Source organism: Lissotriton helveticus, chromosome 12 (genome assembly GCF_964261635.1).
Source record: "Lissotriton helveticus chromosome 12, aLisHel1.1, whole genome shotgun sequence".
Lineage (NCBI taxonomy): Eukaryota > Metazoa > Chordata > Amphibia > Caudata > Salamandridae > Lissotriton > Lissotriton helveticus.
This window is the reverse complement of record NC_136073.1, coordinates 166,916,466-166,988,554: the sequence shown is the minus strand read 5'-3', so window position 1 is coordinate 166,988,554 and position 72,089 is coordinate 166,916,466.

The following is a 72,089-nucleotide window of genomic DNA, read 5'->3' as shown; positions in this document are numbered from 1 at the left end:
CAGCACACAGCAAAACACATGATAAATGTATTTATATAAACAAAGCAGGTTAACTCATTACACAAAATGAAAGAGAAATGCATTAATATGTTAACATTTCCTTTTTTTGCAATAGTTGCACCTTCTTAATGCCATACTGTTAATTGCTGTTGTTTAGCACAAAACTATATATTTTTGAGCAAGTGAGTAGGAAGAAACTGAAAATATCCCCACTTCGAACCAAAGCTCTTATGGCACCAAGCAAATCATCATGACCCTCCCCAGAAGATACCTCTTGTCTCTTCCATCGATCTATCCATTCATCCTTTTATCCAACCATTTACCTGCTGATGTTCACCATTTACCGTTTACATTCTGTTGTCTATTCAGTTTTTCATCCATCATTCAGTTGATTTTCACCATTCCGTCTGTCCACCCTTCATATCAAAACCTATCCATCCTTCCTTAAACCTATCCATTAATCTTTTCACTCATCCATCTCTTTATCCACCTTTTCACTCATCCATCTATCCTTTCGCTCATCTATCCATCAACCCTTTCACTCCTTCATACCATCCGCCCTTTCATTCCATCCACCCTTTCACTCGATCCCTCCTTTCACTCATCCATCATCCACCCTTTAATCCATCCTCTCTACCTTTCATTCATCCATCCAATATTTAACTTATCCACCAATCATCGACCCTTATATCCAATCATCCACCCTCTTTCACCCATCCATTCACTCACCCATCCATTCATCTGCACATCCATCTTGGCTCACTCATCCACCCATCCACTCACTCACTAACCAACCCTCCCTACTACGTTATTTATGAACCTTTGTTGCTGAGCAGACATGTACACACAAAGGGCCACCCATTTTCTACCTTTCATCTATTTGGATGAAAGGATGAATGGATAGATCGATGGAAGAGACAAGAGGTATCTTCTGGGGAGGGTCATGATGATTTGCTTGGTGCCGTAAGAGCTTTGGTTCGGAGTGGGGATATTTTCAGTTTCTTCCTACTCACTTGCTCAAAAATATATAGTATTGTGCTAAACAAGAGCAATTAACAGTATGGCATTAAAAAGGAAATGTTAACATATTATTGCATTTCTCTTTCATTTTGTGTAATGAGTTAACCTGCTTTGTTCCGGCTGGGCAGTTCCTATCACACGCATCCCTCATTCACGCGCTGACTGCCGCTTGGGGAGACATGTCTGGTGAGCCACCAACACACCACTTCATGCAATACCTTCATGTCATGAGCAACGGCACTCACATCATTCATTGGTTAACGCAAGCACTCCTCCTACATGCACATCCAGCAATCGTGCAGCTGAGGGAAAAGTGGGCGACTGACAGGGGGAGGGACTGGAGGGACAAAGAGTGGGCTATGATCCTGGCTGGCCCAGTGAACATCCCCCGCAATCCTCGCTTCAAAATCATACAGCTTTACATTTTGCACCGCGCATATCTCACCCCGGACAAGATAAATTTGTATTTTTCAGTCACAGACACTGCCTGCGGACACTGCTCCCTACTGGGTGCGGACCTCCTCCACATGCTGTGGCTCTGCCCTGCCCTCCAACAGTACTGGGAAGGGGTGACCATGATGCTCCGACATTGCACCAAGAAACAGGTGCCGCACACGTGGGAAGCCTGCGTGCTAGGATTGTACAAACGTACGCGACTGAACAAAGTCCAGACCAGATACTGGCATCTCGGGCTCATCACGGCCAAGAGACTGCTTACCAAGCGATGGAAGGCTGCAACACCCCCGCACATTAGACACTGGAGCCTGTCACTGACGAACTGGGCACAGGCGGAGAGCTCTGTCCTGAAACGGGAGGAGACGGCGGGGCTCAGAAAATTCCCTATCGCACAGCACTGGGATGACATCCTACATTCCTTTCTGCAGAAATGTGTGGAACAAGGGATTACGTAAAGACCTGTGTGCTGACCCACCCCCCTTCCAGTACCGGTTCCTGCGAGCCACATACAGTACACCGTACGCCACCTATCCGACCACTGTGCTCTGCCCGCCGTATGACAAGTGCTTGGCTGTTTCACATTGGCGATTGACTGCCCCCCTCCTGGACGTGCGTCACCGCACACAGCGCTGCAAAATAGGCCCAGACACCGCAGGACTGTACCGGAATGATACGCCCAACAGGCCCTTGGGACCCCCCCCCCCTGTAGCCCTGACACGCGGAGAGCCTGTAATTCTCCCCCCCCCTGGTCTCCCACCTGCTTGCCCCATAAGACACGACTGACACACTGACTCCAACCCCTCCCTCTCAATGGTATGGCGAACTCTACCCCTATCTACCCCTACCTGCCTCTTACATAGCTCATGTTACTGTTTTATAGTTCATTAATGATCTGGTTTCATCTCCTTTTAGACCGTGCCCATACGAATACAACTCTGCATTTCATACTACACGACGCCCTCGGGCGTGACAGCTAGGGCCCAGGCGCATCACCTGAGTGCGGAGATGAATGGAAGTCATTTTCGTCAGGGTGGGCGAGCAAGGCGGCCACGCGCTCCAAACACGCTTAGACACTGAGCAACCTCGTCACTCGTTCATATAACTCCATATTCACTTGAATGTTGACCCACACTGATACCCTTCCCAACGACGCACGAAAGACATGGTGGGCTCGACCGACACTGATGCTGTTGATGAGTGCCAACCCAACGTAGCAACTCTGACCCCACAGACCCTATGAGAAAAATCCACAGACCACACACTTTCGTAACACCGAATGATTGTATGATTGCAGAGTTATGTGACATGTTGATATGCGCTGCCGAACCCCAGGGTTGTCGGCCTTGAAGCTGTGTTCACTTATCCCATCTAGTGTAATATTCATTAATTGCGGCTGGCCCGACTGGGTTGTAAGCTAAATGCTGTGTACAATGTATGTTGGACAATAAAGGTCTTTTAAAAATAAAAATAAAAATAAAAAAAATGAGTTAACCTGCTTTGTTTATATAATACCTCCTGAGAGTTTCTTGATTCTTTCTGTCTCACTTTTTTCTTAAAAAAAACAGGCTTACAAATGCAGGCAAACAGACAAACATAAGCAGACACACAAAAGATTTCGGTATGTTAAAAGCCATGTTATACTCTTCAGTATGGCTTTTTTAATTGCCACTGCCAGGGGATTGCCAGGATTTCTGTGTTTACCAAATGCAGAGGATAATGTGAATGTGTTGACAGCCCAGGGCCAGAATGGACCCCAGAGCTGCCAAGGTTTCAGATTGCTATGTGTGACATTTTCATATTTTCATTGTAATTATGAGTGACAATTCAACGATATAAGTGACACTTTCTCACTAGCAAAATGAGGGAATCGTATAAATCTAAAAAAATGACACATTTGAGTCAAGCTGCTAATGTTTCAGATTACATATGTGTGACATTTTCATAGATTCAGTGGATTTACGGGAGTCAGGCAACAACTAGATGTGTAACACTTAGAAGGGCACATTCTTGCGAGCATAACCATGGTATGAAGTCAATGGAAGTAGACAAATATCAGAAATTGCACTCATTTGAGCAACAAGGAAGTCAAACTCGGCAGCAGGTGCTTTTGAAGCTATTATTTAATTTCAATAAAAATCAGCACCCTCCACCCAACCTCAGCTTCAGGTGCGGCCAAACCACATATAACAAAGGGATCGCTGTGACAAAAACAGCAAAGCTATCTACATACAATACAGTACAATACAATATGCCTTTTTGAAGGCAACTTAACCATCTATGCTACTTAATGGTCATAGTGCAAACTGTCAGTAGAGAAAACTCGGACTTCTCGACAGCGGCAACAATAATCCCATGAGTTATCTCTGATTTAGCAAATCTAACTGTGCTGAGAAAATAAAGGGTGCTGCTTTGTAGTGTCACTGTCAAGCAGGGATGGTAAACACTTTGCACTACTGATAAATCAGCAAAACTGCTAGTTTAGACAAAACGTAGCGCATATTCAGCCCAGACAGACAACTCTAGTGTGCCCATTTGCAAGGCCCCCTGCCGTGTTGGAGCCCCATAATGATTTTCGTAACAAACATTTTAAATGTCAGCAGCAGGAGAATATTAAATTATCTCTTTACAGCTGTCAGAACGATCGACCGAGGAGCTGCTGGCCTGGCACCGCGTGGATCTCTAGCCTGTCTCTTCTTCAGGGAGTCAGACAGCGAGCCCTGCTGCAGTGTCTCTGCCTGTGCCCTCTGCTCCCACCATGAGTCTCACAATGGCGTGGTGAGTCTGGGGCAGAGGTCAGGAGGAGGTGTGCAGGTGATGGATTCTCCAACATCGGCCTCCTCCTTCAACTCCATGCAGCAGGGGAATTTCATGGGTGCACTGGGGCCGGCTGGCTGGCAGGAAAGGCAACATCCTGCCACAGCCTGGGCATATAAGAAACAGACCTTGAGGCATTTGGCGTTAGGAAGGAGGGCGCCTCAGTGGAGAAAACAGTTAGATTAGCGCTCCAGGGGCCTCTTCGATCGCATAGATAATGCGATCGAAGAGGCCCCTGGAGCGTTAATCTAACTGTAGGGTTAATGCCCAGACAGGGCATTAACCCTCAGATCAAGAGAAAGGACGTGTGAAATTCCGCCGCCCTTTTGTCTGATAACATTTCTTATGTTCAAAGTGTTACCCTGCACTGACTTTTCAATTTTCACTACCTGAAGTGCTGCGCTTTGAAAAGCAAACGCGCGCACACTAGCAGCAGCACAGCATGACGGCGAGCATCGGACATTATTTAAAAGAGACCTGCTGAATAGCTCAGCTGGTGCTCTGATGGGCGGGAGGGGGGCTTCAGAAGCGGCGACTTGGCTGCCAGTGACATGTCCCACTCCGGTCCACCAGCACAGCCACAAGCAGACCTTTTCATGAGTACCGGTACTCTCCTCGGGCAGTAGAGAAGTGCCGGTTCTCAAAGTGATAAATTTAGGAAGTGCCGGTACTCAGTACAGGTGAGTACCGGCCCATTTAAAGCACTGGATGTGGGCAGAACGTGGAAAGTGCCTGCATATTGGCTCTGTGTGAATTTAAAATTAGAAGTGTCTCGAGCCAAAGAACGCACGCACCTACCTTTGTCCTCTGTGATCGTAGCTGCAGTTTCTTACGTCCTAATCGGATTAGCAATATGTTATTGTGTGACGTATTCACCACTCGCATGCTGCTCTGCAACATTTTGAAGCGTGTCTTGCCTGCAAGCCACCCGGCGCGGCCGTCACGACGTGCTGCAATCTTGTGACTGGAGGCGTGTTAAAATAGTGTGCTGGAAAAATGCTAACCATGTCACAAAGAGCGAGTTCAAATAAAAATTCAACATGGACTGTAAGTAACCGGTCCAAATACAGAGCTTTTGTGGGTACTCAATGTTCAAAATTAAAAAAGAAAAGGGGACTTAGATAACCTTTAGCAGGAATATGCCCTTACCATGCATAAATTTACAACGAAAATCGTTATAAAAGTATGCGTGGTAAAAGAATATTGTGGCAAAGGTTTTGCGAGGTAAGGGCATTTGCGTAACGCATGTGTGGTAAAGGCATGTGTTGCAATGGAATGCGTTGTAACATCATACAGCCATAGTGCTCAATTGCGTCACCACCTCTGAACGCTCAGATCAAGATGGCAAAAGTTAAAACCTAGCACATTGCAAGGGCGCCCCTCTCCGACTTCAGTCAGCAGCAGGCATACCTACACAATCTGCCAACACTTGCTTCCCTCGCTTTTCTGAGTGAGTAGAGACCCTCCTCCCCCTCCGCTTTCCACAACCGGCCCCAAGTTACGCCTGGTGGCCTTGTCTTAATTGCCAAACGTGGCGATCAGCCACATTTGCTGTGAACATTTGCCCGAGAATCAAGATACGTTTTTTCTCTGCAGAAATAAGGACACAGCTTACAACATAGTACATATACAATGTGAAAGTGAAATTAATAAAACCAACAGCCCACACTTCCTGATAATATAAATAAATATATTTAGTATATACGGCCAATCTCTTATCTCCAGCTCATCATGCACTATCTGGGGCATCATAGTGCAAAAAAAAGCGCCACCACCTCTAAATGCACAGATGGCAAAACCTAGCGCATTGCTCGGGGCACCCCTCAGACTCTCCCCGCAGACTTGGCAGCTGGCACACGCACACAAATACTTGATTCACAGTGGTGAGTAGTACTCACCAGGCCACAGCCTTAAATACATCAAAGACTTTCCAGCGCAACAGGTCCGGTTCCAGGAATGTTTATCTGGGTGGGCCAAGGGTGCATATGGGTGGGCCAAGGCGGGCCCAATCTATAACAGTTCAGATGGTAGACTACAAGCCCTACAGTTACACATGGACATCGATTCACCAAAATACCAGGAGTAGCGGAAATAACATCACACGTCCTAGATCTTAATGACATCACAAGAAGTGACATCATATGACCTTTGTCCCTTAATCTTCCTCCGAAGTGACCTTAACACTTATAACATCACAATAATTGACATCGCTGAAGTTATAACAAAAGCCATAATGAAACATGACTAATACAATAACAGAATGTTGAAAAATGTCTGTTTTAGATACCGCTTGTATTAGGGTGCTGACGTCATATGAAAGGAGAACATTAATAATTTTTCTTAGTTTTACATGAAAAATTATGTGTTCACCTGAAGATGATAATTCCTTATTTATTCTAAGATAATGGTCAGAAATGTATGATTCCCTTGTGGCTGATTATGCAATGAGGCAGGGACTGTCACTATGGGAATATTATTATGTGTGACACATCCTACAGTATATCACTGTGTGCATTATACACAGACTAAAATACATAAACACCTTCAGATTCCACACAGAAAAAGCCGGGTCTGGTGGACTAATGCATCCACTGTTGGGGCCTGTGTTCACCCTCATGGTCACAGATTCAAATCCCGGCTGTCCCACTCAGCCTTTCATCCTTCTGAAGTCAACAAAATAAGTGCTATTGAGTTGGGTAACAACAAACATCTGTTAGTCAGTGCCAAGATACCCTTGGGTGAACGTGAATTTTACAAATACACGTTATGTTAGATAATTGAGGTGCAAAAGAACGCTCACAGCTCTGGACTCTGGTGCCACTGCACCTGCTGTATCATTGGCAGACAACACCCTGTCCCCAGTCCCCCATACACACCACCTAACTGCAGCTTGCCTCCGACACGAGGTACAGTTGCCACATGGGCATTCTCTTCCGACATGAATATTATAATGACTCAGCCAGTTTAAAAATAGATAAAATCACCCAAACTCAGCATTTTTCCCCTTTAGAGTGCATATTTAGAACAGTATTTATAAAAACAATGCACTTTAAAATGTGTTCTAGAGGTTCCTTAATTACACCTGACTAGGGTTGCCACCTGGCCGATTTTTTTACTGGCACCATCGGTATTTTAATGTCCCAGCTGGTACAAAAATTAGCAAAACCACTTAAAGCAAGAATGTTTAGGACTTTTCTGTACCTAATTCAAACAGCAAATATACATGGAAAACCCTTTACATGGATTCTAGAGCTGCAAAGATTTCTGAATATTAAATATAGTACAAAAACAGATGGAAAAGTCATGGTACAAATGTATACATACAATTGTATTCATAGTTCTATTTAGTATCATGTCCATGCCTGTGCACACTCCTAAAACTACAATAAATAGCTGGTATTTTCTTTTGGAAAGGTGACAACACTACCCCAGATTGATAATTAATGTAAACAAAGTAAAAAAGCATCACAATGTTTGGCCGTCTCATGGCCTCTTCTGCTGAGTGAGAGGGCCATAGGTCATGTTTGGGGGGCCTGGCCCACCTGGCCCACCCACTAGAACCGGGCCTGCACCGCAACATTATAAATCTGTACGGTCTGGTACATTTGGTCTCCATAGGCAGATTTCCAATTAATATTTTCTTTCTTTTTTTAGCAGGGAGACAAGCCATGTAATTTTTATTGTTTTTTAAGACTGGAACGATGAAACCAGTGCCTCATCACTGGATGTCCTCATAGTACTTTTATCGTTACGCCGCCACCCACAGCACCCCACAACTTTCACACAATAACTACAGACACAGCGTTGTTTGGAAAAGGAGCTGCAGGTTTATTTGTTACTCAAATAAAAGGTGGGTTATCTTACAGGCGATCCCTAACCGCCCCGCAACCCCTAGTTGCTGGGCACCTGAAGTTAGCCAAAGAGCCACCAGCGGCCATAGCCCGGTGTTGTACCCTGGGAGCACCTACTTCTCCCACCGGCGAATCTATCATCCACCATAACTCACGCCCACTGAAACAAGGGAGAGTGACTCACACCTTCCCCAGCCGGGCGGAGCTCTATATGGCAAGCCCCCGGTAGCTCAGGTTTTACAACCGCCCTAAGGACTAACGGGGCGCCGTCGTACTCCAAGTTCCCAAGATGGACCCCTTGGATCATGTATGACTTATGCACGCGTGTGCTTTGCACTGGAGGCTTCAGGTCCTGTTCCTGCGCCTTCCTGGTTTGGGATCGCCCTGTAACTCCTCCACAGCCCTGGGTGTGGCCGCCGCTGCACCCAGAGCCCCCCACCACTCAGCTACTTACATCCTGCTGCTTCTAGCGTTTCCCCTAGGTCTAGCAAGAATATCGCCATGCCTACTTTGGACCAGTGGACCCCGTCCGTTTCCCAGTAACCTATGGATTTCGCATGCAGCAGGCCGTGCCTAATGAATCCCAACTCCCGCATCTCCGTGAATTTTCGCATGGCTGCGTTTACTCGCCTATGGGCTACTTCCAACGCTTCTTGGGATCTCGCTCCGTGCCATATGGGTCTAGGTGTCATCTCTGACCACCAGGGCCGCAGGATCCCAGCTCACTGCTTAATGTACTTAGGTCCCCCCTCATTGCTTGCAACAGACGCCTCTTTCCCTCAGCCCAAGATGTACCACTATGATGATGCGGGGGAGGAGGGGGAGCCCCTTTATACCTGCTGCCGCGCTCTTCCCCGACGGCTCGCTCGTGCCGCCCCCCTGGTCTTGCTGCCCGGCTGTCCTCAAAGGTACTACGGGGGCTGCCCTCCTACGGGTCCCTTGCAGGGACCACGGGCATCCTGCATTTGATATGTGTTAGCCGAGAACAATTGCTATTGACCCCCTTAGCAGAGGAAAACAAAATATATACCCACTATGGAAGCTCCCATTGTGAGCATGTCATGTTCGCACAAGGCAGAGGGAGGCAACACCAAGATATGCAGGAGAATTCACCCGGCTCACCGAAGCATGGCTTTGGCTCTCACTATATTGAAATCCTGGATTACATGGATAGGTCTCATGCATGTGCCCTCCCACTACGTGTTTGTCACGAGACACTACATTCCTCTAAAACTTTTCCATTGTTTAAAAATAAGTAACTGAACTGAATTATAGCCCCTCAGCTTGTGCTTGTAAAACTATGGGCACCGGTTTCTCTTGCACGGCAAACTGCCGCCGACATATTTTTTAGTCTTTGGGGTTGGCAAATCTGATGTCGCAAACGATAGGGACATCCACGCGACAGAGGGTCCAGAGTGGGGGTAGTGTCTCCACTGTTCTGAGATGACCGTGGCATGGCAGCCTGATTTGGTCCATACACTCTCTCTTCCCATTCATAAGACCGCTCTACTAGATCAGGCCGACCATGGTAACACACACACATGACACAATAGTGACTGACTCTAATTCACCATCCGGACAGTCCATCACCAAAGAGGAACACTCATAACTTTGCCTCCACCAGTGTGGCATGCACTGAAGTTGTAACCAGCTCAGACCAGCCTACAGTTCCACACCCCACACCTGAGCCAATGTACACGCTGCACCCCTGCTGTTAAACATGGTCGGATTGGTAAGGCGGGCACTCGGGCAATGGCAGATGGGCCGGTATCCGAGTTCCAGATGTGGGATGTTATTCTGGTCAGCTTGGGGGCCGATTTGGACAGTATCTGTGTTGTTCGGATGCTGCCAGAGGCCCAGTGGGTACCTGAGTGGCCTTTCTGGAGGCAGATGGGCGTCCATTACCTCCCTTTTATCAACAGGCAGAGGTGTCACTCCCTTTCTCTTGCTGGGCCGGCCCATTCATGTATGCATAGTGAGTGAAGGCAAGGGGCCTGAGCAGAAGTGGCCTCACTTGTTTTCAGGTGTGTTTCACCAGTAGAACTAATCAGTGCATTTTTAAAATCTAAGTAAATATTAAAAAACAGGCCTCTGTCAGAGACACCCCACCTTCTTTTTTATAAAACTTTGCAGGAGCAGTGTTTTGCTGAAAGGCAATATGCAAATGTGGGCAATCTTTTTTTTGTGTGCCCGGGCCGATTTTTAATCCCAATCCAACCCTGCTGTTAAACAGCACGAGAGAGTAGCGCGAGGATTGGCTCGGTCAGGCGCTGCCACCGCTCCTAAGGAAACGTGAAGACTGTGCCTGTAATCCCCCGAGCTAGTACATTACACAGGTAGGGAAGGGTTGAAGTGCGCATGTCGGGCTGGGAAGAGTAATGCACCCTTCCAACCTGACATGCGCACCTTACCCCAAAGCAGGCCAGCAACAGCAGCTGAACCTGTCATAAGCTCCTCCACCTCCCCCACCCACGTCCATATGTCAAGCGGTAATGTAAAATCTTCGCCGGGCCATGCAGCGCTGCAGCTAATCAAACAGGCTAATAGTATACATTTATTATGGGGCCTGACACCCTGGGGCAACAAAATAAACAGGGGGGGCAACACTCCCATGCCCAAATAAAGGAAACGCTGCTGCCAAAATAGAGGAAAGTTTCATGTTCAAAAGGTAAAAAATGTAGGAAAGAGGAAACTTTTTTGCTTGCAAAGTTTTGTAACTTCCTGATTTTGTCTCTTCAAGAGTTTCTTAGGTTTTCCTTCTCCCACATCAAGTGTTCCTCTGCAGAATAGATTATTTTAAGTCTAATGGATAGCAGGCAGGCTGCTAAAGGAATGTAGACTGTTTCTAAAATATGCGAGTGTCTCATGGCACTGTGGAGAGGAAGAACACAAAATGTTTTGTTGGAATTTTATCTCATGAACAACTATTTTGTTATCCTTAAATTAGTATTTATCAGACATACTTGGAGACAGTGTCATGATTTTTATACTTGATTTGTAAAAGAAAGAGTGCCAATGCCCAACTTTGTCTAAAAAATCCCAATGATGTCACTGCTGAATGTCGAGGTCGCCTTCTACCAAAACGGTCTGGTCTTTATTTCGCATCATACCTCTTTCATCTACCAAGATACTGTCCCTGCCTCTATATTGCCCGTTGTTGGTTCCTTTTCACCCCTGCTTTCTCCCTTGGCCACTGTTTTCAATGTTTCTGTTCCTCCTTCTTCTCTTCTTTTCTTCTTTTCTGCCTTTCTCTCTCTCCGTCTGGTGACAAAAAATAAGTCCTAGTCGCCAAAATGCAGTGCTGGTTGCCCCGACCTGCATCCACGGCCTCAAAGCAAGCACTGAATGCGGCAAAGGAAAAAAAGCTTTCGAAGTTTTCCTTAGATCATCGTGAAAGTTGCAAAAAAACCTTAGCAACTTCGCAGAACCCAAAATCCTTTACATGTAGGATGGAAGTTGAACCTCCATACAGAAGCCCCCAGATTTCAGCATCCTCGAATCCCTTATTTGGTGCCCAGTGTTACAAAGTCTCTCGTCATGCACAGAGATCTGGGAACAGAAGCGACAGCAGAATGATTTAAGTTACAGGAATAGCAGGTCTAGAATTTCAATTGTCTAGGAAATGCCTCGCAGGCTCTCATTCATAATGTATTTATGAGGCAGTGTTTAAAGAATGTCTTATATTTTTTACTATCTCTGATACATTTCCTAATCTCAAAGGACAGCAGCTCACCCGCCATTGTCAACATTGCAGCAAAGGCCTGGTTTGCATCAGATATACTACTTGCCCTAACTTTCCTGGTTAGGCCTTATAAAAGAGGTCTATTTTTACAGTGAATTCCCGCTAAAACATATGCTGGGTTTACTAGAACATACTACTGGGTATACATAAGGGTATAGCCCTGTCTGTGCTGAGGATCACACCATGAGCTTCTAGGTTTGTTCAGATCAGTAATGTAGCACCTTCAAGGCACAGCTTCTGGTGTTATGCAGTAGGGTTATCCAAAAGCACTAAACAGAAATGTATCACTTAGTCTAAAGCATCGTAAAAAATAGTTCTAAATGTTATGAACTGAAACAAGTTCTGGTGCTTTGGTGAAATAAGCTTGAGCCCTCATTGTGACAGCTGTTTGCACCAGATACTAGCAGTGTATCGATGTAACACACCCACAAGCAGGGGCGTGAGGCAGGTCTCTGAAGCCCTGGCGGCAAGGGGAGCATCCCAACCCATAAGGGCCCCCAAAATCTTCAAGGGGAGTGGGGGGGGGGGCATTTAAGCCAAAGGCCAATTGATAATTGTGGGATATGTAAGAATCAGGGGCCCCTCGTTGCATACTGCAGGATTCTGGTGCGGTAACAGCGACTCTGCACGTTAACACCCATTCAGCTCTGAAAACTCTGAATGAGAGAGTCATATCGCCATGGGGGAAAACTGCAGATTTCTGGAAACATATTTACCCAAGGTCGATTTTGTGTCTTGGTAATCCCAGCAAGCTCAAAATGAGACCTATGGTGTTTGACAATCGAGGAGGCGATAGAGAGCAAGAAATTGACATGTGTACAACGTGGCAGCCATTTTGAAACAGCAGGCAGCAAGTGATTATCACTCACAACCTGTAAGTGTCAGGTATTGGTAGCCATTGCAACTAAGGGAGGGGCCTGTAGCCTGTTTTCATGCACCATGGTGTGCTGCAGGGTCTACCATGAAGACGGATCATAGAAGTGTGTGAACAATAAGCCGAGACTGCATACATGTCAGAAATAAGTCAAAACAAATTAGCAAGTGTGTCTTAGAGATGACAGACCTCACACTGACCACATTTCAAAGGAATCTTTTGGTTTCACCAAGGTAGAGAGACAGGGCACAGGTAATCAACATTTTGGGCTGGAGAGAGATAAAAAGATAACTCAAGCGTTTGGATGAATTTAGTATTTCATCCTTTAATCATAAGTATGTATTATATCTAATGGTCTTTGACACAAACAAGAGATACCAGGAAGTGAAAAGCAGAAGGTGTGCTTTGAGAGGTAAACACTGGCAATGGAAGTGGTGGGATTGTGCCAGTACAATGAGTAGGTAAAGGCACATTGCTTCAGGTACCGGGTGGTAGTGGAGTGGAGGCAGACTCTCCAGGATTTTGTGTTTTGCAAATAAATTGCAAAATTGGCACTTTTGTAAAAAGGCAGCGCTTTTTACAAAAGTGCCCGTGAAATTTTGAGAATGTCAAACTTTTGCTCTCTCCACTGCTGGCCCGTAAAGTGTTAAAGCCCTATGTGGTACACAAACAATGATGCGTAGACCAGGTGTAGTAGTAGAACCCTCTTTATTAGCAGGTAGTAAGGTGGCAGGTTACAGGATAGGAAGTTACAAGGAGAAAACTGTGGTAAATGGTTCTACGGTATGTATTTTCCCTCTCTACCACTTTATCAGAATGTCCTGTGACATCATGGAATGTTAGTGTGCCTCCCTGGTTGAGATTGTCAGTTGGTCATCTGAGGCTGAGGAGCTGGTAGCTCTCTCCTGGTGGGGTTTTCTCCTTGTAACTTCCTATCCTGTAACCTGCCACCTTACTACCTGCTAATAAAGAGGGATCTACTACTACACCTGGTCTATGCATCATTGTTTGTGTACCACAAAAACCCCACCAGGAGAGAGCTACCAGCTCCTCAGCCTCAGATGACCAACTGACAATCTCAACCAGGGAGGCACACTAACATTCCATGATGTCACAGGACATTCTGATAAAGTGGTAGAGAGGGAAAATACATAGAACCATTTACCACACATCCTCTTCCGTTAACAAACAACAGCAAGTAAGAAGTTAAGACGAAGCAGAAGGATTCAGAGGAGACTGTAGACACAAGAGCTAGTCAAAGAGACAAATTGAAAAGCAAGGGACTCAAGCGTGAAAGCAGAAACAAAGGACAATAAAAAGAGGCATGTAGAAAGATAAACATAAGATGCACAAATGGTCATGATTAGACAAAACACAAGAATGCAAATTACATAACATGCCCATCCACCCTCCTTAATAAAACAAGGTAGCGATCCTGGCAAATCAAGCAGGGTGTAACAACTGAATGACAAAATGAGTGCAGATGGAAGAAAGCACAATAAAATGAACTAGCAACCTACACAGAAAAAAGGTATGCCTTGCAATAAAGACTAGCGCATGACATGCACTAACAACTTTCCTTCCAAGGGTACACCTAGAAGGGCAACCTTTAAACTGTGGAACACAACAACTCCCCAGGAAAGGGTACACCAGAGGATTCTAACTCCTCTGGAACAAAGAACACAGTAGCCAAACACTGACAACTGTGACACAACTACACCAAGAGGTAGCGCTGACAACGCACCCCGACTACCCACATAGAGTGATGCAATTAAGACCGACATAGACAACCTCCCCTAACAAAAGGGTACACAATTGAACAATGTAGAAATTGTTCAACGCAACATCACTTAATGGCGGCGCTGACAACGCACACCACTTTCCCCAGAAAAGGGTACACAAAGGATACTAATCCTTGAAACTTTCGAACAAAATAGTTACATGCAGACAACCTCCCCTAATAAAAGGGTACACCACGTTAAAAGTGTGCAACGTAAGGTCTCCAGAGGGTTATAACATGAGCTTAGGAAACAAAATTTTTGACACTGACTGGCACCAAGACTTCCCCACAACCTCCCCTAAGTAAGGGTACACCATAGGGTACTAACCCTTAGAACGTGAATGGGGCAAAGATTAGACACAAACACCCTAGCTGCCCAAGCAGGGTGAAACACAGGATATACACCCTGTGAGACCGAGATTGCGACATCCCCTATAAATATACAGGGTACACCATAAGGTAAAACATCGCCCTAGTTCCAAGATATGGCATTGACTAGCCACACATCCTCCCCTAAATAAGGGTACACCGTAGGGTGAACATGTTGCCTTAGGAAATCAAAGCAGAATAACCTACAAAATGGGGCATTGATTAGACACAAACACCCTAGCTGTCCAAGCAGGGTGAAACAAAGGATACACAGCCTGTGAGACTAAAACTATAACATCCCCTATATATGTATACAGGGTACACCATAAGATAACATGACCCTAGGAACAAAATTTTGGTTAGACTGGCACCACAACTTCCCTTAAATAAGGGTAGACCATAGGGTGAACATGTTGCCTTAGGAAACCAAAACTGACACCCACCACTGTTAAAGGAAAATGAGATTACACATACAAATTCTGAACAAATGGAACTCCAAAACAAATTTTAAAAACAACAGCTCCGGTGAGCGATCTCTCACCCGGGTTTGCCGTTAACAACTCCTCCTGGTAGGACAAGTAGAGAATGCGCAGAGCAACGTAGTGGAGACTTGAAGCAAACGGAAAGCTTGCAGTACATTGAAAATCGCTAATGGGTGAATAGTCACATAGTCCATGTGAAACAAATGTTAAATCTGGCCGTAAAACGAAAAGTCATGACACACGAACCATCCTCCGTTGAGACACAACTTACACCTTCCGCTTGTCCCTTTATGTATTCTTCACCTTCCGCTTGCCGATGAACACATTTTCCACCATCCACTTGCCGGTGAAACTGTTAAAAAGTAACTGGCACTGCAGAGCAAGTTGTTGCGGACCAGGAGGCAGCGAACATGTCTATAGTCAAGTGACAGCAGTAGACGCACTCGTGGGAAGACTTGCGCACTGAGTCCAAATAAGATGGCGGCACGCCGTCACGTCTGCACCGGATGGCTCGCGGCAAGGACGTGTAGTCCGAAGTCGCAGCAGAAGAGAGGCAGACGTCACAAAGCAAGAGATGCCAGAGCCACGAGACAGGTATGATTGTAAGTGCGCCATGGCATGAGACTTGTTTGAAATGTAGCGTTTTAACTGTCACAAAACAGACCAGATAGCGGATCTCCACTAACAAACACAATGTCACCAACTTATCGTGAGGAAACAATCTGGATTACATTAACATTATCGTGGGCTCGCACTGAGTAGAATCTCTCAAAATCCAGAACGATCCCTGAAAGGCAGGGAAAGCCTCACACTGTGGGAGTAGACAGATCGTAACAGTATATAACTGTGCTTGACAACGCAATTGGTGGGTGGTTTGTGAAATGTAGAAAACTGCTTGCGCCTGTGCAACTCCGTGACAGTAAACATAGGAAACGCTGACAAGATAAAACGTGTTCACAGGGTGAGAGTGCACATCTACATACCCATCACAGAGTGGTTGTAGAGACTACAACGAACAAGTAGATAAGGTGAACTGTCAAGTTGCAAGAGCAGTAGGGAGACGCAGCAGGGTGATCAGGCCAGCTGAATCTCACACGCTTTTGTGGCTGGAGAAATTAAATTTCCAGATGACAGCAAGGTCGTCGTGAACTCCTTCACTTATCAAACGCCCAGGGTGCAGGCTGTCCAGGGTGAAGAGGACACTGGTGGGGTTTGCTGGGCGTTTCTCAGATTAATAAAGGAAATGAACTTACTTCTGTTTTAGTTTTGACTGGGTCCAAAAACAGTCCTTGGTTTCCTTATTGCTCAGTTACAGTCCTCTTTATGTGCAGCATAGGTTAGTCCAAGAAACGTCGCCAAAATGTGGTACACAAACAATGATGCGTAGACCAGGTGTAGTAGTAGATCCCTCTTTATTAGCAGGTAGTAAGGTGGCAGGTTACAGGATAGGAAGTTACAAGGAGAAAACCCCACCAGGAGAGAGCTACCAGCTCCTCAGCCTCAGATGACCAACTGACAATCTCAACCAGGGAGGCACACTAACATTCCATGATGTCACAGGACATTCTGATAAAGTGGTAGAGAGGGAAAATACATAGAACCATTTACCACACCCTCCACTTACACCAACTCAGCTTTAGCGCTGTTGTCCACTGACAGCAGAGGTCCTTCTGAGGTGATGAGCTTTGCCTCCTACCATAAGTCTTTTGTGAATGTGTGACTGAATGGGGCTTCGGGGGCAGCCGATTAAAAGAGGGGCTTGCACCCCTGGGGTTTTTGGGCCGATGGTTTTGCCCAGTCCAATGGGCTCTTTTTGGGCTGTATTTTTGGGCTGTCAGGCGGGGGATATTTCCGGCCATTTTATCGACCGTATCACCATTTTGGTAATGTGACATGGCAGCTGGTGGGGCTTTAGAGGGAAAGTAGTTTAAAAAAAATTCCCTTACTCAAACCCTGAAAAATAAGGGTTTGTTTATATAGGCAGAGTTAAGTTATCTGGTTATTTTGTTTAGCGCAGGTGCACTGGGGAGGGCATGCAGTGTACTGCGTTGTCACTTGAAGCAGGTGCAAAGTGTCTGGTAGCTAGTTTTTTTTACATGTTTACAGTTTAACTTTATGGTTGGGAACATGTTACTCTGGGAGCAGGCAATACGGTTAGGATAGGAGATCCTTAGTTAAGTAGATGTTTAGAGAAGTAGAGAGGAGGTTACAGTGTTAAAGTTCAACCATTAATGACTAAGTAGGGGTTTTTAAATAGATGCATAGAAAGGATATGTGTGGGGAAACCTTAGTGGTGGGGAGGAGGATATGTGGGTGAATAAATGCATAGCAAGGCGTAGTTTGGTAAGGCAAATGCCATGGGTAATGTTTTATGAGGTGCACCTTTCTTCAATAAAGCAGCACTTTTCACACATTTTAGAGAGTCCTGGAGGTCTGTACTGCAACCTTTCGGCCCAAGTTATATTTTACTACGCTTATGAAACCTTGTATTTTTTAATGCTTTCTTTACTTGTTGTAGTGTCTGTTTCTGCTGGTGTCTCTCTAAACGCTAACAGTGGTGCCCTCTCCACATGCTCTTCTTCCTGTCCTGTTTCACTCTCTCTAGGGCTTCACATATGGGAGTTGTTCTGATTCAGTTCCTTAAGTCAACTTTCCATTTTCAGTTTTACGCCAAGCAGACCGCACAATGATGTTTTTTTAACTGTGCTACTGTATGTGGGTAGCAACGTTGCTGGTGCCGCTAAAATAACAGATGATAAAACGTTGTAGCTCCTAGTGAAATGTGATTTACTTTATTTAGGGTTCAGCCACATCCTTACAGCCAAAGAGTGAGCAGACTCATCAATGGACTATTGTAAGTAGCCGATTCAACATGTCAGATGACTCCTTAAAAAAACAACTCCACTTCGGTGAGTACACTTAATCACCCTTGCACGACGCTTGTGTGCCGTTTTATGTTACTTCGCATTGCATGCTTCTGCCATTGCATTAGCACTGTAGATCTTTGTGGTGAAGGTGAGCCAGGAGCATAAGCATAACTTACATTTTTTTTTATACATATTTTTAAAATATAAACATTAGTTATTTAATCATGTTAAAATGCAAAATGGTTAAATGAAATATGTATAATTTACCAATATTTGCAGTGCTTTAGATGCAAAACGGAGCCATACAAGCCATGTTCTTAAAATCTATTTCTACCAATCGTCTCTTGTAGACCAGCCAGCTTCCTTTTCAGTGTCCCTGCCCGTTTGATGCCAATGGGACATACTTGCCCAAACGAGCTCCTTACATGATCTACAGATGTTAATTATAGCTCACAAATCATCTTTTTCCATTTTGGTGATTTTACCCTATACATATAGAGAGATGGGATATCTATGAATGACCTTTACAGTCAATTCACTTAGGGGTCCATTAGGATGGCGGGCGGACTTTGTCCGCCCGCCACCCTAATGGAGATCGGGACCGCCCGCCATAGGGGCGGGGGTCCCGTTGGGGGTATTAGGATGTGCCCGCCACAGTGGCGGGCACATCCTATATGTTTTACATTGTGGCGGGTGGTGCTCTCTGCACCGCCCGCCACAATGTAAAACATAAGTTGACGCATTCACACATGCAAAGCGGCAGGCACCGCGCGGTGCCTGCCGCTTTGCATAGGTACATGTGGGGGGTACCATAGGTACCCCCCATGTCCCCCCCCCGACAGTGGCGCCAACCTGGGGGGGCCCTGCAGGGGGCCCTGCAGCAATCTCCGCATGCCTTTCCGTGGCGGCATTGCCGCCACGGAAAGGCCCGCACATTTTGCCATCGTAATATGGCTGGCGGTGTCCATTGGACACCGCCACCATATTAATCTATTACCGCTGCGGTCGCAAGGCGACCGCGGCGGTAAAGCGGCGGACGGTCTTTCCGTCCACTGCTGCTGTCCCCTCCGCCATCCTAATCTGGCGGAGGGGAAAACGAGAGTGGTTGTCGGGCGGATTGCCTCCGCCAGGGTGGCAGTGGCCACCGCTACCCTGGCGTAGGCAATCCGCCCAATATCCTAATGGACTACTTAGTTTCCTTTTAGCTTGAGAATCGTACGTCCATGTATTCATTCTGGGACGTATGTTTTTAAATAGTCTTTGTTATTAAGGTAAGATTTGGATCAATTATTTCATCATAAGGGCTGTATGCACTTATAATATTATACATTTCAGCACACTGATTACCATCTTCATGTGTTTTTTTTCTGCTGGTGATGGGCACGCATGACACTTTGCATGATGGGTCTATTCCCAGATCCCATTTCCCCTCACCTCCCTACCCACCCTTTTCCATCTCATTCCATCCTCTCATGCCCCCTCTCACTCACCTGATTCCTACCTCATCCCACACCCACACTTACTTCACGAGCCCCCATTGCATAGGTTCTTACAAACCTTTTCCCAGGGGCCCAAAAATATGGTCTGTGGTGTGACTGAGTGCTGCAATGAGGCCAGCATGGTGGGGGGTACGAGGCAGTAGGTTGGAAGGTGATCATTGTGGGAATGTAGCACACAGCGGGCCTGGGGGCAATATTTTTTTTATTAAATCCAGGGGAACATTATTTAATACAAAGTAGCAAAATAAAGTGCTGCAAAAATGCCACAAAATTTCCAAATTTGTGCAGTAAAATTTCCATATTTGTGCCATAAAATTTCCATATTTGTGCCACAAAATGTCCATATTTGTGCTGCAGTATCCTGGGGGTCTGATATGGGGTAGGCAGGGGTAGCAGCAGCTGCTCATTGTCTCCCTTTCACTGCCCTGTGGAGTCCCGTTCTCAGGGGGCATCAAGTAAAGACAACAACAGAAAGTAACTAAGACACAAATAAATCAGTTCATTTCCTGTAGTTTCAACTCTGTACTATCTCTAGCTCATCAGCAGCAAATAGAAGGGTGTTGAGGAGCTAAAGTAGGACGGCATGTATGGGGTTAACCCTGCGATGGCCTGTGGGGAAGGTCAAACAGCATTTATTGGTGAATTGACACCAATGATTACTTGCATTTAAGGAATCTCAAATTGAGATTCCTTAAATGCAATGCATTAAAGTTAAAAAAATAGCGATTTCGCTAATAGGGCTCGCAAATTACCATGAAGTTGAACTTCATGGTAATTTGCAAAAACTTTGAAAAATGCACTAAAGTGCATTTTTCAAAGTTTCATGTTGCGCACAGGGCATGTGTGTGCGCAACATATGTGCACAGATCAATTTCAGGGGTGCAACAGGGTTGCACCCTTGAAATCGCATCCTCAATTTGGGATTCGCTAATTGCGTTTCGCAAATTGAGAATGTCTTCCCATTCATTCCTATGGGCCTCTAGGCCCATAGGAATGAATGGGGAGGTATTCCTTAATTGCAACTCGCAATTTGCGAGTCGCAATTAGGGAATTTAAAGAAATCGCTATTTTGTTAGTGATTTCTTCATGCATTGCATTTTGCTATTCCTTAATAGCGAATCGTTATTTTTCGTTATTAAGGAATAGCAAAATGGGTTTTTGATGCATCTGGGGGTAACTTTCAACCCATTAGAACTATACCAATCTGCAGAGCGTGAGACAAAAATGGCTAAAAGGGAACTGGAGAGGAGGGGAGACAGCATGGGCAGTTGGATGTCGGAAAGTACAAGGGATACGTGAGATTCACAACCCGCAGACGAGATGGACCGAGCTAACCTAGTTCTTTGTTTTTAAGCCAAATATAGGTCCACATTTCGAGTGCCCATTCTCGTAGGGGTGGTAAGTCCACCCAAGGAAATACTGATGCAGCCTTTTCTGGGTGCATTTTTACCTCCTCCTTCTCAGCATTCCTGCTCGGATTGAAGGATAATGGGTAATATTGCAGTTTGAACACCCACTTCAAGCAGATTTTCTCTGTTTCCACTCAATTTTTCATGGCAAAGTTTAACATGGCCAAATCTATGTGATGGAAGTTCTTGGTCTGTGGTAATTTTGCCCCTGTTGGTTCCTGATCTTGAATTAGTGTATCTCTCAGAATAAGGGACGCAGAGACTCAGAACACTGGACCTGGATGCCAGATTATAGATTTGAGGTGCCACACTTCAGTGGCCCATTGGACCTTGGCACAGAAGAAGAGCATGTGTTGAGTAAATGGAGACCCTCTGAGACGAAGGAGTGCGATAGGGGTCCGAGAGGGGAGGGTACAATTGTCTAAGCTGCTTCTAAATTGAAACACAATGATCATTGCAGGATTTGGCCCATTATGCAAATCAATGAAAATAGTTTGTCCAAGCAAGGGGTCTAACACCGTACAAAGTATTCAAGAGGGACTTGGTTAATATTGAGAAGAAGTGATCTGGGATCACTGTGACTGGGTTGTTACTGAAAAAGTGAAGTGATCCAGTAGCAATGCATAGGCCCCCAAAACAGTGAATGGAGAGCTGAAGGCTTTCTGTGACCAATGATGGAAAAAGTGAGTTTCTTTCATGAGAAATGTATGCTTAGTATGTCGGCCCATTTACACAAAGCTAGGTTTTTATGTTACTGTAGAGTACAAAAGTATTGGTGACTAAGTTGGCAGACTTTTTGGAACTTATTTAGAAACCTGCCCAAGCAGTGTGCATAAAAGCCCCACTGGGAGAGCTTGCCTAAGAGCAGGAAGATCTTGTGTGTAGAATATACTCATGCTGGTTAGTTTCCTCTTCGCTTTGAAAAATTTGGACAGGATCCCACCATCCATGGGCGAATAGAATGGATCCTAGACCGCAAGCACTCCAGGGAAAGCAATAGTGATGGAGGCAATGAGCTGTGGGGTCCAGGTTAAACTGTGATCCACGAAGCGCAAGACTGTAATGTTATATTGTGTTTGTTGCTTGATATAGAGCGCTACACACACTCTCAAGGCAGATGGCCGGTGGGTTGAGGTCTTTGGATGCAGTTTTGCAAATCCCAGGGTAGCAGCTGAAGCCAAAGATACTTTACTGCAACAGGCACAGTGGAATAATGGAGGGAGAGCCAGGGTGGGGAGAGACCAAAGAGAGAGGGGAGGAGGAGAGAGAAAGAACATAGATGGCTGGAACCAGAGAGTGAGCAGGAAGTGAGTAGGGCTGGTTTGAACATTATTGCTAGGGCTGCTTCTGGTTCCCAGTCTAGCCCGGTAACAAGGAGCCTCGTGAAACTAAACCCCATACGTTTTCCCTTCGCATCCATAGACTCACCTCATATCACCATATAGCGGACGATGGAAAGTTATGCTTCAGGGAGAGTCAAGCGAGGCGAGCTAGCTCCGTGCCTACACTGTGCAGCCTGGCCTGCACTTGTTGATGGAACAATAAACCTTGAAAGCAGAATTTCACCTTCCTTGTGTTTCAAAACCCATCAAACACACTTACTTTTCGAGGATGAAGAGACAAGTTGTCATGGCATCACCATGGCATCAGGAAGCAGAGCTGACGACAATTCAAGCCACGGACATATCACGATCATTTGTAAGTAAGAAGTTTGAAGAGCTCATATAGTTAGTTCCTCCAGCTGTTAGATATTTTTAGATTCTTAGGAGAATTATTTCATAACATATTGTAATTTACTATTCTTGCCATTTAAAAGTATGGACTTCAAATTGAATGAGACAGCCCGTGCTGTACACATTCACGGAGGGATTTTGATTCAACATTTTATGATAACGCTAAGGTCTTACTTGTTATTTGATTCTTTCTTATTTAGAAAATGTAGGGGCATATTATCAAGGAACGGCGTTAAAATTATCGCCGCTTTAGCGGCAGGAAACTGCTGCTAAAACAGCGATAATGGGCTTGATAATATGACGTAGATAATTCCAATTGAAGCTCATGTTAACACCAGAACATGGGCTTCTATTGGAGTTCTCAAGGGCATATTATCAAGCCCATTATCGCCGCTTTAGTGGCAGTTTCCTGCCGCTAAAGAGGCAAAAATTTTAATCCCGTTCCTTGATAATATGCCCTCTAATATTTAACATATCTGTTGTGTTAAGTATTTGACTGTTATGTTTTAACAAAACGAAATAAAACTTTTGATTAATAAAAGACTTAAGAAGGAAGCATGCTGCCCTAGAGGTGCACTGAGTTGTACAGGGTGTGGGGAGAGGCAGAGCCGGCTTTAGGGCAGTGCGAATGGTGCAGCCGCACTGGGTGCTGACTTGTGGAGGCTGCGCTGACCTGGGGGGGGGGGGGGGGGGGGGGGTGCGCTGTGCTTATTAACACCTTATGATTGGAGAGATGAGTGGCACTTTTGTCCGGTGGTAGTGAGAGAATCAGAGTGGGCGGTCATGGGGTGTGGGGCGCCAAAAATGTTTGTCGCACCGGTCTCCTCCAGCACTACAACCGGCCCTGGGGAGAGGTATGCAGTGGCTGTAATCCTCTCTACACCAATCAGTTTTTGGGCGACATTTTGGCCCTGTGGTATGTGCTGGGTGGGCAGTTCTGGTGGGTGCAGTTGGGCACCACAACTTATTTCTTTTGAGGAACTGGGGCTTGTTCCTCATCATCAGAGTTTTACCAAAAGCAATAGAAAAGAACAGAAAAGAGAAAGGAGAAAGCGAAAGTTTGGAAAACAGTGACCAGAAGAGAACAAAGAGATGAAAAAGAACAAACAACTGCTAACGCGGGATTACTGGTTACTAATTTTCTTACCAAATCCCAAACTATGTCGACTGGATCGTTGGTACCTGTCGTTGAGTAAAAGGTAATCTCGCAATAAGTCAATCAATTTAAGAACTTACACCACTCTAAATGACCACTGACCAAATTTAAGTTTTAAAGATTTAATATAAAGTCAAAGATAACTGAAGATACAAACTTCTCAAAATGAGATTCAAAAGGTAAATTGGTATCACTATAAACATGAACTTCTTGAATAATCTAAGTCTGAAGAACAAAATAATAAGTACAAGCTCAAAAACCATAAGGGTTGTCAAAATAGATATAAGTTGCAATCTCAAAGTCATTACAGAAAAGAAAATTAAGGTTAGTCTGTCCCTACACTATTTTAAATGACATCCCTACTTAGCAAGATCTTAACCCTCTAGGTGTCAGCCGTGGTGACTTCCTAAGAAGATCACGCACTTCTCTTTGTCTCTTCTCTGATAATGGGTCTCTCCTGATCAGCCTATCTGCCTACCCATCCGCTTCCTCAGGCTCCCAAAATCATCTGCTCTGCTCTCCTCCCGGGTCTCTTTCCCTAATACAAAATCACATTTCCAATAGAAACGCCCCTTGGGACGCCCCTCACGTGGTACATCTTTGCGCGGCAAACTCCATGATGGTACTCTTGAAGACCCTCGTTATAGTTGACCTTGGTTCCCAGGCTTCTTCTCCAGTGCGCTGATACCCCCTGAAATTCCTGGAAACTCCTACAGGCCTACGCAAGGCGCCACTGAACAAAGTCCCTTTCATTCGAGCTGATTAGGACCCTCGCACCTGCATACAGCTCGTCCTGCAGTGGGCCTCAAATTCCAGACTCCACCATATCTTTAGTCGTAAAACACTCTCAAAGCTCTGTGCTGGACACCTCGCGACCTCTTCTCTAACGAGCACATGACGATTTAAACGACATGACATTATCTCCTCTGGCCTACTTGATTTACATGCAGCAGGTCCCTGCACTCTTAAAACGTTAACTTGTTTTAAACAGCAAACATTCTTAACTAGCATACGTTTCTAAAATAACACATCTATAAAGCATATACTTTTAACCCTAAGTTCAATAGTACATTTGGAAGAACCATGTCAACCTTATCTCACATTAATTTAGCAGCACGTTCAGGTTTGCTGTGAATTGCCCTAAGGCCTACACATTATACTGGATTTTAAAGTTACATTTAATTCGGACATGATTCTTTTAACATGAGAACATGAGGTTTTCACATATATTCTAACATTTCTACATCAATCTCACACCGTTATAATTATAGTTACTCTACTTAACATTCTATACATTTCGCTACTAAATATAAAACACTCTGTATATTTCCACTCCTGCATATAAAATACTCGTGTGCAAAACATGTTTAAACTAACTACGTGCTTGTAAATATGGCGTACTTATACATTTTTTTCAAACTTGTGCTCTCTCAGTCCCCCCTTTGATGACCTTCAGGGGTCATCATCACCAAGACACCAAAAAAATGTAGAACCCTTCAAAGTGAAGACAGGGCAGTTCCACCTCTTTTCATACTCTCTAATGCTTTCAGACTCTTATATTGAGAATCCTGCATCGCTGTCAACTCTTCTTCCTGTTTCTTCATAGTTCTCTGCAACCTATTTGCTCTATAACATTGATACAAACGCACCAATCCCCACAAAGTGATTACACAAATCACTATTATGATGATGGGTTTCAGTATGTACCAAACGATACCCTTTCCTAAGTTGGCAAACCAACTTCCAACTTTACCCATTCCATGACCTACTTTTTCCCACACATTTACCTTTGCTAGGTCCTCAATTTCGTAGTGTATGGCAGTGATATTTTGTATATACTTCTCTAGAGGTTTTGAATTGTCTGGAATGTAAGTACAGCATTCCTGGACCTTCAAGGCCTTACAGACTCCTCCCTCTTTTGCTAACAGAACGTCTAGAACAAGTCGGTTCTGAAGAACCATTGCCCTAATCGATTGCATCTCACCTTCTATCAGCATCAATGATCTTGCAGTACTAGCAGATAGCCTATCTACGACTGTAGCTAACCTCCTAATTTTGATGTCATTCATTATCAATCCTAAGAAAGGGAATGCAGCACCTAGTACATCTCCTACTACTTCTGCTGCACCCAGCCCTCGTTTCCATCTAGTTGATATTTCTTTCTTAGGCGTGTCTAAATTCTCAACATGATATATTTTAGGGAAGACAACAGCCAAATAACATGATCCGTACCAATTATCTGGTAACTTCACATAGGCATTTCTTCCACATACAAAATATACATTTGGTATTGCTTGCATCCCTTTCAAAAAGTTCTTAGAGTAATACTCCAATTGAAAGGCATGTTCACAATGGACTTGACCTACATAAAAGTTTTCATAATAGGAGTAACTCCTGTGTATGCACAGTTTTCCCCGTTTATCCTTATCCAAAGCAATTGGACCAATACTACCTTTTCTTTGATGTGCCCTTTCCTCCTTGGTCCAATCTGTTTCCCATTGTCCTGATGCCTTCAAAATCTTCTGCCTCCTGTATCTAGTATCTACCTGTGCTATAAACTTTTTCTCAACCTCTGATATTTGACAAGTCAGATTGTTTCTTCGAGCATGTGAAGTATCTAACGTTTTCCATGGAATAAACCATTTGTGTAATCTGTCTTCGCTTTTGTAGTAGTCCCATTTGTTCAAATGCTTGAAATTCGGAACCTCTGGCAATGTCGAGTCGAAATTCGAGAAATAATACTCAAATCCTTCCCGTCCATAAAACATGCTCAACAATAAACTACACGTTATTCCATATGTCAACGGAAGATGATGGTATCTGATACCCTCCTCCACTGAAGCTGGTAATTGCATACAAACGTAACAATCCTTCACTTCCATGGCATCAACATATTCATAAAGCAATTTAGCATAAGCATTTGACTTGTAATTTCCCTGTGACTCATCTGTGTGAAGCCTTTTTATTTCTGCATCTAACAACGCTTTGTCTTTCTCATTGATGTTTCCCTTCCCTTTAATAATGGTAGTTTTCGGGGTTGATACTCCCTTATCCTCCTTGACTGCGGTTTCATCCCCTTCGTGTCCCACTAGGAATGAAACAGTTACCACTAAAATTATAAGAGAAACCACTACTCCTAAAAGTGTAACAGCTATACATTTTGCCCTGCGGTTCGGGTTGCCAGCCTCCATGTTCTCAAACAGTGTAGTTCTTGACTTTCTTCCAGCATTCACTTCTTCTCCTTTCTGAGCCAAAAGTCTTTCTTTCTCGCAATGTCTTTCTTTTGAACACTTGGAAGCTTGACAATTTATTCCCACAAAACAGTTCAAAGTCCAGTAGAGAATAGACAACCCTAGCCCTTCTCCATCCACTAAAAGGAATCCCCTATCACTTTTCTTCTTCCACTCGGCGCTAGGTTATCTTGCAACAAGTTTACAATTTCTTTTCAAAAGTCTTATTTTCGTCTGAAGTTATGTATGACTCAAGGAGTGACACTACGTCTTCATAAATGTCCATCCGAAGTATCATTCCCTCAGGTTCTGGGCAGTTCGTACCACAACATGGAAAGTCAACTTTTTCTAGGATTATTCTCCTTATTTCGCTCAAGACAAGTGGACGGACAAAATTGAGAGTTAGCGTTTTTTCAATTTCTACTCCTGGTACTATCAGTTCTACATCCACAATTACAAAGGGGTCCGTTCTAATCAAGATCACTTTCTTCACCTTTCCAGTTCTGCGCCCCTTTGAAGACATTCACAATATGGTATTAATCCACAACAATAAGCGCTCCTAGCATTTCTACTACTCGCTCAAGCATTTCCAAACGAAGAAGAGTTCCCTCCAATATTGGATATCGTGAACAGCAAACTGGAAACTCAACTGTCTCTAAAATCAATTTTCTTATTCCACTCAGGAGAGCAGGATGAACGATGTTGAGTGTCAGCAACCTTTCGGTCTCCGCTCCTGGCAGTAGAAACCTTATTTGCACTGTGATGATCGGGTCAGTTCTGATCAGTTCCACTTCCCTGATCCTCCCTGTTCTGTGTCTCCCAGACATCTGCAACGAGGTAGGTCCAGTCGGGAGTAGAGTATCTTCTGCTAGGCACTCGCACCCTTCTTGATCTTCTAAGACCCTCCTCGGCTTGATCCTGGATATCTTCTTCTGGATCTGAGTCTTCGGATATAGGAGTAAGCGTTTCTTCCTGGGCCGACCTCAAACTTAGCCTTCTTCTCCTTGTTGGCCAAGTGGCAGCTCCAAGCCTTATTCTCCTATTCCTTGTCCTCTCACTTGGTTCTTGGTCGCTCTGATACGGATCTGAGTCTGAGTCGTATTCACTTCTGCTCTCTCCTTCAGTTGCGTCTTCTGTCTCACTGCCGTCCTGCCTTCGCTCTTCTTCTGAATCTGTTGCGTTCCCAACTTCTTCCGACACCCCCTCAGCTGCCTCAATCCCTTCTTGCAACTCTTCTTCCACTTCCGGGCTTTCGTCTGGGATAGGAGCTGTTCCTTCTAGAGGTGCTGGAACTCTTCGAGTATGGGAAGCATGGATCCAATTTGGCAGCCCCCCGCACTTCACCGCGGTGTTCGTTATCAGGATTACCTGAAAGGGCCCACGCCAGCGAACATCTAGGCAGTTCTTCCGGACGTGTTTTTTAACTAAGACCCAGTCCCCTGGGTTCAGATCATGACACAGGTTCCTCGATGCTGGAACTTCAGCCGCATGCACCTGAAGGGACACAGAATGGATGGCGTCAGACAGTCCTTTACAATAATCCAAGATCAGATCATCTGTAATATTCAATAGGGCAGTAGTTGGAACTGTGGGAAGTCTCATGGCCCTCCCCATCAGGATCTCGTGGGGAGAGAGACCTGTCCTCCTGTCAGGTGTGCTGCGCATGCTCATGAGCACTAAAGGAAGAGCATCTGGCCAACTCAAAGATGTGGATGCCACTACTTTAGCCAATCTATTCTTCAACGTGCCGTTCACTTGTTCCACAATTCCTGAAGCTTCTGGTCGATAACTACAATGCAGCTTTTGATCGATATTCAGTGTGGAGCACAACATCTTCACTATTTCGCTGTTAAAATGTTTTCCTCTGTCAGATTCCAAAGAGGCAGGCACCCCGAAGCGCGGTATCAACTCCCTGAGCAATAATTTAGCCACTGTGAGTGTATCGCACCTACGTGTAGGGTACGCTTCAACCCATCTGGAAAATACGCATACAATCACCAACACATACCTAAGGCGATTGACTCTTGGCATTTCGATGAAATCTAATTGCATTCTATTGAAAGGCCCCCCCGACCTCCCAATGTGACTCAGTGTGACTGGTGTTCGTTTGCGTACGTTCAGTTGTTGGCAGGTAACACATCGCTTACATACTGATTCTGCTGCTATTCTAAATTTAGGGCAATACCAAGTTTGCCTAAACACTCTCATCATAGCATCCCTTCCTAGATGTACTGGACCATGTATTTCTCTCGCCATGGGATTAGCTAATTCTTCAGGTTACACAGCTCTCCCATCTGCTGAAACCCAAAAATCCATTTCACTTCGCACACAACCTGCTATTTCCCATGCCTTTTTCTCTGTTTCAGGTGCGTTCTCCTGCATTATTCTTAAATCCTCCCAAGTGTCTACAGTTTCTAACATCATACTTAATTCAGTCTTTTCTTCTGCACCTTCTATTTCCACCTTTGAGAAAGAATAATGTTGTTCCGCACAATAGCGTGCGACTTCATCAGCGTATCTGTTGCCTTGTGACACAAAATCTGTATTCTTAGTATGAGCTACACATTTTACTATTGCGATATCAACTGGACCTTGCAATGCTTCTAACAACAGCCGCACAAATTCTCCATTTCGAATGGGCGAACCAGAGGAGGTCATGTAACCCCTCTGAGACCACAACTGCCCGAAATCATGAACCACACCGAAACCATATTGGCTGTCCGTGTAGATGGTGACTCTCTTTCCGTTTCCTGCTATGCAGGCACGAGTTAGGGCAATAATTTCTGCTACCTGTGCGGAATGTACTCCTTCCAGGCAAGCGGCTTCCACAACTCCAGTAATGGTACAAACAGCATAAGCTGCTCTCAACCGACCAGTATCGTCTCTTAAACATGAGCCATCAACAAAATAAATTTCATCGGGGTCTGACAATGGCTCATCCACAATATCTGGTCTGGGTTTCGTGCATAGTTCAGTCACATCAAGGCAATCGTGGTCTTCACATCCTTCGCCTTCTATTACAGTAGGTAATGGCATCAAAGTAGCAGGATTCAAGACAGAGCATCTCCTGAGAGTCACGTTCTCTGCGGCAAGTATAACTTGCTCGTAGCGCGTGAGCCTACTATTGGTCAGATGCTGCGTCTTCGTCCTGGTCATTAGCAATTCAACTGAATGTGGTACATACACCACTACTGGATGTCCCATTACAATACTCTCGCTCCTTTCAATGCTGACACCCGTTGCAGCAACGGATTTGAGACATCCGGGCAACGCTGCGGCTACTGGATCTAATGTAGCCGAAAAATATGCAACTGGTCTACGGGCATTTCCGTGGGTCTGTGCCAAGACTGACAAAGCACATCCCTCTCTCTCACAGCAATAGAGTGAAAATGACTTTTCGTAATCTGGCATTCCCAGAGCCGGAGCACGACATAAATCGTCTCTCAGCTGTAAAAACGCCACTAGACATTCTTCATCCCATGGCACCGGATCACTCACCTCCTTGTGCGTCAGTTTCTGTAAGGGCTTTGCTTTCAGTGAAAAGTTAACTATCCACTGTCGGCAGTAACCCACCATTCCTAGGAACATTCTAACCTCTCTCTGTGTTGTAGGCGCATTCATTTTCATTATCGCCTCAATCCTCTCTGGGGACACCTTACGTTTCCCTTTTTCTAACCTATGCCCTAGATACTGTACTTCTGTCAGACAATACTGCAACTTGCTCGGAGATACCTTATGTCCATTTTCAGCTAAATGGTTCAGTAAGGCAATTGAATCTGCTTTGCAAGCTTCCTCTGTCTCTGACGCAACAAGTAGGTCATCTATGTACTGTACCAGAACCGAATTCTGTGGCAGTACTAGATTTTCGAGATTCTTCTTCAACAACTGGTTGAAGATGGATGGGCTGTCTGTAAATCCTTGTGGGATTCGACACCATGTTAAAACGCGATCTTCCATTTTAAAAGCAAAAAGATACCTGCTCTCTTCATCCAATGGGATTGAAAAGAAAGCCTGACAAAGATCTATCACTGTGAACCATTCTGCTTGACATGGTATTTGAAACAGTATCACTGATGGATTCGGTACCACGGGACAACATGAAACAACTATGTTGTTAATTTTTCGTAAATCCTGAACTATCCTAAACTTCCCGCTAGGTTTCTGCAAACCCATAATCGGGGAGTTACAAGGACTACCCACGATTTCTTTCAGTATTCCCTGCTGTATCATTGACTCGATCACAGGTTTTATTCCCGCAATCGTTTCCTGGGACAATTTGTATTGAGGCGTTCTTGGAAACTCAACATTTGGTTTTACCAAAATTTTTACCGGTTCTACCCCTTTAATCAATCCTATATCTTCTCCTGTGAAATCCCACACCTCTGACGCCACTGCATCTCTTAAATCTTGGGGAAGATCTTCTACAGTCAGAGTAGGATATAGTTCTACACAGAATTTTGAATTGGCCACCTTAAAGGTAGCATCATCGTCGGTAGTCTGTACCTCCACTCCTTGCGGGGTGCAGTATATGGTGCAATTCAATTTGCATAACAAATCCCTTCCCAACAGACATACCGGACTTGAGTCACAAACCACAAACTGATGTTCGTTCATGTGGTTTCCAATTTTCACAGACACTGGTTCTGTCAAGGGACTAGTCATTCTTTTATTTGCGACTCCTACCACCTGAATTGTTTCCCCTGACATTGGCAAGTCTGGAACCACCGCTGATCTCAGAGTCGAACGAGTAGCCCCAGTGTCCACTAAGAACGTAGTGGGACACCCTGCCACTTCTGCCTCAACAAATGGCCCTCTTTGATCCACTTCTAGGACTGCCCCGAGGGTACAATCCTCTTCACTGCTCACCCGTTGTCCTGTCAATGGATCAATGTAATAACACTTTTCTTCCTCGATAAACAGAGGCATCTGCTTAAAGACCTTACCCCCTGTCGCTACCTTCGGTGGCTGTGGGAACTGGGCCCGTGGGGCCGAAGTCCCCCCTTTGGCCACCTTGCCTCCTGGAACTGTCACCTTTTGCACTGGGACTTCTTGGACCTGCTCTTCTACTTCTAGCTCTCCATTTTCAGGGTTAAAGGGACACTCGCGTCGCCAATGCCCCACCTGGTGACACTGATGACACTTTGTCGTTTTCTTTAAAGTGGCAAAGTCTATCCTAGGTCTCTGTCCTTCCTCATTGTCCTTATTCTGACCGTTTGGTTTTCGTCCCATCCCCTGCTTCTGCTGGCCACCCTTCCCAGCGGACTGCATTTGCACCACCATCAATTTCTCCTTTAGATTCTTGGCTTTAGAATCTATCTCGTCACTGCAGTACCTCGCATAACGTAAAATCTCATCTAGTGGTTTGTTCTGCCAACAGATTAAATGTTGCTGTATCATCAAACAAATATCAGGTCTCAACCCCAAGACAAACTTTGACACAAAGTGCCCTATATCTTTGGGATCCATTACATCTAGTCCACTGTATTGCTTGAATGTTTTCAATAACCTTTCATAAAACTCGTGAACTGTCTCCTTGGGTTCCTGCCTCGTTCGGTCTATTTTTACCCAATCTATATCCTGTGGTGGTACCTTATCTTTCAGCCATGCTATTACCCTTTCATACTTTTGCATGACAATCTCGGACGGTCCATTAGTCCGAAGATCCCTCACTGGTTCAGTATTTGGCCATTCAACACTAGTCTTACAAGGGGTCCACAGATCAGATGGGACCACGATGTCAAACAACGTGTTCAAATGAATCCACAATACCTTCGAAATTTTAACAAACCTTTCTACCTGCTTATACCACTCTACTGGATTGTCCCGCAACTTCGGAAATGAGTTGGTGAATGCAGCTAAGTCTCCTCTACTCCAGGGCACATGTACATAATTTCCATTTGATATTTCTCGCAAAGGGAATGCCTCCATATGCATTACCCTTCCCTCTGGGGTCATCACATTTGTACTTCGTCTAACCGTGCCCTTTTTCGACCACCTTTCTTCCCATTTATCCAGTTCCCTCCACACTCTTATCCCTGATACCAGCTCTCTTATGTGTGTTTTTAATCCAGTAGTTCTCTTCTCATCTAGATCCTGGTCTGCGTACTGTAATCTGTGGTTACTCTGTAATGCCCTTGTCCTAGACAAATCCACGGCATATCTATCTGCCAAATCAGTCAGTTTCTCATGAAACGCTCTAGCTTTCCTAGTAATATCCTTTGCCATGAACAATAACTCATCCTGTTCATACAATTCTATCCTTTCCAAAGGTAATGTTCCATCTATTATCTCGTCAACATCTGATTTTAAACTAGTAACATCAAGCCTTTTTGCCTTAATTTCAGCTTTCAAGACACTCAATTTAGCTCCTCCATCCGCATCTCTCCCATCCCAGCTCCGAGATCTTCGTTTAGGTATTGGTGAGTTATAGGGAGTCCTCCCCTGTTCCCATCTCTCTAGGTCCCATGCCTTTCCATCTTCTCGGGGTGGGTGGTGAAACACTCCTTCATGCCTCCTAGCCTCTCTCTCCCCATCCTGACTAGTTTCACGGGATGCAGGGTAAGATGTTCCATTACTCCCTCTTTCCTCCCTACTTCCCTGTGATTCCTGATTATTCGAGGCGTGGCGGGACCTATCGCTGTTCTCCTTTCTCCAATGTTGAACGTCTTCCCCGAGTGTATGATGAAGGCACCTAAACCTATTCTGAAAAGCCCGTACCGCCTCATCTCCTCCTTTCCCCCAGAGACGGGACATTTCCTCACATTCTACAATCCTAGTATTTTGTTCCGGCTGTTCTCTCTGATTTGTAGGACATGCATCCCCTCTATTCTCTTGACTTTGGCCTTCCCGGCCCTGACTGCTTTCGCTGGCCCCACAATGAGATACAGTCCCGTTACCCCTGCTTTCCCACTCTGGTTCTGTTCTTGTCCTGTTACTTGGAGATACTATGCACCCGTCCCATTCCCTCAAATCAGCTCTTAACTCTGAAAAAGATCTTGGCCGTGGTCCCCTTAGATCCATTGGTCCTCTCGGACCTCCCTGTTCTGAATTGGGACCGACAGTTATGTCTAATGGGGTATTCCATGTTACTGATCCTGGCAATTGTTTCCATGCATTTGTCACATTATTCCTCCTTTCCATCTCAATCCTTTCCCTATCCAATTGCCTTTGTTGTTCCCCTCTATCTCTCTCAGAATTATAGATCGAAACTATGGGTCATATGGTAACAGGCACTTGAAGAGCGTCTGGCAATCCCACAGACTCAACCCTTTCTGTGGTTGGCGTTTTCTGCACCACAAACCTTCCCACTACACTCTGTACAGTGTTGTTTGGAGGTGTTTCTCCGCCTTTGATAGGTGTCCATTCCGATATAGGGAGTGGTGTATATCCCTCTATGTCATTTCCATCTTCCCTTGCGAGCCCTCTATCTTCTATTAACCCCACTCTCGGAGGTGGTCTATCCATTAACAATCTGTTTATCAGATTGTCCTCCGACTCGCTTTCCTCGTCTTCTTCCATGAGGTTTCCTCCTCCTGACACCTCCCTCATCGGATACATTTTCTCCACCTCAATAGTCTGTACTCTCCAACGCTTTTCCTCCTCATCCCATTTGGAATCTCGCACTGCCCTTACCGATCGCGTCAGTCTTTGTTGACGCCTGTTCAAATTTCGGTCATGTGCAGCCTTAATCCATGCATTAAGAGCCTCAAACTGTGTTGGTCTGGGCGAGGGTTTCAATGACGACATGGTTGCTTTTAGCCGATGTAACACCTCTAATTTAAACGTCCCGTACCTCGGGAACTGCATTTCCTCATTCCCTTCCGTAAGCTTATTCCAAGCCCCAATCCATAATATCGTATGCAGCCCCACATTCGTTGCCATATAATGAGCTGGTGTACCCTCTGGCGGAGCCTCTTCCCCGTAATAATGTTCACTTCGTTTACGTTTAAAAATCCCTTTCAAACACTTAAAACACTTCATGATTTCTCTTTTCTCTGCGTTTGTTTACTTCCTGATGACACTCCACCAATCTCAGCGCCGTTCTCACTAACTGGCCTATCCGTACGCGACTTTCCTCCGACGTCACTCTAGTCGCCCAACCAGAGCGCGGCTCTAGCTAACGTCACACCAACCGCTCAATCACAGCGCGGCTCTAGCCGACGTCACCCGTCCCCCTTCGCAGCAGTTCCCCTCCTTTCTCAGCTCGTCTCCTCGGTCATGCACGCGTCCCATTCATACTCCGAAAAATGATTACTTCCGTCCAAGCGATCACCTTTCTTGACTGTACGCCCACAGTCTTTCTGTAGTTGTCACCTTAACTTGGCGAAATGTCTTTCCGTTTACTTCCAGACAATCGCCCTCTCCGATAGGTTACTCACACACAGTAACTTTCGACCAGCGTCCGTTACTCATACACCCACTCTTACACTCCCCCTATCTTGGATCCACGGCGGTCAATGGTACCTCGTGACCTCCGTACTATGGTCGACAACTACCCTGGATGTTCGATACACCCAAAACCACTTAAGCTCTGGCCTGAACTTAAGATTTCACCAGTTCACCCGTTTACCAGGTTACCAGCTTACCAGGTTGCGCGCGCTCACAACCTTCTCTCATTCACACTACAGGCATTCAACTCCGCAAGACATTACAATACAAATACAACACAAAACACCGCAATCTGTTCACGCATGACCCTTTTTATACTCACTCTCCGATACTGCTGCTTTTCTCGCACCGTCTGCACCTTTCGGCACACGATTCTTCCGCTGCTCGTCTCTCGACGTCTCGGGCCTTGGGGTAAACTAACCTCTCTAGATTACCTTCCTCAAGAAGATAACCATCCTCACTCTGCTACCAACTGCTAACGCGGGATTACTGGTTACTAATTTTCTTACCAAATCCCAAACTATGTCGACTGGATCGTTGGTACCTGTCGTTGAGTAAAAGGTAATCTCGCAATAAGTCAATCAATTTAAGAACTTACACCACTCTAAATGACCACTGACCAAATTTAAGTTTTAAAGATTTAATATAAAGTCAAAGATAACTGAAGATACAAACTTCTCAAAATGAGATTCAAAAGGTAAATTGGTATCACTATAAACATGAACTTCTTGAATAATCTAAGTCTGAAGAACAAAATAATAAGTACAAGCTCAAAAACCATAAGGGTTGTCAAAATAGATATAAGTTGCAATCTCAAAGTCATTACAGAAAAGAAAATTAAGGTTAGTCTGTCCCTACACTATTTTAAATGACATCCCTACTTAGCAAGATCTTAACCCTCTAGGTGTCAGCCGTGGTGACTTCCTAAGAAGATCACGCACTTCTCTTTGTCTCTTCTCTGATAATGGGTCTCTCCTGATCAGCCTATCTGCCTACCCATCCGCTTCCTCAGGCTCCCAAAATCATCTGCTCTGCTCTCCTCCCGGGTCTCTTTCCCTAATACAAAATCACATTTCCAATAGAAACGCCCCTTGGGACGCCCCTCACGTGGTACATCTTTGCGCGGCAAATTCCATGATGGTACTCTTGAAGACCCTCGTTATAGTTGACCTTGGTTCCCAGGCTTCTTCTCCAGTGCGCTGATACCCCCTGAAATTCCTGGAAACTCCTACAGGCCTACGCAAGGCACCACTGAACAAAGTCCCTTTCATTCGAGCTGATTAGGACCCTCGCACCTGCATACAGCTCGTCCTGCAGTGGGCCTCAAATTCCAGACTCCACCATATCTTTAGTCGTAAAACACTCTCAAAGCTCTGTGCTGGACACCTCGCGACCTCTTCTCTAACGAGCACATGACGATTTAAACGACATGACATTATCTCCTCTGGCCTACTTGATTTACATGCAGCAGGTCCCTGCACTCTTAAAACGTTAACTTGATTTAAACAGCAAACATTCTTAACTAGCATACGTTTCTAAAATAACACATCTATAAAGCATATACTTTTAACCCTAAGTTCAATAGTACATTTGGAAGAACCATGTCAACCTTATCTCACATTAATTTAGCAGCACGTTCAGGTTTGCTGTGAATTGCCCTAAGGCCTACACATTATACTGGATTTTAAAGTTACATTTAATTCGGACATGATTCTTTTAACATGAGAACATGAGGTTTTCACATATATTCTAACATTTCTACATCAATCTCACACCGTTATAATTATAGTTACTCTACTTAACATTCTATACATTTCGCTACTAAATATAAAACACTCTGTATATTTCCACTCCTGCATATAAAATACTCGTGTGCAAAACATGTTTAAACTAACTACGTGCTTGTAAATATGGCGTACTTATACATTTTTTTCAAACTTGTGCTCTCTCACAAGAGTGAGGTAAAGAGACAGAAGGATTGGTGAGGTGGAAAAAAGAAGCACGAGGTGGAATTTGTCATCATTCCTGTGCAGCCCTGGTGTTCAGCAACCCTGGCCTTCTGTACCATGAACCGCGACCTAAAGGGACGCACGAGATGCTCTCGCTACACCGTCTGAACTCCTGGTGGCAGACGCCTGAGAAAAACTTTGGGCCCTGCACTTATGTATTTTTTTTAATTTGTTTTTTAAATAAATTAAGCATGAAGTAGGAGAGTGGGAATAGATTAAAGTGCCTGGAAGGGAAGAAGATCGTGATCAGTGCTTTAGAGTCACAGAGTGGTCCATTATCTTACAATGCGAAAAAGGAACAAAAACGGCATTCGTCTCAGCCTCTCGTTTCATCACCCTGGGCCCTGTCCACGGCTACCACCTGTCACTTGCAAGCGTCGTGCCGCGCCGTGCCACCCCCTCCATCGGCTTCTCCCTCTGGCCCAGTGGCAGCCACTCACGATCCAGGTTTTCTATTTTCAGCATCACTTTCGCTCTGGCAGGGATTCTGGTTTTTAAGGGGAGTTATTGTTGTGCGTTTCTGAAAAATCTCTCATCTGGCAGGAAGAGTGTAGTCTCCCCCCACGCGCGGAGTGCGGTGTGAGTGGGTGGGCACGGATTCCCCTGCCAGGAAGAGTGATGCAGCCCGCACTCTTCCCAGCAGGGAGCATTGCCACAGCCACTGAGGCTTCCTGTGGCTGGGGTGTTAACGCCACAACAGGGAGGTTGTGGGTAATTCCACATTCTGACTTCAGAATCAACAGTGCTTGTTTCCATCCCTCATTCATCTGCAGCTCCAGCCTCTGTTTGTCCTCAGATCTTTCATTTATTTCCATTGTTTGCACTTCCTGAGTCAATGCTTCCAAGTCAGTTTCATCCCCTCCTTTTCTAGCATGTTCAGATAACCTGTGGGTCTTTTCATGACCCTCCCAACCTCATTCTCTGAAATAACATCATGACCTCACTCAGGACACTCCCCAAGATCAGACCTAGGAATTAATCGTTTGCAGATGATACACACTCTCCCTCAAAGTCTGTCGTCCATGATTTCACTTTTCATCATTTCCAGGAGCGTAGGCACCCATAAAGGATTAATGAATTAGAGCATCTTGGGGCTCAATCGACGTCACATTGAATTCATCCTCATTGGAAAGTACAGAACACAAGCAACACAAAAAAAAGTCACCCAAAAGGTACAGACCACGTGAGTCCTTCTATTGACAGCCTACACTTGCTTACTAGTAATGTGAGGTTTCAGTTCATGTGTACTACCTCGTATGCCTTATATACTCGTGTCTCATTGGACAGACACCTTCTTGATAAAAAATACCCACACACACCAAGGTCCCCATTAAGTCAATAGCAAATTCCTTGCCACTTTTTTGTGAAGAGTTTTATTGGTGGTAATATAGCAATTTTTTACAATTGGTCATGACACCAGGGTGCGACTGATATTAAGCAGGGTACAGTGTATACAGTACGACATGCAAATCCACATGGATTTCAAAGTAGATAGCATAAGACAGTTCACTGTACAACACAGACATATGGTGAGGGCACAGAGCTGTAATGCCTAACAGCCAGTAAAACATCAAGTGGCAGGTTCTTTGGCGTGCCCTGAGATGTAGATTTAAAGAATACTTCTCAGCTTGGTCTCCACAATAAATCATGCCCCATATCCACTGGTCTGGCTTAGGGACAGTTCTCTGCAACCACTGCAACGACACTCTATTCCAATACAAAAGTATCTTGGGAGAAGACCAAGCCACTTGAAAAAACCCCACACTCTGCATATTATTTTATTTACATTTTACTTCATCACACTGACTTAACTGAACTATACGTCTGAGGTGTAAGATAAAAGTGATGAACGATCTTAATTTGTACCAATGTGTGCCTACATGTGAGTGGGGCGTTCTTAACTTGCGCCCAACAATAGGACCACCATTTGTCTTCCAGCTCAAATCCTAGGTCCGCCTTCCATTCCAGCTTGGCTTGCGATGGGGTGCTTGGTACACCCACTATCACTTCAGCCTATGAGAAGGAAGACTTAGCTGAGTCAGAGTGCACTATGGACTTGGTGGGCAGCTTCAGTCAAGGAGTGGCCTAGGGTTTGTCTACAAACACTCGCTTCACCGCATCACGCAATCAGTAGAAATATAGAGTCACCAGTGGTGGCCTACCTACAATGCTGGCAAATTCTTGCAGACTTATGAACTCACCATTAAGGAAAAGATCTCCTAAAGTACTGAGGCCCTCCCTCTGCAGGAATCAGACCACACCTCTTTCCAGTCTGGGGTCAAGCAGCAGGGTATTAATCACCAGCAGACCAGAGGAACAGGGCAACGCAAGCCCAAATGAATAATCTAGCGCAATAGAAGGCTTCTTACCTATCATAGCTAAGAGGGGGCTGGGACGCATCATTATCCACTCAACTCTAGCGTGTACCAGAAGGGTGAGCCCAGGGAGGCAACATTTAACATAATGTGCTTGTGCCACTAGGTAATACATATGAAACTCCGGCACCAAGAGTCCACCGCTGTGCATTGATCTCATGAGGGTCGTCCACTTCACACGTAGCTGTGCACCCCCTATATCAGCCTGGTCAAGGTCTGCAGAAATTGTTTTTTAAATTCTGGTGGGATACAGATATGGTGATTAGCAAAAAGATATAAAAATGTGGGTAGACATATCGTTTTGATGAGTGAAATACAGGCTAGAATTGAGAGTGGTAGCAGTGTCAAGCATTTACAGAGTTTTCCAAGAGACTCAAAGGCAACATCAAAGTTGCGACGAGGTAGCACTGCAGAACCGTGCAGAACCTGGATGCCCCAGTATTTCACACCATTTATAATGCATTTCAGGTGGTACTCCATGGTAAAGCGCTCAGTGACATCCATCAGGAGGAAGTTGGCTGACTTCTCCCAGTTAATTTTCAGACCCAAATGACCCCATAGCGTACAATTTTTCGTATAATAGGTGTTAGGTTGCCAATGGGGTTCTGAATATAGAGCACTATGTCATCAGTATATAGGGATACCACTACGGGCCTTCTTCCTATATATAATTCGTAACCAGCGTGTAAGTTCCACACAAAAACATGCAAAGTGTTCCGTCGGCAATGCAAAATATTAAGGGTGACAGAGTGCAACCTTGACCGGTGCCCCTGCTAATGGCATGGAATACAGGCCACTAACCTTGACTATCGAAGTGGGTGAGACATGCAGTAGGGCAATGTAGCTTAGGAAGTGTGTTGCCAGTCCCATGTGCCTTAGGGTCTCCTAATAAAAGGCCACTCAAAGGATTAAATGCTTTTTCAGCATCCAAAAGCACCAATATGGCCGACAACTGCGGATCACTCTGATGGAGAGCAGCTAGAAGAGTAAGCAGATTAAAGGCAGTAGATCATTGCAGTATGAAGTCAACTTGCTCTGGCAATACCAGAAGTTTCATCAGCAGCTGCAATGGCAAGATTTTTGTTGTCACTATTTAATGAGGATAGCAGCCTAACGGAGGAAAATTGAGTGAAATCCCTACTAGGCTATGGCAAGACTGGTATTATGGCCTCCCTCATAGTCGACGGAAGGTGCCCTTTAAATAGCACATTATTATAGATATCAAACAGCCAAGGGGAGGTGGTCTGTATATTATTTATAGATCGCAACGGGTAGGTCATCTCCCAAGGGAGTCACACCAGTAGGCAAAGTTATAATGGCACTCTTGACAGCCTCCAGGGTGAGCGGAGAGTTCATAAATTCTTGCGCTTCCCCTTCAATATAAACCAAAGGAATAGTATCTAGATATTCGGCTATGTTGGGGGCATCACATTTCTTTTTAGAGGTATACAAGTGCGCAAAATAGCAACACAAAAGATCAATAATATTGCTTGGGGTAGATGAGGCTTCATCAGTAGCTGTGGTAATTCAGGCAACACAGCTACCATATTGTATTGGATCTAAGCACCACACCAGGGTCCTGCCTGGTCTATCACCCTCCAGAAAGAGCTGGGCTCATGCATGGTTCCCTAAATAGTGTTTTTCATGATCTGCATCTTCTTGAAAATCCTTTAGCTTGTCTTGACACGTAGCTAATACAGACCTGTCTTTGGTGCAAGCGTACCTATTCTCCAGTTCCTTAAGCTCATCCTCCAGACTCCCCAAGGTAGTGCAAAGTGACTTAAGTATACCAGACCCTTTGGAAAAGCAGGTCCCCCAAATATGCCTCTTAAACGCTTCCAACAGTATTACAGTCTGAGCAACTGAGCGATCATTTACCTTAAAATAGTCTATGATTGCCGATTGGATCTCTGATCTAAAGACCTACTCAAGGAGCTCTGTACTCCTTAAGCACCAAAGAAGGAAGTAGGTAGAAAGAGAGAGATCCTGGAAAACAAGACTGATGGGTGAAATGGAAAGATACATTTCTGGAATGTATACTGGAATCACGAACACTGGTAGCGAGAGAGCGGGAGACTAGCCACATATCAATACAGGAAGAGGTATCATGTACAGTATAAAAATAAGTGAACTCACTGCTATCCGGATGTATCAGCCTCCACACGTCCACCAGTCCATATAGCTACATGATGTGCAAAAGGACCAAGCCTACCCTGGAGGGCTGTCTATGTATAATAGCGTGCGGATCGAGCGACACTGACGAATGCAAGTTAAAATTTCTCCCCAATAACATTGGCAAGCCCATATATATTTTCCTTATAATTGCAGCATCTGATGATGGCATCATCAAAAGACTCTGGGTCATCTATGTTGGGTCCAAACACATTCACCAGCAGTATTGTTCGAGAGTTGAGCATTCCCGCTACTATGACCACCCTCCCAGCAGTGTATGTTATAAATTTGGTTATGAAAAGGTTGAGAGAGGACCTAATTATTGCAGCAATGACAGTATAAGTCAGGATTAGGAGCAACATAGTTTTTCTTTTTAAAACTCTGTTTATTGAAAAACACAGGTAAATAGTGTATTGTGCACTGATATTTTCAATAAAATAAACAAACATCTCACTTTCCGGTGTGTCCCACATGATTCCCCTCCCATCCACCAAACAAGACAAAATGTGTGAACTAAGCTACAAAGGTTGGGGTGACTGGTGGTTCTTGCCACAAGTCCATACACCCTGCAACCACTTCCAAACCTAGATAAAACCTAGACCTACCATGATTTCCTTCAAGGATGGCAAGATGACATACCTATTCTTGAATCCTAGAATGAACCTGGTTGTCTAAATTTACAAATCATCCCTTTCCCATATAGGTCCACTGTCCAGCCTCATCCCAAGACATGTTTGCTACCTGTGACCATACCAACATTGGATTAGTACAAATAAAAATGTGAATCAATTTGCACTATTTTGCTAAATGTGTAGTGTGAAGCAAAAATCTTTGCCCCAGTCCATATAATAGAAATGTTTTTGCACCACTGTAGAGATGAGATCATATATTTTCGATATTTCTCATTAGGTATACACAGCAACAATAATGTAACATCAGTTTGTGTCATCTTTGCCCTGGCAAAGGGGTTTTTAATTATTAATGAATGTTTATGAATTGAATGAACAATTATGTATGTTAATTGTGTTTGTTATAATGGAGGCTGTTTAATTGTGTATAGTTTTACAGTCTGTATTATTTGTAAATAAAATCAAACAGGAATTAAGAAATTTAATTTTTTTTAAATGCAAATATATTTGCCTTCCTCTTCCTACACTCCTGAAAGTATTCTGCAAAATAGCTTTTGGTTTCAAATTCTAATGCTTTGCCATTGTTCCCACTATTGACCCATGAATTAATTGACTGTTTTCCACCCATATTCAGGTTGAACCTACTAGACAGCATTGGTGTCTGAATGAAAACGATCTATTGTCAGCTTTCCAAGAACTTACAGAGGGCTTAAAGCCTGTACATTGCATACCATTGTCTCTCTCGTTTGGTTGTTTATTTAATTGCTTGCCTTGTCCATCATGTACAAACACATGCACAAACACACACTTTCTCATGTGTTTTCAGGCTACTGCTCACTTTTAGGTAACTATTTTTTTCTTTTGGCTTAAACACTCCATGAGAGCGTATGTGTTTTCCAATTGTCTCCCTCGTGTGCTCTCCCCTTGTTCAATGTTATTCTCTTTCACCAGTGTGCTTACTTTCTTCTCATGCTATGTGTTGATCTCTCTTGTTTGTGTGCTTCTCTCTCTCCATCCCCTGTGGTCCGTGTTACTTGTGTGCCTTTCCCCCATGCCTGTGTTGCCTTCACTCGTGGGTTGCTTTTCCCTTTCCTGCAAGATCCCCATTGCTTCATGTCCCCTAAATGCTCCTCCAATGCTCCAACTCCCTCAGTCCTACTTTTTAAATTGAATTTCTAAATTTATTTCCACTTATGAAAAATAACTTTTATGCTACCTTTTTGATTTGTATGTATTTCATGATCTTTTTGATTCGAGGAATTAAATGTGTAATGAATTAGTGTACTTTTAAGATGTAAAAACAGTTTCTCATGCATTACAATGACAGCACTCGGTAGTAGGGGGAATGATGATACAACAACCAACCAATTGCATGAGATGGGAGAACAATGCTCCTCTGAATAGAGCCAAAGTCCATTCTATGTGTATCGTAAAGATTTGTTAATACAGGTACACTGGGCTTATTTTTTTGGGGATACCTTCAGTTGTTAATAGATCTTTTTGAGTCTATAGCAATGACAATTTAAATTTGAAAAACGTGAGCTCGTTTACCTCTCAGGTGGATAACCACTCCACCATTCTATGGTAACAAGAAGCACCACATGCCCTTCTTGCATCGAGTAAATTACTTGCCATAAAGTCAGGAAATAAATTATTTACCACTAAATTGAGCATTCCTTTTTGTCATACAGCACCACCATCTGGTTGGTTATATGTCTTGTGCTTTCACTAGCCCAGGGTGGTTCAACAACAAGTAGCTCAGGAGCTACTGGTAGCTCCCCAGCTACCTAGGATTAGATCCCCCATGTGTAGTCCAAGCTAGTATAAGCAAAGCTTTTGTTTGGTTGAATTATGTATGTTCCTGTAGGACATCCCCCTTTCCTGTGTGGTGACCCCGCGTTTTTCACCTTTTGCTGGCCACTACATGGTTGCTGGCTTTAGAACTCTCTGCACTTTATCCCTGCTAACCAGGGGTAAATACCCTCTGATACCCTTTACCCATGGTTAAATTAGCGTGTGCCTGATTGGCACATTTAACTTGCCTCTAAGTCCCAAGTATATAATATAAAAAGCGCACCCAGGGACTAGACGTTAAATGCCAGTTGCAGACTGCAGCACCTATTGTGTCATCTAATATAGAACATGCAGTGCAATCTGTTAATATAACCCTTTTTGACAGGTATATTCCCCATTTTTTAAATATTAATAAGTCATCTCTGTAAAGGCCTTGTAGCCCACAAAGGAGGGTGTATAGTATTTTAAAGTAGGGCATGGAGAAAATTTTTACTGTGTGAGACCTAGCTGTCCTATGTAGAAAAACACAGTACATATTAAGCTAATAATACTGTATCTCAGGAAAGGGAGTAGCTAGAAAAATAATTTACAACTGTTTTTGTAGTTATTCAAAACCTAATTCAAGGGTGGAGTTAGGTTTTTTATATATATTAGGGAAAAGTAACTTTTAGACATTGTCCTTTGCCTGCATGGTCTGTTAGAAGGCTGCTGGTGATAAGCCTCTACCACCTCTCAGCATTGGGATGCACATGAAAGTGAGAGAACAGGATGTTAAGTGAATTTTTATGGATCGCCTGTTTGGTTGCTGAAGGACCCCTCTTTTGTCCTAATAAACTTCAATCTCTGGGTTTGTTGTTCCTGCTTCAAACTAGATGTTATTTAATGATGACACTAGGATTACCATAGTACACTGCTAAGACACACACGCACACAGCCCTTAGCGTTCAAGTTTAGGGGGCTCGAAGGCTTTCTCCATCATAATTTTGCCATGACACTTGGCATTTTGGGCCTGTTTGGAGTAAGGCAAAGAAGAACTACTGAATAGGTAGGTAGGGTGGCCCCAGGAACTTTTACCTTACTGGTTAGGGAATGCCCAAGAGTAACTCCTACCCACCAGCTGGTACCAAACATAAATATGGCACCTCCAGGTACCCACTTCAGGACATTTTATGAATCTGCCGAAGATCAGTAGAGGACTAGACCTGATGTTTGTCACCTGCGAGGAGCCATGGTGGACTGGAACTGCTTCTTGGTATACCTAGGACAAAGAAGTGGACTTCAACGGTCAGCTAGGGGACCTCTTCCTAACTACAGGGAGATAACTATCTGTAAGAAACCTTTTCCTTGAAGAACCCAACTGACCAGAGACAACTGAATATGGACTGGACCCTGCTGTTGGCCTCTTTCTGATACCCTGTGAGTCTCTAAGAGCCTCCCCTGAGGTTCTGGGGTCTTAGAAGTGTACTCCTGTGGTTGATTGGGACTTAAAAGACTCAGTCAGAACATAAAATCTTTCGCCATCACAGTCCTGGTTGAATTATTTGACCCACTCTCCATCCAGTGATGTAACTAAAAATGATGGGGGCCCTGCAAAATGGGTTAAATCCCCCCCCCTGAATGCCCCCCCCCTACACCACAGGGGCTTTCCATACTGTTTAACTATTTCTTATTCCATGCCATTGCAGATTTTCTGCAAGGCATACAATGACTTGGCTTGGCTCAACCCTGGGGGCCCTCGCACCACGGGGCTGCGGTGGCCTCCATTACACCCCTGTCTCCATCATGGTCAGTTAGAAATTGCACCTAGATCACGATTTACAGGGACCATAGCCTATCTTTGATAATTTTTGATTTCTGACACTATTTTCACTTAAATCTTTTAAAACTCATCTATACAATTCCCTTATTGGATTTTTGTCATGTTGGCATAATTTTGTTTATTACATTTTACTATGTTTTTCAAAATTGGTTTGCAATTTTTATTGTTTGGTATTTTTACTTTATTTCTGTTTTGGTGCTGCATAAATACTTTACACAATGCCATACGGTTAGCCAGTATGCGCTGCACCATAGCTACCAGGGGGTTGAGCTCAGGTTAATTTAGTGACTTTAGGGTTTACCTTGAGAAGGTTTGTGATTATTCGGTGAAGTGGATGGTCACCCACCCCAAATAATAATCCTATCCAACAGTTTCTAAGACTGAAATGATGTATTTAAAAGTAAAATATGTGAATTTTCAGAACTAATAACCTGATATTTACAGAAAAATGTACTTAAGGATGATATTTAAATAGAAATTCTTACTACTGATTTCCTATCTTAGGTGCCTGAGGTATTGTGCTTATAATTGCTACAGCATGTAAAAATATACAAAAATAAAATTATTATTTTTTTTTGTTATTTTTGTTGATCACATTGTCTTATGCACGGAGGTGGTAACTGCTAGCAATCCCACATGGACTTGCCACTAATGGAATGTTGTCTGAAGTGGTCAGTATTGTAACATTGATAATTTGTGCTAGTAGCTTCCAGATGATTTTATTTAACATAAATAGCTCTTATTATAGAAAAGGTTGAAGATCCCTACAATAGACTGCAAAGTATTAACTCTATTGATCAATGTTTCAGTGATCCAGCAAGCCTATTTTTCCAACGGGATTGTAAATAGTTACAAAGACATCTTGAAATTGTATGCCAAACAAAGCCAACATGATTTGGCATTTGCAAAGTGTATAGGAAGGGCACTGGAATTATGCAGCACTGAATTGCCACATTATGTGGCAGGTTTGCCAAATTGTGCCTCACCAAACTGTAAATCAAACAGCACAATGTGCCACAGTTTCTACTGTGCCATTTAACATGTTAATATTATCTTGGCAAAGTCTCACCTCCTTAGTACCAGTGTAACACTTGAATATAGTGTTATGCAATGGAAAGGTGACCATTCAACCTTTTGCACAGGATCAGCGACTTCAGAAAATGTGTGGAGGTTTTTAGTAACGTTTGATATGTTTGCGCTAGAAGCCTTTTTAAAAATCTAAAACACGTGCTGCAGATTGAGGATTATGCAGCCGGTGCATTAAACAATATTTATGTTAAAAAACAAAACACCATAGCTGCCCATCTGCAGATCTCCATTGGCATGCACTGTCTGTGCCTCAGAGTCAATGCACAGTAGTTGACTGCTGTGCTCTGTGGTGGAGGCTTGATTTAACCAGAAGAAAACACATTCTGGGCCTGTGTGTCAAAATAACATTCTCTAATTTCCAAAAAGTTAGTTATACCTAAACTCTATCTAGAAATTGCAAAATGTTAAGTAAATTGGGCCACATGCATCAAACTTAGGAATTGCGATTCCTAAATTGCAATTTTTAATAAATCGCAATTTATGAATCAGCATTCCTTATGAGATTTCTACACATTCCTTATTTGCAACTCGCAAATTGTAAATCGCAAATAAGGAATTACTTCCCATTCATTCCTATGGACCTAGAGGCTATAGGAATCAATGGGAATTGCATGCGTAATTTGCGAGTACCAAATCGGTACTCACAAATGGTGCATGCAATTTCAAGGGTGCAAGGTTGCCAAAAGGACACCCTGCATGCACCCCTGAAAGTGCAATTAAAAACATGTTGCAAACACACATGACCCAAGGGCATGTTTGTGTGCAACATAGAACTTTGAAAATTGCACTTTTGTGCATTTTTCAAAGTTTTCGCAAATTACCATTAACTTTAAGTTGATGGTAATTTGGGTTTCTTAGAAGCGAAATTGCAATTTTTTTGGTTGCTTTGCATTTAGGGAATCGTAATTTGCTATTCCCTAAATGCAATCGCAATTTAAGTAATCTCAAATTTTGCGATTACTTAAATAGCTATTTTTGCATTTGGGATGATGCAGATTCGGTGAATATGCCCCTTTGCGACCACAAAAAACAATGATGCATGTGCCCCTAGGAGACTAATGTTTTTAATAGCGATTTCTTAGGAATCACTATTTAAGAATACCCAATCTCAATTTAGGAATCAGTATCAATCGCAAATAGTGAATATAAATACCACTGTGTCTCACTTCTACGACATCAGAGAATGTAAAAAGAAAACCTGGAGCTGTGCGTTAGGCCACATGGGAGAAGAATTGTCAGAGGTAGAAGGTGAATCCATAGTCCTCCAACCCCATCGTGCATCATGGCCAGCCATTATCCCCAGGATGAAGGAAGTAGGAAGATTAAAGAAAATGTAATGACCAGGAACTTGAAACTTTGACAGAAAAATGTGTTGGTGAAAATTATAAACGTTTTGGTAAGTCACAGACAACTGTTTCTGAGGCTACCAAATGACAAATCTGGACACATATCCAACAGGGAAATAAATGCAGTTGGTGTAACAAACAAAAGAGTGTGGAATACATTTGAAAAAGATGGTATGACCTACGGTTCCACACAGAGGAAAGACTTGCAGCAAGAAGACAACATACTGCAAGTACTGGAGGAGGACCACGTACTGAGGCTCCACCAACACCCTTGGAGAAACTGACTGCAACTACTCTCCAATCAGAGGCAGTGGGGGCTGTCAGTAACATTGACACAGCTGAAAGCACTCCAAGTACCAAAGGAAAGTTTCAAATCACATGTGCTGTATGTTTGTAAAAAAATGTTTTACCTATATAAAGGGAAGAGGTATGGCGCCACGGCCAGGGCGACTGACACCGGATGCTGGGGCTCACGGTTGGATCCCCGGCTCAGGCGGCAGGGGTCTGCCCATCACCATGTGACTCTTCAGATTTCCAAAAGTGTGCTCTATTACTGATCTTGTTCCCTTGCACGCACTGTTGTATCTGTTTTTCTTTGCAGTGCTTTCATTTCGGTAAGGGGTAATAATCCATGGATGATTGGCATATGTGCTGTTGCATACATTTAGAGAAAAGGATCATTACAATTTAAGGACACATATAATGTGTACTTTAGCGAAAGGTTTCGTTTTCATGATACTTACCAAGAAGATAACCATCTCTCAACTCTCCCACGGCCAGCCGATTGTAAAGGCATGAACGATGAAACATGAAGGAGTTGTGTGTACTCCCTGGGTATTTTGCTACTAGATCTGTGAATTTTTCAATTTGGATACAAATACTCTGTTTCTGAAGGAGGGCATATTTGGATGGGAGGGTCATCCACACATCCTATTACGCGCAGCACCTGATCAGTGTCATCAAAATCTACCATAGTGGCAGTAATTTTTCTTCTAGGCTTCTTGGAAAAGAAGTGTGGAAATGGATTTTAGAAAACATGGAATTTAAACAATTATGGAAAGTACTTGAAAGGCTACTTCGTCATATCCCTCAGCAACTGCCACTAACCCAAGGTATCTGCCTGAACTGAGATGGTGGAAGGAGCATATGGCCTGGGCATGCTGTCTCCAGTCCTCTAACATAGCCATACCATCCCTTATCTCTCTACCTCTCTTTTTTCTCCTTCCATTATTTTTTCCATATCTCCTTCTTCCTCCCTCTTTTCTCTCCCTAATGCTTCAACACATCTCTTTCCTTACATCCAACTTCCTACCTCTCTCTTCTCGCTTATTTTGCACCTCCTTTTGTCTTTCTCTCTTTTGCCTCATCTCTTTTCCTGTCTCTCCTATTTGTCTTATTCCCACTCCTCTATCTGCCCTTCGCCTGATCTCCAATTCCAATTTTCTCAAGCTTTCTCCTACTTCTATAGTCTATTCTGCCCTTCTGTTCTCTACTGTTCTTCTCTCTCTCTCTGTTCTCCTTGTGTCGGTGGTCCTCCACTCTCCGTTTTTGCCTCTTCTTCTCTTACCCCCTTGCTGTCATTCTCTTCTTCCTAACCCTTATTTCTCCAACCCCCCAAGCTCCTCCTCTTTCTTTACTTGATTCTCCACGTATCACTTCCCTCCCTCTGTCCCTCTGCGAGGGGGGCATCTCTTGCCCCCACTTACAGCCTTTTTCCGGCTGGTCAAGGACACTGGATGCTAACCATGAAATTGTTAGCTACATTTTCGTTATCTATTTTTATTTAACATTATCATGTATAACACTCCTGCACCAAAAGGTATTTTGGTGGTTTACATAGAACACAACCTTTAACATAGTTACAGTAAAACATGAAATAAAAGGTTATGGTTAAAGAATGGCCCCAGGGAGAGATTGCAAGGCTGCAAGACATGAGAGTTGGATTACAATTTGATGTAACTATCCGTAGGTTATTTGTGGAAAATGAGTAGCTAGCCCAATAACAGATGGATTTCTAGAAGCTTCGGAAGGCATGGAGAATGGGTGCATTTCTGATATTGCAAAGTAGGCTGGTATAACCAGTGGTCACAGCACCAGTGAAAGATCACCTTAGGCCAGAGATCTTCTGAATCTACGGGGTTCTATTTGCAGAGAGGTAAGACTTCTAAGGACTCTTAGTCTGCCACAGATGGATGGTGGATCGGACAGGTAAGGATGCTGTGGTAATGAACAGCCAGGGAAGTCGCTTCAGGGTGGGTGTTTGGGGTGTTAAACCCCTTAATAAATATATTATGCAGAAAATAGTCGGACGCGGGAGCTTTCAGTCAGGTATGGTGGTGTCTGTCGGATTTCACTTGGGATTTTTAAATACTTAAAGAGAAAAACACACACACTCTTCTGTTTTGAAGGTCTTAAAACATGGGTATTTTCTAAAATACAGTGTTTTAAGTACCCCTCACAATTCACACTCCTTTCCCTTTCCTTTGGCCCTTAAGCCACCCTCACGCGCTGCTCCTCATGTAATAGTTAACATGATACGCCAGCGTGATTGTCGGAAAATCTGAAGCTGGCACCCCATCAGTCTTACTGACCAATCTATGCCCCTGTGAACAGCTTTGAATGCAGGCCAGCATAGCTTGGAGTGGATCACTGGATCTAATGGGAGCAGTGGCCCAACAGTTAAGCCTTCCTTGGCTTGCAGTAATTGGGCAATATCTCCATAAACTATTGGCCTTTGGAGGTGAGTGTTGTGGTCAAATGTGTTACATTCAGCTGCAAGCTGTACTGGAATCAAGGCAGTTTCTCAAAATGTGTCCATGGTCACAGTTATGTTTTTCTGGTGCCACGGGGGTGCCACTGAATCCTGGTACCTCCAGGACAGAAGGTGGTAGAGTCGGCCAGTGTTATAGGTGGTCTCTTAAAATCCACCCATCTTGGTAGGGACTATCAGTTGTAGTAGAAGTGTCTGGGGTTCTGCTTGCTTTTCAGGTTAGAGCTTAAAGGTTAGCTTTAAAAAACAGATATCTCAAAATCTACCAAATGCAGTGCGTTTTCTTTCTGCTGGTCCTACAGTCATAGTGGCCACTCTAGCATTAACAGTACAAGAGATCAAAATAACCTTGATTTTCACAATAGGCCAGTAAAATGTCCATATCCCTAGATCAAGTACAATGGCTACCTGTTGTGAGACGTCTACAGCATGTTGGGCCAATGGTGAATGGGAAACAACATTGCTAAGTGAACACGTGGGAGTCAAAGTCCTAGCTATTTAGATTAAAATCATTTACACTGAAAACAACACGTTCATCACTTGAGTATTGTATAATAAAGTGACCATCAAGAAAGTGATGTAAATATTTTGAACACCATGCTGGTGTACTTCTAGTGAACAATCAAGCACTTTAAGAATGCGGACACAAGCTCAGGGCCAGGTATACTGGGAGAACTAGCTTGGGCTGGCACAGAGGGTATACCAGCCTCAAGCCAGAAGTCTCAACAGCATCTCCTTATACGGTCAAGCAGGATGGTAGCAATGACCCCATAGAAAAAGGAATCCTGGTCCTAGGGATGGGCATATTATGGGGATTCAGCCAATATTGCAAACAATCATCCCTTGAGGAGGGAGGGGGGATGCCATTTATATGTTAACACAAACTTATCACACGCTCATTAGGGAGAAATGTCCAATTATTAGGGACTGGATGAATTTTGTAGGAGGGCTCGGCAGACTGCCCCCTCCCCGTGGTGTACAGCGAAAAAGGCTATAACCTAGTTTCCCACAAGGCAAGAACACTGTGGGCCTCATTAACAAAAAAATGACGCAGTGCTGCAAGCCATTTTGCGGCGCTGAGCTGCATCATTTAACAAGCATTGGCATAGCCAATAGGTCTCGCCCTAGGGACCTTATAAGTGTTTAACCATGCAACAGTTGATGTTGTTGCACCAAGGATATTGTGCTGGATAACTAAAGACTTATAAGGTCCCAAAGGCGAGACCTATTGGCTATGCCAATGCTTGTTTAGAGTGAAAGTGGAGCTTCACTGCATCTTAATGTAAATGCATTTATTCATATTCTAGAAGGTATTATCACTGAGATAATTTCCCTATGTCTTCACTTTCCATCTTTGCCAGTGGTGCAGGACGTGAACGTTGGGTGGTGTAGAATCTCGTGGTTTTGCCTTCTAGAACATTCCGTTTAAAAGTCAGCGCTGAAGGAGACTGCGCCAGAGGTATCTGTGTAATATTGCATGAACAAACTTAAACGCTGCATTTGTGGACTAAATAACTTAAGTGGTATGGGAATAAAAACGAGAATAATAACACTTTAACATGTGTTATTGATTACTGTCAAGCGACTCAAGGGTAATGCAGAAGTTTGCAATATGCACATTTTAATGGTGAAACAATCATTTTGTGACCTTTGGCGAGTCTTTCAGAGCTCGGAATAATGTCCTGGACTGTAGGTGTGATCTTTTGATTGAAATCGGACTTTTAGTCAGACCGAAATCCCTCAGATGTGTTTAATAATCACCGACGAGTTATGACTGGTTTGTCTTAAGTCAGTGAATGTGCTGAGAGTGAGACATTTCTAATGTAGTTATTGTTGAATTTTATGAATGTGTTTGTGGTGTGGGGGAGATTGGTTGTTAGGGAGTGCTTCTTCCTATCTTATTCCGTATTGTACTTGTTTCGAAGCTAGGACTTGACAGGGTCATGTCGGCCTCTCTGCTGCTCTGCGTGTTTGGCATTTCTCCAATGGGCGGTAGACTATGAACTTCAGAACAGGCCTGGCTGCCATTACACTTCCATGCCCCTTGTCCTGGTTCTTGAAGCGGCCTCTTGCAGTGTAGGTCTGGCTGGCTCATGACCTGCGCTGGGATCTCAGAGTGGAAATCTTCACTGGGTGTTGTGTTGTGTTGTGTTGTGTTGTGTTGTGGGATGGGATGGTGGTTGGCCGGTGCTGTTTGCCAATGAGGCAATGGCCCGAAGGTTAGGTTGCTGACAGGGCCCTGGAGTTGACAACAAAGGAAATAAAAGGAATGGAAAACCTGAAAACTAGACCTGCAAACACTTGCAAAACCTGAAGGAACCAAGCAGTGGTCTTAGAAAGTACAGTGATAGAGTATACGCAGTGTTTGTGCACGTACCATGTACAGCAGGAACATGTACATTTGATACAGTGAAAGGTGTGCCAAGAAGTGAATCGCGAGCACCCCCGCATGAAGTAGCATACTACCTGTCACAGTCTGTGTGCTGTCTGTGTGCATGTGTGTTTGTAAGCAGAGGCAGACTACCGGCACAGTTCGTAAGCACGGTCAACAGTGCTTTTTGTAAGCACAGATCGTGCATGTACTGCTTGTAAGCACAGGCCGTCTACAGAGTGGCTTGTAAATAGAGACAGTCTACTTGTGCTGAATGTAAACAGAGATGGACAACATATGATGCTGTTTGGATCTACAGGGTTGTTTGTAAGCGTTTTTATGCTCTGTGAGCGCAAGTAAACCCTGTATAAGCTAAGGCTGCTACAAATTAAAGGTAAGGAGCCGGAGAAAATGTTAGGAAATGCGAAGCTGACTCTCTTTAGCATTGAAGTATGTGGTGGAAGAAGGGTGACAATCATGCAGTTTCCTGGAGTGCTTTTACACAAAGAAAACAAGCAAAGGCCGCGCGGCTGTGAAAGTGACACGGCCGCGCAGGCCCGAAAGTGAAAGTATTGGCCAGCGATGCGGAGGAAGAGATCAGTAAGGCAGATGGCAGCTGCGCGCGTGCACGGGAGCGTGCATGTAAGCTTGAGGCCAGGAAAAGCTTGTGAGTAGCACTTTGAAAACCCCCTTACTAAAAGTCGAGCAAGCAACTAGGCTCGACCTAAAAAGCACAGGAATTTGTAGTATTAAAAACAATATGATGCATCTATGTGCTTTCCTCTGCACTGGCGCACAATTGACTGTCTTGCACAACTGCAGGCACCTTTGCGTCATGTTGCAAGGGTGCTTGCGTTGCGGGAAGAATCGTTTTGTGCAGGAATGGACACCTTCGTGCACAAAAACAATAATTGATGGCATTTTCCTCTTACTATGCATGCTCCAGAATGCAGCACACATAGAAAGAGGAAAAAGTGAGGAGAAATAAAAGTATTTTTCCTTGTTGCATCACTCTTATGCCTCCCCTGGGAAGACATAGGTTTCGGATGCATTCCCAGCTTTACAAAACTTTGTAAATTTTGGGAATGTGTCAGGGTCCATGGGTGTTGCATGAGAACACCGACAGCAACACCATGGAACACCCCTTTGACGCAGAATAATGCGTGAAAGGAGCCCATTTTTACAAGGCCATGAAAAGTCACGCAAGGTGACTTTACATGACCTTGTAAATATGGGCAGGCACACTGCGCTGCCGGTACATCAAAAAAAGTAATGCACTGGTGGCTCAATGGCCTTGTGAATGAGGCCCTGTGTGTGTCATCACAGATAGCTAGAACCGCGTTTCCCAAACTGTGGTCCCCACAAGCCGATTTTTGGTGGGTCACGAATGTCCAAGTAATAAATGAAGATAGCTTTAACTTCTCTATTTATCTTGTCACATTTGCTGCACTTCAAAGACAGAGGTCCCATGTCAGGCTATATCTTCTGACACATTTCTGCTTTTTTTTTTTTTTAACATGGGGATTTGTGTTTGCAAATCCATCTTCCTTTGGGTTTAGAAAATAAAAGTAAAGTGAATTATGTGAGAATCTAGCAGAGGTACAGCGAGTTAAAAAGGAAAGGCTGTTGTTGTTTTGAAACACACAACAAAATATAAATACCTGTAAACGAACTGTACACATTCAGCAATTAGAAAAGCAAAATGAAAGCACATTTTTGGGGATACTGAAGTGTGATGGAGGATCACTGACATAACCTCGACAGACCGAATATCGACTGGACAAAATATCGATGACTAATTATCGACAACAAAATTATCGATTTACTATACTTACACAACAAACATCAAAAATATCGACTACACAATATCGACTACTAAAAACAACGACTACAACAATATCGACTCACAACATTATCGATTTCTAAAACACCGATTATATAAATATTTATATAACAACAGTCAAAATATCGATTACACAAACATAGATAGCAAATTTATCGATTGTAAAAAAATCGACATTAATAGATCCTAAAATAAATGACTTTATTATTTAATAATTAAGTCATACTGATCATAAAAAACCAGATTTAGTTAATATAAATAGATGACATATATTATTTATTTTCATAACATTTACAACACACAATAAATACTAACATACATTTTATAATACATAAACAATGTTTCGACCTTCTACACATTTTTTACAACTAATTATATATATTCCTCCACTTTACAAATATCAAAATAACATTACCTAGAACATTACCTATACAAAATAAATCCTTACACATTTAATAAACGTTAATTGGCGTCACCCATATAAGGAAAACAATTAGCATAACAGAAAAAAAATTTCAAATCAACAAATAAAAACAGACTATCCATTTAAACAACCAATCCTATTTCTGAAACAATTAACCTAATACTATATAAATGAAATAATAAGTAACTAAAAACGCAGTATACATCTCCTAAGTAAAGGAAGACGAAACTCTGCTGGATTTCTGGAAGAAAACTGATGGACTTCAACAGAAAGAGACCTACACATATCTAAAGTAAGTACTACTACATTATTAGTCAGCGAAAATGTAACTCTCAAAGCTCACACCTATATTTTAAAGCAAAATACATCAAATATATCTTTTTTTTTTAGCACTCATCCTACAGATGAAAAAAAAAACAGAAGACCTACACAACACCTGGACATCAAAAGTTACATATAAAAAAGTAAGTATATATTAGAAATGTAAAATCGAGAATTAATAGATAGGTAACTAAATCTAAACTAGCAAAAAACGTCGAACAAATTATCATAAATAGTAATAAAATATATCTACACATTTTCTCAACTTCCACAGGTACAAAAAGATATACACAGAAAATAACAGTTTGAAGAACATCAACAGCTGAAAATAACGACTTGAAAGCATCAAAACATTTACAGGTAAAATACAAATGTGTGAAACTGTATAATGTGATTAGAACATTTTTTTTCCTTAAAAAATATTTACATTCTCTTTTAATTACCTCCTAGCACTACAATACTATCATGACTGAAGGAGCTAAATTCATTTATTCACAAAAAGGGAAAATGCTTCTTTGTTACATGGGATATGTCTACACTCAAGAGAAACAAAAAGATTTGAAAGTGTTTTGGAAGTGTACGAAATATTATGCCAACAAATGTTATGGTAGAGCTATAACTCAGGAAACTACTGTTACTTATACTAAAGAACATAATCACCCACCCAATATAACAGAAATAGAGATTAGACAAATGCTAGATTCCCTTAAAGAAGCTAGTACTAGCACTGATCAACCAACAACTGCTATTCTGAAACACCATTTAAGTGTACTTCCCCAACATGCTTCTAGCCAATTACCATCTATAGAATCCCTTAAAAGAACAGTAGCTAGACAAAAAAGAGCAACATGCACTACTCCTCCCACACCAAAAACTTTAGAAGAAGTCCAAATTCCACCTGAACTCTCTGTAACTCACAATAAAGAAAATGTTATACTCTATGACAACAAATCTAAAGATAAAAGAATTATACTGTTTGCCACAGCAAACAACATGACAAAACTTACCCAATGCCAAACTTGGATGATGGACGGTACTTTTTCTGTATGCCCCAAACCTTTTTATCAATTATACACCATCCATGGTCATTTCCAAAATGCAAATATTCCATTCCTTTATGCCCTTCTACCAAACAAACAGCAAACTACCTATCAAGAAATACTAACTGAAGTCAAGCAACATACTAACAACTATTTTCCACAAAAAATTATCATTGACTTTGAAAAAGCTATGATAAACAGCATCCTTAAAACATACCCACACACAGCAATACAAGGTTGCTATTACCACTTTAATCAATGTATCTGGCGACATCTACAAAAATCAACCTTGAGTATCCAATACGCCACTGATAGCACATTTGCTTATCAAATCAAAAAACTCATCGCCCTAGCCTATGTTCCACTAACAGATGTAACTGAGCACTATAACTTATTAATAGACAGCCCCTACTATAAAAGAAATGAAGATAAACTAAGCCCTATGCTTGACTACTTCGAAGACACATGGGTAGGAAGGCTACACAGATCAGGCCACAGAAGACAACCCAAATACCAATTAGCTTGGTGGAATGTCTACCTTAGCACACTAAATAAGGAAGCAAAAACAAACAATGCAGTTGAAGGATGGCACAATGCCTTCCAAGCAACTACAGGCCGAGGAACGCCTACCCTTCACAAATTAATACAATCCTTACAAAAAGAACAAAGTTACCAGGAGCTCCGAATGGAGCAATCAGTAACTTTGATTGGACCTAAACTCACCAAAGAAACTAAAAAAATGTATAACACACTCCAAAGTCAAGTTACCCTCTATCCAACTAGCAAAGGACTAGAATATCTATCAATGATTGCCAAAACTATTCTTTAAAACATTACATAACTATACACGTAAAACTAAACATATTTTTCCTAAAATTCTTCATTATAATATGTAACAAATTGCAATTAAATTATCAAATACATAATATTAACATATATAAAATGTATTTAGATAATGTATTTACAAAATGTTACATACAACGTAAGTAAAGCAAAATTAAAAACAGTTTTCCCACCCATTAAAAATCCAGAAAATACTTATATTTCTGATGCAGCTTCAAACGTAATCCAATTCCAAGCAATCCATAGGACACCATTCCAAAAACCCATACAATCCATGAAAGGCCAAAAAAAATGCAAAAATACAAGCAAATGAATAGCGACTCCTTTCCACTTCAGTAGACACCAGATACCATAGAAAACCCAAAAATAGTGTGCAAAAATAAGAGTATATAATACTCGTTACACAGCTGTGATCAAAAAAGAAGGGAGTCCTCCAAAACAGCGAAACGCGACGATAACCTAGAAAAAATAAATAACATACCCACCCACATAAAAACACCCATACATATATAAAAACACATATTTATACATCAAACATATTATCTTAGTAACATTTAAACATATTACCTCACCTCACACACCTACAACAAAAACGCGGTAAAAATCCAATATCGTACACTCTACCTAACACCGAACACACAATCTTCTCTAATTAACTCTACCTACATAAACATAAACACAGCACACATACACTAGCAATAAGTTCAGAAACTTATAAAACACAATTAAAACAAACTTACCCTCTCTAACGCGAAGCAGCACCCAACCGCGATCTGTTGAAGCACCAAATACGCCTAAGTAACATTACGCGGTTAAAAAGTAGTCCCTGTATACAGCTAAATGCTATTTAATTTCTATATTCCAACACTTTAAAAAATACACAGAGTATTATATTAAGTGTAAATATTTTTTTAAAGTGTATAAAATTATTTCATAAATATTCATAAGTTTGAAATAATTATTCAACTGTTATGTTATAGTTAACAAATTAATTTTTGATTTATAAATACATTTAGTAAATAATGTTAATGTAAAAATAAATTGCATATATAAGTTTGTTACAAGAAATGTTTTTTTTAAATTTGCAAATATTATGTAAAACATTATGTATGTATATAATAAATGTTTTTGGTGTTTATGTATTTAAAAATGAATATTATAAATATGTTCAATATTCATAATAATTATTTCCAAAAATATAACATGACTTGGTAATAAACAAAAATGTTACAATTACAAAAAAATGTACATAATTTGCAATCACAATAAATTCAATGTGTATCTGAATAAATATTTTGTTATTAAATAAAAAGTACATATTACCAATTTGTTTCAGAAACTATTTAAATGTTAATATATGTAAAAGATAAAAAAATTATGTTAATATAATTTATGTGTTAAAAACATATACATGTACTTCATATTTTTGTTATGTTAATAAAAACATTGAATGAAAATTTTTGATTATAAATAAAAAATGATTCTCTACTTACAAATAAATTTTTATATGTGAATAAACAATTTTTCATTTATGGCATTTAACCCTGTCTATGTTTCCTTCTTTATTATTGTATATAAATATTATTTGCATATTAAATAATCTATTAAAAAATACCTTATACATTTAAATATGTTTAAAAATGTATTAATATTTAAAGTCCTACAATACAAATAATTGTTTTAATGTATATTAATTCAAATATTGTATATAAAATATATGAAAAAGTAACTAATTTAATAGACATTTAAATTGACCATATTTTTACCCTGTATCCCTCTAACCTAAAACCCTAAACTGACCCAAAGCCCTAAAAACACCCCTTTACCCACAAACTAAAAACTGACCCAGAACCCACAAAATACCCCTTTACCCACTAACTGAAAACTGACCCTGACCCCTAACAATAACCCTTTACCCACTAACTGAAAACTGACCCTGACCCCTAAAAATACCCCTTTACCCACTAACTGAAAACTGACCCTGACCCCTAAAAATACCCCTTTACCCAAAAACTGAAAACTGACCCTGACCTCTAAAAATACCCCTTTTCCCACAAACTGAAAACTAACCCTGCAACCAAAAAAATACCCTTTACCCAAATACTGAAAACTGACCCTTAACCCTAAAAATAGCCCTTTACCCACTAACTGAAAACTGACCCTGACCCCTAAAAATACCCCTTTACCCACTAACTGAAAACTGACCCTGACCACTACAAATACCCCTTTACCCACTAACTAAAAACTGACCCTGACCTCTAAAAATACCCCTTTACCCACAAACTGAAAACTAACCCTGCAACCAAAGAAAGACCCTTTACCCAAATACTGAAAACTGACCCTTAACCCTAAAAATAACCCTTTACCCACTAACTGAAAACTGACCCTAACCCCTAAAAATACCCCTTTAGCCACTAACTGAAAACTGACACTGACCCCTACTAATACCCCTTTACCCACTAACTGAAAACTGACCCTAACCCCTAAAAATACCCCTTTACCCAAAAACTGAAAACTGACCCTGACCTCTAAAAATACCCCTTTACCCACAAACTGAAAACTGACCCTGCAACCAAAAAAATACCCTTTACCCAAATACTGAAAACTGACCCTTAACCCTAAAAATACCCCTTTACCCACTAACTGAAAACTGAGCCTGACCCCTAAAAATACCCCTTTACCCACTAACTGAAAACTGACCCTGACCCCTACAAATACCCCTTTACCCACTAACTGAAAACTGACCCTCACCCCTACAAATACCCCTTTACCCAAAAACTGAAAACTGACCCTGACCCCTAAAAACACCTTTATCCACAAACTGAAAACTGACTCTGAAAGAAAAAAATTACCCTTTACCCAAATACTGAAAACTGACCCTGAACCCTACAAATACCCCTTTACCCACTAACTGAAAACTGACCCTGACCCCTAAAAATACCCCTTTACCCACTAAATGAAAACTGACCCTGACCCCTACAAATACACCTTTACCAAAAAACTGACAACTGACTCTGCACACAACATATACCCCTTAATAACCAAACAGAAAAGTAACCCAGAAGACTAAACCAACCTCTTTCCCCAAATACAAAATAATATATATATGAGAATATCTATAATTATATATATATATGTTATATATATCTTTATATATCTAATTATAAATATATTATATATATGTAATTAAATGTAATTAGACAATTATATTTCATATATATATATTTTATATTTAATTATTATAATATTAGTTATATCTATTTATATCTATATAATTAACATATTTTAAGTCTTTAACAATTATTTCATTATGAATACCAATTAATTAATTAACATATGTCATTACTTATAATTAATTAACTTCCCACCCTATACCCCTATTAACACACAACCCACTACATAACATAAAAATGTGATATGTAACATAATTTACTATAATAGCATTAATGTTAATAAATTTACAATTACATAAAATATAATTAACATATTTAATTTATTTTACAAATATTTAATTATTCATAACAATTAACTAATTAACATAATTAATTACTTACAATTAAATTACTTCCCACCCTATTCCCCTATAATCCCACAACCCACTACATATCCTAAAAAAGTTTGATTTTACATATTCAACAATAATTCCATTTATTTAAATAAATTAACTATTAAATTATATATAATTAACATATTTTAGATAAATAACAAGTATTTACTTATTCTTACCAATTAATTAATTAACAGATTTAATTACTTACTATTAAATTACTTCCCACCCTAATCCCCTATAATCCCACAACCGGCTACTTGAAAAAAATTATTTAAATAAGCATAATTCTCAAATAAGCTATTAAAATAACATATTTACCAATTACATATTATATATTTAATTAAATAGTAATTTAACAATTAATTACATATTAATACTAATAATTATGTTTACATATTTAATTAATTAATACCAATTAATATATTTACATATTTAATTAATTAATACCAATTAATATATTTACATATTTAATTAATTAATACCAATTAATATATTTACATAATTAATTAATTAATACCAATTAATATATTTACATAATTAATTAATTATATTTAAAATACTTCCCACCCTATTCCCCTAAAAACCCACTACCCGCTCCTAGAAATTATTATAGTAATATAATTTTTTTTTAATTTATTAATTATTTTTAACATTAATTCTATATAAATAAATACATAAAATTAATACATTTTAACACAAAATGCTATTATAAAACATTAAAACAATGTACATTGAACTATTACATATTATATATATACATATTAAAATTCGATATCATGAGAGTCGATATTGTGACAGTCGATAACACAACTTTCGATATTTTTAAACTAATAAACATATCGATATTTTTTACTGACGATATTACTTACTCGATATTTTTTATGTCGATATTTTTTACATACATAACAATCGATAAAAAAAAAATCGATATTACTTACCTCGATATTAATGCCATCTCGATATTCTCTAGTCGATATTATGTCCAGTCGAAATAAATGACTCGATATTAAGACTGTACACCGTGATGGAAGCAAGGACTTTGATAGGATCAAACCAGGACACCTTACTTTGTGATGCAGAAATTATAAATATTCACAGAAACACAAATTTCACACATTATCATTTATAAGCAATATAGTTTTATCAGTAAAACGGTATGCCTGTGCAAATTTAGTGGCAAATTTCAATTTAAAATGTGCTGTCTGTAAATGACAGTACACTAGCACACAATGCTTTAGCTACATTACAAAATCGACCGCCTCGTCCATTAAAGCTAGATGGGTCGAGAAAGTTTGTCGCTATAAAAACTGGCTTGTGGTTCTAATAAATGTGGAAGCTCTGAGCTAGGGTCTAATGCCCTACCAGCAAACACTGACAACTGGCATCTAAGTGGTCTCAGAGGACCATCTCATCTCCCCACTCTTTCATCCTGCCTTCCTCTTTCGTCTTCATCCCTTTTTTCCCGCCCTACAAATGTTAAAATCTATTATCTCCAGGGCTTGAAATGGAAAATAGAAGTGCAGGTACCAGTCTGTATCAGAGTACCTGCTTGTTTCTGAAAAGTGCCGGTACTCTCAAATTAAAAGTAGTATGTCTCTCTTGAGAAGTGCAGGTATCTCCCTCTTAAATTAGAAAAATGCCGGAACTCAGTACATTTAAAGCACTGACTTAGCTCTTCACTCCAAAAAGACAATCTGAAACAGCGACTGGGGATCCAGCATCGAGATGGGGCGCTATGTTTCTCCCATTTGACTCCATGCGTGACAATAGTGCCTGGAATTAAGGGGGGGAGGGGGGTAGCATCCCGTCTATGGCATCTAAGTTCCTTCCAGCAGCCATGCTTTTTTCCTCACTCTCATTTTCCTGTCTTTCTTTCTTTCTTTCTTTCTTTTCTTTCTTTCTTTCTTTCTTTCTTTCTTTCTTTCTTTCTTTCTTTCTTTCTTTCTTTCTTTCTTTCTTTCTTTCTTTCTTTCTTTCTTTCTTTCTTTTTCTTCATTTCTTTCTTTCCTTTCTTTCTCGTGTTCTCGTTTCTTTCTTGCTCGTGTTTCCCTGCCTTGTCTTGGCAGTCGTGCGCGCGCTCCTCGCCACGGGCGGCGACGCTCCGGCGTCTCTGCTGATACACCTGCCCGTCATCGCAGCCCGGCTGGTGGCGGCTCGGCTTGGCTGCAGCGGTGCCCCGCGGCCTCGCATTTCATCTCTGCCCCCAAAGCCGCGGGCACGGGGCCAGCTCTCCTCTTCCGTGCCCAGGGGCCTGTGAGTCAGGCGCGCCATGCATGGCTCAGGATGACACACGCTTCACGTGTACGCCAGGGTTTCACATGTACGTGAGGGGATGGGAGAGGAGGGAAGGAGGGAGGGAGGGACTCTATTCCCAGAAGTGCACTGTATGGGCTGAGAGCCAAGGCTGGGGTGGGTGATGAGGTTTACCACCCAAAAATAACTCGGGCAGCAATTCTCTTCTTAAACCTCAAAAGCCACGGGCGGGAAGCAAGTCCCCTCATTTCATCCTGTGTGAGGTCTTAGACGAGTCATAATTCTCCTAATGGTTCAGCTCGAAGTGCTAGAGGTTAGCATTGGTGCTTAGAAGCAAGGCATGTGTTAATAAAGCGCTCCACATATACGAGCATCGAAGCACAAGCATGTCATCAGAAAAGCCAGGTTTGTTTGTACTCGAGTTTTGTGATTGTGCACAGAGGCGCAACTAGAGTCAAATTTCGGGGGGTGGGGGGTCTAAGAAAAAATTTCAGGGGGGGTTGATTCTTCAAGCAAAAGGCACAGTGGAGCTGCAGGGGCTCTAAGCAGGGGGGGGGGACATCAAAGCCTCATTATCAAGCAAAAGGTCTCTAAAAGACCTGTGAAGTACACGGGTGCGGCTGTGTGTGTGCCCGGGAAGCTGTCTCAGCCCGGGCTCACACACACGAGGGGGGGGGGGGGGGTCTGAAGCTCTTTGAGTCCAATGGGCCTTGCGCGCCTGATATTTGTGCACATTTTATAAAGTCGTCTATTTGATCACTTGATTTTAGAGTGCAGTTATTGTAACATTGGTTTCTTGGTTCTTTTCACTGCTGCATGCCAGGGTTGGACCCTGCCTTTGGTGTATCCTCTGGTTTTTGTGTTCAGGGAAGTACACACCACAACAGGGTCGGACTGGGACATAAAATAGACCCAGACACCAAAATGACAGCGGCCCCCATTAGTGAATTAGAAAACTAGAACAGTGGCCCAGGTTTGCAAATTGGGGCAGCTTTGAACTTGTAAAGACATGAGGCCTGATTGACAATGGAGTGTGGGGCCCCTGCGATGAGTGTGGCCCCCCACCAGGACCATGGGGCCTCCATAGCAAGTGTAGGGGCTCTTATTGAATTGTCCCCATGCTGTATGTGTTTTGCAAGGTATGGAAGATGGGTTTGAGCGGGCTGCAGGCTATGTTTGTTTAATATCAGGGAAATCAACAGTAAAAAACAGGCCCACAAATAGCCGAAAAACCAGCCCACACCCTGACCTGTCAGACCAGCCCGTCAGGTACTGTCTGATTGCCCTACAGGCCAGTCCAGACCTGCACGGCAGACAGCAGTAGTATCACCATCCTGCAGATCAGGAAATGGAAACTGATGACACACCAAACTTATTTTCTTTTTACCCTCCTAGGGTCTGGACAGCTGTCCCACTGCAAATCCAGAAGGGTTCATCCCATCTCCACTTCCGCAGGGGCTTCCATATCTTCAAGTAACGCTCGCCTCTTGGGCACTCCAAGAAGCTGGTTACAGCCCCTTGAAACGCTTCCACTCCCATCTTTTCCAAGGCCTCACCCAGCTACCCATCACCGTGCCACTCCCCTCACTGCCCAATCTTTTAAATTCCTACCCAGCTCCCTTCCTTTCCCCATTGTAGGATAGTCCAGCATAAGCAGACCCTACCTCTTCCACCGTCTCTCCATATTCTGCGTTCTTCACTGTAAACCCCCCTTAGCCCCTGCCCCCACCATTTCGACAGCACTCCATTGCTTTGTTGGCAGGTTGGCACATATTTTCTTTATTTTATTTAGTTGTTTTTTCCATTAGGCTCATATACCACATGAAGGTGACAAATATACAGCATATATTCAACACATATTGCACCATTGTACAGAAGCAGCATGGAAAAGTAGACAGGTATGTTTTCTGCACACATTGTAAACAGTATAAGGAGACAGAGAGCTTAACTAACAATATCCTGGAGTCACACAAAGGGGTATATTTACAAAGGTATAGCACCACCAGATTGTCACTTTTAGTGGCATTCTGGTGGCGCTATGCTATTGTCCATATTTACAAAGTGGTATTAAACTGCTTGCACCAAGGGTGCATGTGTTTGAGCTAGGCAGTTAATTTTAGTGCCAGTGCTAGGGAAAACTCAGGGGTGCACTGTATTCTTGTAAGTATGACGCATCCCTGCGTTTTGGAAATGTCGGTCCTTGGGGGCTGCTCATGCTCCGCCATTTCCTTGTAAATATGCCCCAAAGATTCCAGAGTGCTGGAATAAACAATATGCAAGACAAGCAAAATGAAAGTGCATGTGTACACTTACTACACTGAGTCACCAATGTACAGTTGTCCTGAAACCAGAATTTGATACAATTTCAGAGAAGAAGATTTCTAATCAGTTTGGTGCATGGAGTGATTAGGTCCTACAAACATACAAATAGACACACAGGGTAAGCCATGGTTTTGAGCTTATTTCAGCTTTTTTATTAGGGCGGCTGGACCCATAGATCTACAATACACAATGGGCCAGATGTAGGTGGCCCAATACCGGTCGGTAACGGCTGAAATTACAGAATTTCATCCGTTACCGCCCAGTATTGGGTTTTTGAGATGTAGGTGCCATTTTTTAAGGATTCGGGGCCAGATGTAGGAAGCGTAATTCCGGTCGGTAATGGCCGATATTACCGAATTTCGGCCGTTACCGACCGGAATTAGGCTTTTCATATGTAGGTGGCTTCATTTCAGATTCGGTAATTTACCGGACCGGTGTTTAAGAACTCGGTAAATTACAGATTCTTAAAAATACTGCATTAGTAAATTACCGAATCTGAAATGTAGGGAGCACTCAAATGAGTGCTTTTCCCATCTTAGGATTCGTTATTTACGGTGGTAAATAATGAAAACCTTAGAAAAAGCATTTTTTTTGCTTTTCCAACAGTGCCATGTTGCAGACATACATGCCCTTAGGGCATGTATGTCTGCAACATGTGCACCCATACACATTTGAGGGGTGCAACAGGGTGTCAAAGTGACACCCTGCCACACTTCAGTGTTTCCCCCATTTACCGAATAGGTATTTACAGATTCGGTAATTGACATTCATTCCTATGGGCCACCAGGCCCATAGGAATGAATGTCAATTACCGAATCGGTAAATACCGATTCAGTAATTACCAAAACTTACCGATTCGGTAATTATTTAAGAAAAATTACCTACATCCCATTTGCCTGTTCTTAAATACTGAATCGGTATGATTCGGTATTTAAGAATCGGTAATCTGGGATTACCTACATCGGGCCCTCAGTATTTTACCGAATCGGTATTTTAAGGATTCGGTAAAATACCGAATTCTTAACATACCGATTTGGTAAATTACTGAATCCAGGATGTAGGAAGCACTCAAGTTAGTGCATTCCTCAGTTAAGGATTCGTTATTTACCACCAACTAGAAGTTGGTGGTAAATAATGAAAACCTTTGAAAAAGCATTTTTTTGTTGCTTTTCCAACAGTGCCATGTTGCAGACATACATGCGCTTAGGGCATGTATGTCTGCGACATGTGCACCCATGCACAATTGAGGGGTGCAACAGGGTGTCAAAGTGACACCCTGCCACCCTTCAATGTTCCTCCCAATTACCAAATCGGTAAATACCGATTCGGTAATTTCCAAAACTTTCCGATTCGGTAATTATTTAAGAAAAATTACCTACATCCCATTTGCCTGTTCCTAAATACCGAATCGGTATGGTTCGGTATTTAAGAAACAGTAATCTGGGATTACCTACATCTGGCCCAATGTGTTAGCAGACTATCGTTATGACTTTGTAGGGTTGATGCTAGTAGGCTAGATTACTGTAACGTCCTCTTTATTTCAGCCAATGAGGAACAGCTCAGCAGACTACAAGTGGCCCAGAACACCGTGGCAAGATTGGTCCTTAACGCCCCGGCCGGATCTCCCTCATGCCCCCCTTTTGGACAAACTCCACTGGTTGCCTGTTCGGCAACGTGTCAAGTTCAAGGTCTGCTGCACAATACATAAGTGCCTCTTTGGCTCAGGTCCCAAATATTAAGCGGAAAAATTCAATCTCCATAGTCCTGGACGTTCTCTGCGCTCCAGCAACCAACTGCTGCTTCAGGTCCCCAAGATTAGGAAGGCTAGACAGGGAGGCCAAGCTCTATCCTATAAGGGCCCTACACTCTGGAACTCGCTCCCTTTCACTCTGAGCCAAAACACTAATTTTCAGACCTTTAAGAAATCACTCAAAACATATCTGTTCTCGACATCTTAAAGTACAGTATAGCCTATGGACCTAGGTCTGACACCTTAGCTGCAGCACAAGTGCGGAGATACCCCTTCGGGGGTCGAGTCCTGCGCATATAAGCAAATAAGCTTGTGCCTTGCCCGTTCAATAGTCCTCTTGGAGCATTGTGTGTGCCTTGGTTGTCTTCACTCTGCTGGTGGCAGTAATCAATAATCAATACATCTGATGCCACCTATTTGGGTGGTCGGCATGTGATTGACTTTGATGGCGCTGAATTGATTCAGAAGTGCGGCTCCTTTCACATTATGAAGATAGATCCAGTTCTTTAAATGGGCAAATGTTCCTCAGGCACATCTTTTACCAATCCCTTAGCTCATCAGTAATTTAAATGAATAATTTTTTCTTAAATGTAAATCCCTGCCCCCCGCACCAATTTTATGGTGAACCTCAAAGAAAATATGATTTAAAAGGCAACACATGGTTTTAAAAATGTTTTACGGAGTGGTTTGCTTGTCATAATGCTTAGTGAGTTATGACTATGTGTCAAGGAGCTGCAAGCAAAGGACAAGACATACATTTGGAACCTTGCTGTTTTTTCCTCAATCTTTTGTCATTTTACAGATGCCTACAAAAGACGGTTACTTTGGGTAGTAATAAACAGTTATTGGTGAATGCTGTGTACATGGTTATTAGTGTCATAACTATTGGACAGATACTTGATTTTTTCTACAAGTCTTGCATACAAACCTTGGAAAGGTCAAAAACTTAGCCCTGGTCCCTTACTCTGTCCCAAACTCCACCCCCTAGTCCGCCGCTCCTTTGGTGGGTACCTGCACTTATTTTTTTTCTTCCATTTAAAGCCCTGCATAGAACATGTGGTGTGACTGGTTTGTCCTTGTACATGGTTGGATTTTAATACTGGTCATGGGTATGGGGTGCCTGATACAAAGTCATGTTTCTAACCCACATAGTGTGCTGCATTCCCCATTCTTTGTGGGAAACAAAGTAAGTCAGATTTCTCATTCCTAGACTTTTAATGCTGCCGTCTGCAGATAAGACGTCTGAAGGTGCGCTGCAAACATATCGACTTTAAATGATTGAACAGCAACAATATAAGTAGACATTGATTCGGAGTAGCAAATCAATATGCTCCATCAATGCTAAATTTGTGGTATTGTGAAAATCAATATTATTGCCAGAAGATATTTTTGTGGTCGATATTCTGACATAAAACCTTCAGAAATTGTTCTAGAAAGATTTTTTCTCATCTGATTTAATATCTTTGTGCACATAATGCATTGAGTCCCAAAGAACTCCTGAGTCACGTGATATGTACGGCTAATCTCGTGGCTTGTTGTTCCACTTGTGTGGTTGAAAGAAGTTCCACCACTACTTTCTACAGCAGCGCCGGCTCCTCTGATTTGGGGCCCATCGTGAGACGGGGAGGGGAAAGACTGACCGGAGACAATATAAGGTGTGATAAAGGCCGCTTTATTGGGAACAGGTGCATTTTAACACAATACCACATCCTTGGCCTTTGCCGTACAAAACTAGACCTAACTAAATATACACATACCTGACCAAACCCCACCGCCACCCCATATATGTACACTCCCTCCCCCTCTGTCCAGGAAACCTCAATCCTCCTATCCTACCCCCCCTTAACTAGGAAAAAGCGCCACCCCAACAACAATTTATCAGCACCTGCCCCCAGCGACATCAGCTCCCATCCGACCTAACCAAAAAGCGCACCTGCTCCCAACAAAACCCCTCCAGAAAACAACCCCCAGTAACCAGGACAAACCCCCGCTCAGACCCACCCGAAAACCATGCCTCATAGGGCGGGCTGGCGGGACAACAACTCTCCTGCCTAACTCGGCTGCTGGGTCACTGTCCACAAAAAGGTGTACAGTGACCCAAAATGGCCGTTCTTATACCCCCCAGCCCAAAGGTAGCCCAAGCCAGCCCAAACTAACCCCAAGGAGCCCAACCAGCCCAATCCTGGCTTCCTGTCCCCCTGTCTTTTCTGTCCCCCCCCTTTCCTCCCAAGGCCCCAAAATTCCCTGGGGGGGCGAGCCTCCCTCCGGTCGGCCACTCCCCGCAAAGCCCCATTGGGGCCCATCGGGAGACGGGAAGGGGAAAGACCGACCGTAGACAATATAAGGTGTGATAAAGGCTGCTTTATTGGGAACAGGTGCATCTTAACACAATACCACATCCTTGGCCTTTGCCGTACAAAACTAGACCTAACTAAATATACACATACCTGACCAAACCCCCACCCCCACCCCTAAAAAGTTCCCCCGCAAACAACATAAACATAAGTACCAACTACCCAAACGCCTGCCTCAACTGTTTAAACACTTGCCATATGTACACTCCCTCCCCCTCTGTCCAGGAAACCTCATTCCTCCTATCCTACCCCCCCTTAACTAGGAAAAAGCACCACTCGAAAGCCTCCATACGGCTTTCGACCCCCCCCCCAGGGCCCCTGCACCTTTGGATACCTGCGCACCCCAATGGCCCGATCCACTGCCTCCTTCAGCTGCACAATATAGAGCTCCATCCCATATTGTGACAAATGCACGCCATCCTCCATGAAAAAATACACCGCCCCATACCTCAGCTCCGGGTGCTCCATCCTACCCAAACCTTCTTTCTCACAGAAAGCCCTCATCTCCCTGTTAATTTTCCTCTGTGTCCTGTCAATAGCCGCTGGCCTCTCTGCCCCTTTCCAGCATCGTTTGGGAATAAATTCCGACCAAATGACATAACACCCTGGCCACTGCCTCCGATTTCCAGCAAATCCCTCTTCATTTGTTTCACAAGTGCCAGTCCCTTACACTGCACCAAGTCATTTTCACCCAAGTGGATGACTACCACATCCGGACAGACCCCCCCCCCCCGCACAACATTGTTTAAGGCCGGCACCAACTCGTGCCAACGCATGCCTCCTTTTCCTCTCCAATGACACCTAAACAACTGTTCGTCTAACTCCAAATTGAGGTTCCTGTGTTTCTCCCATTCGGCCCTCTCCGCTCTCTTAACAAAGGAATGGCCCACCACGTAAATGCTCATCGCTGTCGCAGTAGGACCCGCCACCGCACCTGCAAAGATACATATGTAAGCAATGGGCCAAGCATGTCAACCTCACTCCACTCGTACCCCCCGCATCCTGACGTACGTCCTATAACTGTCCATTTCCAGCGTCCCAGCCTTTTGATCTCCTCCTTACCCCAACCCTTTTGCGCCGCCTCCGTTGCCGCACCAATGCGGAAGGAATGCGTCCCGAAATCCTTCGGGTCCTCACCCATAGACCGTAGGGCGTGCCGCAGGCCCCACAGCAGCTGAGCCGCCGTCACCCGACCGGCCTCTCCCCGGCCAAAAACCTCCGCACCGTACTGCGCCTGCCCTCTCGCCAGTCGCCTCCCCCACTCCGCCGGACACACCGCCTCTGACCCCCCATGACCCAGCACCACCCAAGTACCCTCACCACGCTGATCTGTCTTTGACTGTCG